This window comes from Ahaetulla prasina, chromosome 5, assembly GCF_028640845.1.
Source record: "Ahaetulla prasina isolate Xishuangbanna chromosome 5, ASM2864084v1, whole genome shotgun sequence".
NCBI classification, from domain to species: Eukaryota; Metazoa; Chordata; class Lepidosauria; order Squamata; family Colubridae; genus Ahaetulla; species Ahaetulla prasina.
In genome coordinates, this window is record NC_080543.1 from 63003624 (window position 1) to 63075712 (window position 72089).

At 40.1% G+C, this 72089-nt stretch overlaps 1 protein-coding gene across 1 annotated transcript; it reads left to right on the forward strand.

Moving 5' to 3' along the window:
- Positions 1-1808: 1808 nt before the first annotated feature.
- On the forward strand, positions 1809-30644 carry NDP (norrin cystine knot growth factor NDP). The gene is made up of 3 exons (XM_058185722.1): positions 1809-2111; positions 25875-26229; positions 29264-30644. Exons 2-3 carry the CDS (start codon positions 26056-26058, stop codon positions 29489-29491), a joined length of 402 nt encoding a protein of 133 aa, XP_058041705.1. The 5' UTR covers positions 1809-2111; positions 25875-26055; the 3' UTR covers positions 29492-30644.
- Positions 30645-72089: the final 41445 nt, after the last annotated feature.

Sequence of the window (72089 nt, forward strand, 5' to 3'; positions counted from 1 at the left end):
TAGCAATAAATCATTTCAAACCCTGCCCCCCTCATTATTTATCATTGCCAGGAGTTCGATCCTGACTGGCTCAAGGTTGACTCAGCCTTCTGAGGTTAGTAAAATGAGGATCCAGACTTTTGGGGGCAATATGCTGACTCTGTAAACTGCTTAGAAAGGGCTGTAAAGAACTATGAAGCAGTTTATAAGTTTCAGTATATTGCTATTTGCAGAGTGCATAAATAATGCATATTATTTTTAGACAACTATATTGTTGGCGTACATACTCAGCTAAGAATGCATGATAAAAGTGCACTTTATTGAGTGACTTTTCCCCCAGAGCTATAGATATATATTTTAAGACACATTTTCTTTTTCCTTTTATTAGATGATTTCAATGCATGAGCACTTTCACCTGTTGCTTTCACTTGCAAAGCTGCAGGGGCTTAAAACCATGTTGTAAGTTTCATGGAATGGAAATAAATTTTGGTGCTTGAAGGTTTGATCCTTGACATATTGCCTTTTAATAACGTATTAGTCAGAAAAGATGCTATTAGATTCCTGGTTTTTGGTCATCATAGACTGTCACTCTTCTTCTTTTACAAGAAGAAAAAGAACCATTACAGGGGCTGGCTGGTTGGAAGAAATGGCTCTCTTAAACCAGCCTAAAACCAAAGTGGTCCACTTACTTTCCTCCCAGCCAAATCCAACTATACAGATCAAGTTGAAGAATGTTTCCTTTGTTGTGTATGCATGATGCTTACTCATCTACCAGTCATTCCCCTTTTAGAGGAGTCTATTTTTACAGCCTAATTTTCCACTTGTCTTTTGATCTTTTACCACAGAAGAGGCTCAGATATTAACAACACAGACTAAAGAGACTGTGAAGACATGGACTCAGGATGTCTGCCAGTTTGGGAGTCAGGGGCTCGCTGCATAGCAGTTTTGGATAGAAAAATGTGAGCTTCACTTTATAGCTCGAAGTGCAAAGCTTTTATTTTTAATGGATGACACTGAGTTGTGTGAACCGGTACTAATCCTTTGAGCATTACAGCAATATACTGTAGGGCCTGTGTGTGGCAAAGGAGCAGGTTTCATCCCATGTTACACCAGTCAGTATCAAGGAATGAGAACACAGCATCTATTACACTGGGTGCTTTTTCTGTGCTTAGATTTCATCTTATCCAACATTAGAAGTGGGTCATTAACATCCTGCCCCTAATACTTCAAGGTTAAGTCAAGAGGATTAAGCCAATGAATCAACCCAATCAAAAAGGACATGGAGGGAAAAAAGTGATAGCAAAAAACCTTGTTGGCAAGTAGGCATTAATGCTTCATGAACAGGCTATTCTCTGAGCTTTAAACTTTAATAAAAGAGACTTTCAAGCTAGTCGGGAAGAAATTTCAGAATTACAATTCCATGTTTATAAAGGCTTCATGTTAGGCTAGTATGATGGTATTGCTTGTTTGACTTCTATAAGCTGATCCATCTCCTCTTTAGGTTCCAAGCCATAAACTGAGGATAAATATTTCAAATACTGTACAGTGCCCGATTTTTCACATCTAGTGCATGTAAGCATCACCAGAGTTATGTGAAGTAAGTTGCTCTTGGTATTTAGATATATTCTGCACAGAGGGCTTCTAACTTTCATGCCTTCCTAACTTTAAGCATTGTATATTTCCATATATTAACATGCAATTATGCCTCTCTCCAATGAGAAACCCCTGCAGAACGGAGTTGGACTGGTGGAATTTAGTGATTTCTCAGATAACAAGAGCTTCACATTTCTGCAAATTCCCATTTGCTGGTGAATCGCTGCTGCTGCTGCTGTGCTGCTGCTGTATGGCTGCAGCTTGCCTGATTGATCGATTGCTTCAATGGCACTTTTCCATCTGACATTCTCTCTCTCTCTCTCTCTCTCTCTCTCCCCCTTGCACTCTCTTCCCACTCGCCCACCCCCCTTTTCTCTTGCTTAAACAGCAGCCCTAACTTTTGTGTGTTGCAAATATAAAAGGCAAACCATGTGATAGAGGGGCAGAAGAACAAAAGCATTTGGAAGTAACAAGACCTCATTTTAGCCCTCGGTCTGGGGAGTCCAATAGAAGGGAAGGCACAGTGCATTTTGCAAAAGGTAAGCAAGCATATCACCAAAAGCTTTAGATCAAACACCAAATATTTCATGTGCTTAAATATCACTAGTTAATTTTTTGCAACCCAAGGTTATTTGAATATCTTCTTTGAAGCTTAATAAGCTTTGTTTTAAAGATAGGTAACTTCAGTACCTGCATCTTTTTTATTGCCAGCATGTCTTTGAATTATATATCTGCTAAGAATGTTTGTGTGCATTTAGGCTGCGACAGAGAATCTCTTGGCTATCAATGGGTTATGTTAAATTTATGCCTTTAGACTGCTCTTCATTTGCACAAAATCATTCCCTGACAGCAGGAAATATTAGAATTGCATGTAAGTTCTAAAAAGGATCAGGATACCCTCAGCACTGTCTCTATATGCCATCATAATGGGACTCTATGATTACAGGCTAAGCATCTGCTTTGAAACCAATGCTTACTTTTATTGCAACTTATGGATGATGGTCATCTGCCAGTCTGATAGAATGCTTAGAATAATTGGAAACAATCGCAATATTTATTTCAGGCATTGTCTGTCATCCTACATAGAGAATAGTTTTAGGTTTTATATATGAGCATGTGTGCATGTGTGTGGAGGTAGTGTGGAGGTCATTTAAAAAAAAAAACCCTTTATTAAATGTCCTGGGAAGTTTTGCCATAGAGTACACAGCACTGGTTATGGATTAGAAATAGATTTAATATGTGCATGTGATTGGTTAAAGGGAGCAAGTAAATCCATTGTGTTTGTCTTGGCTGCAGAACAGAGGAGATATATTGAGCAGTCGGCTTACCCCTTCTGCACAACCATTAATGCAATGTGGATGCCTGTTGGCAGATCCAACTAGAAGATGCTCAACAAAAAAGCAGTTTAGAGAATAATTTGTCTGGTCTTTAGTCTTGTCCTTAAGAGAAGTTTCTTCTATCTTAGAATCATGTTTTGGTGGGCAGGAGATTAAGTAGTTCTTTTAAAGAAGAATTACCTTGCAAGATAAAAAGGTCGTGGGATTTTAGGATAAATGTATAACCAATGTTAAAACATGAAATTAACAGAGAACCTAAAGTAAGATAAAATATAGAAAAATCCTCAAATATTATTTTATTAAAAATATAAACTACCACCAGATGCTGAGCAAAAATACGTAGTCAGAGATGAATGCTTAAAACTAAAAAGCTTGACTGTGGGATTAAGAACATTGTCATTTAATTTTTTTTAAAGGTTGCATTTGAATTTTAGAGATTTCTGCCTGTTACCATGAAGGATGTGAACAAATCTTTTTAGCATAATGCGAATTTTGGAATTGGCACACTAAACAAAATTCAATGTACATGATGAAAGATTATCTTACAAGTAACATCCCAATCAGTATCTGAAATGGGATGCTGTATAGGAAATGCATGAGCCAGAGTCAGCCCAAAAATAGAGAGAGAATATACCCCAAATCACTTTAATAAAGTGATTTTTTTCATTTAAAATTGGGACTTTATTCTTCCCTGAATGGAAGGTAGCAGAAAATGTAGTTATAAGACGTGCAATATAGTTTCATTATCTCATTTCCAAAGGATTTCCTCTGGTCTTGCCACTAGGCAACACCACTATTAAACCATATGATATGACCAAAACCCATATGCAAAATAATGACTGGGATTTAACTGAATACATGTTTGACAGCTGCAACCAGAGATTTACACAAGGAAGAACTTGTGGATGACAAGGAGTTATTATCACAATCAGTTTTCTTACCTAGAGGGAAGGAGGCAGGGGGATTTCACCCAATTCTCTGGCTGTAATACATGCTAATATAATCCAAGAGACTGGGCGGGTGGCTGGGGGACTAAATCAAACTCTTAAGGCAACTATTGTGGCATCCTAGCTGTCTGGCAAGGGCATTCTGAGTTTTAGATGGACATTTTTCTTACTATATAAAGACTGAACCTTGCAGCTCTTGTTTGCAAATAAGTATTTGTACGGTAGAAGGTAGTGTCTTAAACGAGAAAGAGAGAGAGAATGAGAGGTAATAAAAATTCTACTTGCCAACAATAATAAAGTACATAGTCTACCAAAGAAACAGACTTCTTTCCATAAGGTAAGACAAGATTTTCCAAGATGGTCATACCTATGTTGGTTTGCACTTAGCAGCTTTCTTCTCAGCTCTTCCTAGAGATGCAGCCAATACTGAAAAATGTGCTACTGTAACCTGGAGAGGCAATCCTAGGCTACAGTGATCCCAAACATATTTTACAACCTTTTAAAGGGCATACACATTCACACAGTTTATGTTACTGAAATTTTGGCCCCCAAAATGCAACATTTTTTGAAGGAACAATTTTTAACTCAAGATAAGGTACCAAGTCCCTATCATACTACAAACTCCACCAACTCCTTCTCATATTACCCAAATGTTCTTGACTTTAATCACATTGTCCTCAGTCACAAAATAATGAATGCACAATATCCAACATCAATAAGATTTTCCAGTTTGGATCCAGTGAATTCCCAAATAGCTATGTACAAAGGAATAGGAAATCTAGGTTTTAGATCTCATGGGGACTCACTGTTGTAGCAACCTTCTCTACACACACACACCCCATTCCAAGATAATTACAAAAAGTTTGTTTAATTATTTTACTTTAAATATATGGTTGATCCTTTACAAAATGGTGTTTATTCCAAGTAAGGAATACTTCACAACAAATTCTGTTTTGTTATGTTAGTTATAATAGTGCCACTATTTATATACATTTAAAATGCATGCACTCCAAAATTTGCTACAGCATATTGAGTATATAAAGCAATTATAAGATGTGGATTTGTGGGGAATCCAGAGAGAAGAAAAATGGTGTGTGCTTTACAAATGCTACATTATACATTGGGGCTGTGCAGCACTTTGGATATGAAGGGAGAAATGGGATTCAGAGGAAAATGGGAGCACCCTCCAGAAATATCTTAATCCAAACATGGCTGCATAAGGCTGCCACTTTAGCTAGGGAAAGGTCCATCTGCTTTAAGGTGTTTCTGACAAATGCTACATGTTTCTGAATCACACGCCTCCCTTTGATTCCAAACTGCTGCCATGTATGTCTCATGAAATCAGCTTCCTGACTGCCAATGCTTTAAATAGAGCTCTGGGGACCTATCTTTGGGTAATTACACCTTGCATCCTAAGGAACAGATTTCCATGTTCTTCTTAACCCATCGGTGTACTCCACCCACCACTTCTTAAATGAAGGAAAGGATGACACCATCATCTCCCCACTTCCATTCCACTGCAAATGCACCCACACAATGTTTTCCAACTCAGATTCAAAACTATAATTTCAGGACACCAACAGTCTTAAGACCTTTAGGGTAAAGGATCTCCAGAGTTTCATTCTGTTGTAGTAAGTGCCCTAGCTCTGATGAGATACGGTGCTTACATACCTCTCTCCCCTCCAGTGTCTGGGCACTCTGTGTTGTTGTTTCATCCTAGGCTAGCAAGCTTCTATGTTCTCTGCTGGTTGACAACTGCTACATTTTTATAATCCCGCATTGGTCTAGTAATGCCCTTTTAATTCAATGAAATCTCTAGAAACTTATGCTTCATCCAATCCTTGCATCTCTTAGTGGGCACTGTTTTGATTTCTGCCCAAGCTGGGTAAAACATTCTCCCTGTTTGCAAAGTTTCCTTACCCTTCCTCTTTAAAAAAGTTACAACGAGGAAAGTTGCTAGGTTTTTTTTTCTAGGAAACTGAACCATCAATTCTTTCTTCTTACAAGTTTTCCTGGACCTACAAAGGGTCTTAGGATCTAACAAGCAATGATAAGGAGAAAGGAAAGGATGTGACAGCATCTGTGTATGGAAATCTCTGGGAAAGCATGAAACTAGCGAGGTGGAAAAACCCTCAAAACAACAACAAAGCAGGCACTGGTAGAGTGGTCTGTGTAGCCACTGAGACTTGTCTTTCCTGCATACATATGAGAAGACCAAGGTTTGGGGAACAATCGGTCAAGTCTTAGGGTGGGCAGCCCAGCCCTGTGCCCAATGTTTTGCAACCAAAAACTTGAATTTTTGAAGATAGCTTAAAAATCATCCAGGAACAGCATAGGAACCAAATAACTTAGGGCAATTTGAGCCCGAAACATTTAAGATGACTTGGATTAGAAAGCAGCTTTAAATCAATTTTAGAAACACAAACACCAATGCACTTGACTAGACAACCTTGGCTCTCTCTCACAGGTGATCTTTCCACTGTAAGGAAACGTTAATGGTGCAGTTAACAGAGGGAAGCATCTCTTCTTCATACTCAGTTCTTTTTCAAGCATGTTTCTGTTGGGGTGAGTTGTCCTCAAAACTGCAGAGGATTCAGAATATAAGCCTTTTCTGTTTCATAATTGAGCTAGAAATATGGGGAAGGACAGTCCAAAACCATCATGATCAGACTGCCCTCTTTTCCTTTTTGCAGTGTCTAGGATTGACAATGGGGGAGGTTGTTCTATTTATTCTTTCAAACAAAAGAGCTAGAAAAAAAGATGGTGTTTCCCCTTCCTATGACTTATGGTCCTGATTCAGATTGTATTACAAGTACTTTCAATAAAGCAAATAAAATCTGAATTTGAAGCAGCATGGTCCATTCATACCTATCTTCCTGTCTGTCTGTCATCTACAGCTATCATTTTATATCTAATCTTAGTTCGGTGGGAGTGAACATGGGCATTTAAGATGAAGTGTTACTTAGACCTGAAGAAGGAATTTATTGTAGCAATTCTACTGCCTTTCTTACACTGTATACACACAAATGCCCACAAGTTTTTCTGCAATTATTATTTTTTTCCCAATGAATTTTATCTCACAATAGTTTATTGGTTGTGGAGACAGAAAATGTCCTTTCATAATTCATGAAAATGGGAAATGAGGCCTTCATTTTCAATTTTCAATGTATATGAAGAGACCAGGAAGAGAGAGAATGAGAGAGAGAGGGAGAGGGAGAGAGAGAATGAGAACGAGAAAAACTTTTGTGCGGAAATGCTGGAGAGAGAAGCTGTATTAGTTTTCTAGTGCTTGTGTTCTGAACTGTACACAGCAATTTGACTAGTAGGAAGAAAAAAATGCAAAAGCCACGATGAACATCCTGCAGTTGCATTCAAAATAAATTACTTGATATATGTACTTGATGTATGTACCCAGTCAAGGGAAGATGGCCTTTCATTTGAGCACTGCAGTGGCATACAGATGGAGAAAAAAAAATGGTATGAACCATTTCTGGGTAATGTGCTTGAAAGGTTAAAAAGCTTCTGCTGCTACTACTGGTCAAAGTGGACACTATTGGGTTAACTAGAGAGTCCAAACCAGATAAGCCACTTTCCTCTTTTTCTAGGCAAAGTGAGGAAAGCAGGGAAGAAGATCGGTAATTGCAAGAGGTAATAAATAGTTTGATTAAATTAGCCTCCTCCAGTCTGATGCCCTCTTGATGGGCTGCATTTTCAATTCCCAGAATTCCAAACTATCAGTGGATGAAGGTTTTGAGAATTTTAGTCCAAATGTATCAAGAGGTGACCAAATAAAGTAAAAAATGTATTAGACAATCTTCTTATTTTATATATTTCAGACTTTTTCTTTATCAGAGAATCAACCCCGTTACATAAGGATGGGCATACATCTAATCTGACAGAGAATAAGAGTTTGATTCAACCCAAGTAAAACTAGCTAAGAAATGTAAGAAAAATATATGTCACATTTCAGTCTTTCCCCTAATCTGTTTGTATTCCAAGCTCAATGAGAAAAATATTAAAAATAATACCTATATTAGATAGCTGTTATAAAATATCCCTACAGTGAATTTTGTCCAGTAGTAGGAAATTATCATTGAAGTAAAAAAAAAGAAGAAGAAGAAGAAGAAAGAAGAAAAATGAAACAATAGTCAATAGTGGGAAGACATTTCAGAAACCAAAATAATAAGGATGCTCCATCCAGTCTAGCAGGATTCTTCTAATAATGCAGTGAAATCTATTTATTGCTAATCAGCTTAACTGTCAAACCTTCCTAGGTCTGGATTATCAACAAGCCATGTTCTATACAGGAAAAAAAAAAAGTGGAATTTTCAATCTCTTTAAGGCAAAAGCTGCCTTGGGTTCTGAAGCATAACTGAAAAACTAATAAACTTTAATGCTTCAGAACATTCTAATTTTTGTTATTTTAATTGATGATAGTCACGTAGCAACCATTTTATTTCATAAATTTTATTTAGCTCTTGCTTTAGGAAAAATCCTGTGGCAGTGAATTCCATGGTGCTGCTTTAAAGATAAAGAGTTTTATCTCACCAATATTCAGTAGATTGCTTCTTATGGCATTTATTATCGCTCGGTTCTTGTAAACTAAGAATAGAGATTGTTAAGGTACTAAATTGATTTGAGGCCACAACACATTAATTTAATTGCCTTTAAGGACTGATGACTGCCTAGGATTTGTATGGTTAACTTTCATAACAAAATATAGTTGTGGTTCCTTCCCTGAATTTATTTGCTCGATTCCTTGCACACAATGATGCAGCCTACGTGGAGGGCTTAATATTTTGCATACATCTAAAGGGAGAGAGTGTGTGATTCTGTCGCCTGCTCTGACTTACAATCAGCTGTTATTTCCTTTTTATATGTGTCAGTGTAGAACATATTAAAATTTCTCAGTAACAGCATGCATGGAATCTCTTTGATGCCCCACCTCAACTTAACAGAACAATGAAACCAGGGTTGTAGTAAGCCTTTGAGCAGCTGGTTGTCTATATATTCTCTCTGCCCCTCCCCCCACACCCTCTCCCTCTTACTTTCTTCTTCTTCTTCTTCACATAATTTAATTCAGTGTAGAATTTGGGAGACACTGTCACTGTCACTTCTCTGCTGTATCAGCTCTCATGCCAGGCACTATCATGCGTAATAAATTACAAACCCCAGGTAATCTTTTTGTCTGATTATTCTCACCATTCGCCAATCAAATCTTCAGATTATCGAGGAGACTATGAGCCACCAGGAATAAGGTTGTTTTCGAATTATTTTAGTGGTATTGAAATTGAATAATATTTTACCACCACCATCAGCAAAACTCAATCATAGGGGTGAGGGAGTCGGCTAACAAGGTTTTCAAGCTTATTATAACAGAGTCACAATCTACATTGGTGTGGTGAGGTTGGAGCAGAAGGGGCCATACTGCCCTTTAGGACAAACAAGTTCAGCACTGGAGTTAATACCCAGCATCTGGTTTGGCAAAGGTTGAGCATTCCATGGCAGTGACATGCACATCACTGCCGCAGTGATGAAGCTCTCTATGAATGGGATCTCCAAGGGTGCATTTGTATTTTTAATAGAAATAATAGAGATGTGTGGGTTTTTTATCTGCTCGCAATTAAATACTCTTTCAGGGAAAATAGGGCTTGCATAAATTGAAAAGATGTAGCTGAAGATACAGCAAAAAAGCAATTCTTTGTTCATTTTTTAAAAATTCTTTTTAGCTCTAGAAGTGATTGGCAATGTCTGTGTGTGTGAGAGAGAGAAAGAGAAAGAGAAAGTGAGGGTGAGGGAGGAAGGGAGGAGGGAGAGAGGGGGAGAAGAGGGAGGTTCTTCTTTATGTCTGTATTAATGTGCTATCAACCAGGTGCTGGCAGAAAAGTATGTCAGCCTAAACTGTGTTGCCCCCATTGCTGGTCCCTACTCTGTAAAAATGGCAAGAGTGAGAAATGATGCAATCCTTAATTACCTATTAAAAGGCAATATTGCTTCCATTGCCTTCAATTCCTCTCCTACTAACAATCACCTGGTGTCAGGAAAACAATCACCAATCATTATGGGATATGGCAAAGTGGAAGTGGAAGGGGTTTAGGCCCAAGCTCAAAATGGCGGTTATCTACCTGCCTAACTGAAAAAGGGGCAGGCATTATGGAGAGGGCATCAGGAGAAGCAAGAGGGAGTTGCTAGTTTTTTTACAAGCAACAAAAAAATAATGGTCTACCCCCACCCAGCAATAACAATAGATCAGATAAGCCACGTTAGGTCCCCTGGCCCATTGGCAAAACCAGGTCTTTAGGGCCTTGTAAAAGAATGCCAAAGTGGGGGCCAATCTAATCTCCACATTTCATGAATCTTTTTTAAAAAAATATGTTTTATTTACAGTTTTTCTTTAACAACCAACATTTTTTGTGGACAGTATAATGACTGGGTTGACATATTTTTCACACAGTGCTCACAGTAATAATACCATTACAAATACAGATTTTTTATCTTCCAGCTTCTAGCCTTAATGTGCTCATTATAATTATAATATATTCTTTTATGTATCAATCGATATTACACTAATATTTTTCCAATTAATCACTCAGTGTTCCACCACATTTTCAATATCTCAACTTTCTATAAATGCCAATAAAACTAGTTATCAATAAAATTTAATCAGTCCCAAGATTATACATACATACATACATACACATATACATACATATACATTGTTGTTGTTAGTTGCGAAGTCGTGTCCGACCCATTGCGACCCCATGGACAACGTTCCTCCAGGCCTTCCTGTCCTCTACCATCCTCTGGAGTCCATTTAAACTCATGCCTACTGCTTCAGTGATTCCATCCAGCCACCTCGTTCTCTGTCATCCCTTTCTTCTTTTGCCCTCAATCTTTCCCAGCATTAGGCTCTTCTCCAGTGAGCCCTTCTTTCTCATTAGGTGGCCAAAGTATTTCAGTTTCATCTTCAGGATCTGGCCTTCTAAAGAGCAGTCAGGGTTGATCTCCTCTAGGACTGACTTGTTTGTTCTCCTTGCAGTCCAAGAGACTCGCAGGAGTCTTCTCCAGCACCAAAGTTCAAAGGCCTTGATTCTTTGGCACTCAGCCTTTCTTATGGTCCAACCTTCACAGCCATACATTGCAACTGGGAAAACCATAGCCTTGACTATACGCACTTTTGTTGGCAGGGTAATGTCTCTGCTTTTTAGTACCTTGTCTAGATTTGCCATAGCTTTCCTCCCTAGGAGCAAGCGTCTTTTAATTTCTTGGCTGCAGTCCCCATCTGCGGTGATCTTGGAGCCCAGGAAAATAAAATCTTTCACTACCTCCATTTCTTCACCATCTATCTGCCAGGAATTGAGAGGGCCAGATGCCATGATCTTAATTTTCTTAATGTTGAGTTTCAAGCCAACTTTTGCACTCTCCTCCTTCACCTGCATCAAGAGGCTTTTTAGTTCCTCTTTGCCATTAGAGTGGTATCATCTGCATATCTGAGATATTTCTTCCGGCAATCTTAATTCCAATTTTTGATTCATCTAGTCCCGCCTTTCTCATGATGTATTCTGCATATAAGTTAAATAGGCAGGGTGATAGTATACAGCCTTGCCGGACTCCTTTCCCAATTTTGAACCAATCAGTGGTTCCGTGTCCAGTTCTCGCTGTTGCTTCTTGACCCGCATATAGGTTTCTCAAGAGACAAATAAGATGGTCTGGTACTCCCATCTCTTTAAGAACTTGCCACAATTTGTTGTGATCCACACAATCAAAGGCTTTAGCATAAGTAGATGTTTAAGCAGAAGTAGATGTTTTTCTGGAACTCCCTAGCTTTCTCCATGATCTAGCGTATGTTGGCAATTTGATCTCTAGTTCCTCTGCCTCTACAAAATCCTGCCTGTACGTCTGGTAGTTCTCGATCCACATAGCTTGGAGCCTAGCTTGTAGGATTTTAAGCATAACCTTACTAGCATGTGAAATGAGTGCAATGGTGTGATAGTTTGAACATTCTTTGGCATTGCCTTTCTTTGGAATTGGAACGTAAACTGACCTTTTCCAATCCTGTGGCCATTGTTGAGTTTTCCAAATTTGCTGGCAAATTGTGTGTAGCATTTTTACTGCGTCGTCTTTTAAGATTTTGAATAGCTCAGCTGGAATACTGTCTCCTCCACTAGCTTTGTTGTTGCTCAGATTTCCTAAGGCCCATTTGACTTCACATTCTAGGATGTCTGGCTCAAGGTTAGTGACCACCTCATTGTGGTTATGGATGTTAAGCTCATTCTTGTATAGTTCTTCTGTGTAATTTTGCCACCTCTTCTTAATCTCTTCTGCTTCTGTTAGGTCCCTGCCATTTTGGTCCTTTATCATGCCCATCTTTACATGAAATGTTCCCTTTATATCTCCAATTTTCTTGAATAGATCTCTGGTCCTCCCTATTCTATTGTTTTCTTCTAATTCTTTGCACTGTTCATTTAAGAATGCATTCTTATCTCTTCTAGTTATTCTCTGGAATTCTGCATTCAACTGGGTGTATCTTTCTCTTTCTCCCTTGCCTTTTGCTTCCCTTCTTTCCTCAGCTATTTGCAGAGCTTCCTCAGACAGCCATTTTGCTTTCTTGCATTACTTTTTTTTTGGAATGGTTTTAGTTGCTACCTCTCATACAATGTTGCAAACCTCCGTCCATAGTTCATCAGGCACTCTGTCTATCAGATCTAATTCTTTAAATCTATTTGTCACCTCTAGGTGCGAACTGGCTGAATCCCACCACTGCATATACATATACATATACATATACATATACATATACATATACATATACATATACATATACATATACATATACGTATACGTATACGTATATGTATATGTATATGTATATGTAGGTCTTGGCATTTTCGGGCCTTTTCCCATGTAAGGTTGAGAGTATCTTGGCGACGTTTCGACAAGGTCTCACTCATCATCTTCAGGCTGGTGTCTTCAGCTTCATGCTTCTTGAGCAAAGAGTGGTCGGAACTGCCATCTCTCTATAAATACTGGTGGGGAGGTGGGGAGTGTTGCTGTGAGCGGATTGGTTGGCTCTGTGGTTGCATCTTGATTGGTAGATGGAGTGGGTGTTTGCAGATTGGTCGGCTGTTTTGTAGCATCCTGTGTGGGTGTGGTCCTGGTCTTTTGTTCCTGAGCTTTGGTGTTGTGGCCTCGAAGTTCTGTGATGTAATATCTTGAGCAGATGGCTGTGATGCAGCATCCTGGGCCCTGGTTTGGCTCCGAGTCCGAGGTCCTTTCATCTCTTCCTCATGCGTGTCAGCCTGCTTTGTGTGGGGATCGGGGGGGGGCACAGCAGCCAGTGGTATCAGCATGGTCTGGCTTCTGGATGGTGGTTGTGTTTCATCTGTGGGATGGGTTTGGGTTTGAATCTGGTGAGGATGATTGATGGTGGCGTTGTGTGTTGTCCTGGGTCCGGGGTCAATTTTCGTGGCTGGAACACAAATATGCAGTTAGAAAAAAGAAAAAACCTCCTCCCTTTTCCAGCACCTTAAAACCACAGGACACGAAATTGATTTTGAAGGAACCAAATTAATCTTCAAAACTGAAACTACAACAAGAGAATAATTATGGAAGCCATTGAAATAGAGAAACACCCCCACAATATGAACAAACGGGACAACACCTCCCGCCTACCAGACATCTGTTTCTCTCTTGGAATCCTATGTATCTCTCTAGCATTTTTGCACAGACTATCCCCACCCAGCAATAACAATAGATCAGATAAGTCACTTTAGGTTTCCCTGGCCTGTTGGCAAAACCAGGTCGTAAGGGCCTTGTGAACAAATGTCAAAGTGGTGGCCAATCTAATCTCCACATTTCTTGAATCTTCAGAGCCTATCAATAAATAAACTTATCTCTCTTTGCTATTCAGTTCTTACTATAGTAAGGGGCAAACGAGGAGCAGAGAAAGAGTTTATTTATCGACCTATCTACCCCCTCCTCTCCCATCGATCCATCGATCCATCCGTCCATCCATCCATCCGTCTGTCTGTCTATCATCTTTCATCAACATGGTGCACGTTGATCCACCAAGAGAAGTGAGCACTCCACAAAGCCAGAGCTGCAAATACTGCAATAGTGGTGCCCACACATGTCTGCCCAATATGTGGCAGAACATTCCGTGCCCATATAGGCTTACCAGCCACCTGCGGATACTGTTAGATGTCCTCTTCGAAAACGATGGACAAACATCATCATCATCATCATCATCATCATCATCATCATCATCATCATCATCATCTATCTATATGTTTCCTCCTATGCTATCAAAGTAGTCCTTCCCACTAGGCCTGCATTTCCAATCAAATGTTCTCCACAATGAGTTGGGGATTATGGAGGCATGAATTAGACTGGGAGGTTTGCTTTTGGCAATGCAGATGTTAATGATTGTACTTTTGATAGTTAGGATTCACAGAATTTGTATCAGGAAATATTTTCAAATGGGAATTTTTCTCTTTTTATGCTTGATTTTAATTTAAAAAGGAAGATTTTACATTGAATATATGTTCACTTCCTCTAGTCTGTGGGTATTGATTATCACACTCTTATTTCTTTAAAAAAATTGATTCCACATTTTAAAAGAGTTGCTCAATAATATCAATGTTTCCTAATTGTTCTAGAAGCTTCTAAATTTTAATTAAAATTAGTCAGTTTCCAGTCACCTAGAAGCCTGTTCAAAGATTTTTTTGGCAACATTTATTTATTTATTTATTTATTTTGTCACAACAATATATGTAGGTATCATACAAAAAGATTATATAGTAAATAAACACATATATGGGAGGTCATCAGTGGCTTCGGGGTGAGTTACCAGCTGTACGCTGATGATACGCAGCTGTACTTTTCCACCTTGGACCACCCCAACGAAGCTGTTGAAGTGCTATCCCGGTGCCTGGAAGCTGTACGGGTCTGGATGGGGAGAAACAGACTCAGGCTCAATCCCTCCAAGACAGAGTGGCTGTGGATGCCGGCACCCCGGTACAGTCAGCTGCAACTGCAGCTGACTGTTGGGGGCGAGTCATTGGCCCCAACAGAAAGGGTGCGCAACTTGGGCGTTCTCCTGGATGGACAGCTGTCATTTGAAGACCATTTGGCGGCCGTCTCCAGGAGAGCTTTTTACCAGGTCCGACTGGTTCGCCAGTTGTGCCCCTTTCTTGACCGGGATGCCTTATGCATGGTCACTCACGCTCTTGTCACTTCTCGTCTGTATTATTGCAATGCTCTCTACATGGGGCTACCCCTGAAGTGCACTCGGAGGCTTCAGTTAGTTCAGAATGCAGCTGCACGGGTGATTGAGGGAGCCACACGTTGCTCCCGGGTAACACCGCTCCTGCGCAGTCTGCACTGGCTACCTGTGGTCTTTCGGGTGCACTTCAGGGTGTTGGTTACCACCTTTAAAGCGCTCCATGGCTTAGGGCCCGGGTACTTATGGGACCGCCTGCTGTTACCTTATGCCTCCCACCAACCCGTACGCTCACACAGAGAGGGTCTTCTCAGGGTGCCGTCCACCAAGCAATGTCGGCTGGCGGCCCCCAGGGGAAGGGCCTTCTCTGTCGGAGCACCTACCCTCTGGAACGAACTTCCCCCTGGTTTGCGTCAATTACCTGACCTCCGGACCTTTAGCCGTGAATTGAAAACGCACTTGTTTATCCAAGCGGGACTGGCTTAATTTTTAAACTTTTTGAATTTTAATAATTTTAATTGGGGTATTTTTATGAATTTTATGGGTCAAATTTGACGGTTTTAAATTTTCGGCCATTTATAGAATATGTTATTTTAACTTTTGTCTTAATTTGTATATTGTACTGTTTTTATTCTGGCTGTACACCGCCCTGAGTCCTTCGGGAGAAGGGCGGTATAAAAATCTAAATAATAAATAAATAAATAAATAAATAAATATATAGGAAGGAGAAAAAAAACAACAATAGGACAGGAATGGTAGGCACGTTTGTGCGCTTATGCACGCCCCTTATGGTCCTCTTAGGAATGGGGTGAGGTCAATAGTAGAAAGTTTTTGGATAAAACTTTTAGGATTATGGGAAGAGACCACAGATGTCTGGTTAGTGAACAGAAAATGGGGAAGTGAGAGTTATTGTTTTATTCAGTAGAGGGCTTCCACCACTCTTCCCAGTTCATGTTACCAAATGGTGATCAATCTTGTCAATTGCTAGAACTCTTTTTCATGCAGGCTGATTGTTAACCAAAGGGGAAAAGCTGAAGGCTATGGGAACAATTGGATGTGATTAGGAAACTCAATTCTCTGCAGTGTATCTCACCCATGAAGGCAGATTCAGCTTGATTAATCTTTACAAAGTGGGGTGGGGACCACCCCCTGAGTTCAGGTTTTTCTAAAGCATCAAAGAAATACTAATTCTTCATTTTGTAAAAATTATAAATTCTAGCAGAATGTCACTCACCCAGGTAGTTTTAAAATTTAAAGCTGCTTTGTGAATTGGATTAGAATTTAAAATAATAACATTTTAGCATTTTATAATAGCAAAGTTGGAGGTACAGGAAAGCGAAACTTTATTCACCAAAATTTAAAAGACATCCAGCCTTCAGAAGTTATGTTCTGTTTTCAGAGTGTAGAAGATAAAGTTTCTGTAGTTTGAAAATTCCTTTTATTGTCTTACAAATCTTTATTTCACACAAAACCATTAGTAGTCATTTTTACCACCCCAAAAGAAGCTGAAGTAGGAAAGCTCTGATACTCACATGTAAGAAAAGAGACCAGTATTTGTCAATTGTGTGATAATGTTGATTATATCCATATTGGATATACTTGTAAGCCCTGATATTGAAACTTCAAGCTTATTAGATATAAGACAGAGTTATATAGGTTGGGCATTCCCCTGGGAATTGTTGACTCAGATGGCTATGATTTTGTTTCTTGAAAAGCTGGTTTTAGGTATGTCTAGGACCACTAGTGAACATCGCCCAGTCTCATCCCACTATTTACCCACTATGGGGTTTTCAATGAAAAAATACTGTGTTTTCTAAGGGCATCCCACGGTCTAATTAATAGTACCCTTAAGGCAGGGGTGAAATCCAGCAGGTTCTAACAGGTTCTGGAGAACTGGTAGCGGAAATTTTGAGTAGTTTGGAGAACCGGCAAATGCCACCTCTGGCTGGCCCCAGAGTGGGGTGGGAATGGAGATTTTGCAATATTCTTCCCCCAGGAATTGGGAGGGAATGGGAATTTTGCAGTATCCTTCCCCTGGAGTGGGGGGGAATGGAGATTTTGCAGTATCCTTCCCCTGCCATGCCCACCAAGCCATGCCCACCAAGCCATGTCCACCAAGCCATGCCCACCAAGCCACGCCCACAGAATAGGTAGTAAAAAAAATGGATTTCACCACTGCTTTAAGGACCATATTATAGCATGCTTCAGCCCAATGACCAGGAGGGGGATTTCCAGGAGAGGGTCCAAACAAGTCTTGAGTATACCATTCCCTACTTCTTATATTGTACTTCTATACAATACTTATCATGAAATTTACGGTAGATCATAATTTGTACAATCTTGCACAGATTTTTTTATGGCTTCAGTAACTGATTTAAATCTGATAAAATAATGGCATACTTTAGCTGACTAGCATTGATTTCCAGAAAATGTATAGGCACAGAATAGTTATTGAAGAATCTATATACTAGATGAGTCCCCTAATCTGAGTCTCCGATAGAAGCACATGCTGCCATTGACATTTCCATGTGGATTATGTACATATTAAATATGCCAAAAAACACCAGCTGAGTGACTTTGAACCAATCACTCTTTGTCAGCCCAACCCATTTCACAGGGTTGTTGTGACAAAAACAGGAGGGAGGAGTATCATGTATATTTATCACCTTGCATTACTTGTAAAATAATGAAGGCAGGATAAAAAAAATCTAAAGAAAAATGTGAAAACTTGGAACCTATATTTCCCACATGTTTATTTTTTTCCATTGCTCCATGAATAAAGACTGTAATACAATGGATGATCCCATGTACTCTAGTTTAAAACTCTGCACAGCTGATGCCAGCCTTTCAATGAGGAAGTTTGACCAATGGGCTGAGGCAGAAGAGATTTTCCAAATGCCCAGACCTTAAAATATGAACCAGCTCCTGTTGCAGTTGTATGTCTAAGTCCCACCTCCTCACCTCACTCATTTGGTATATGACTTCACCCAAATGGTGGAGTTCATGCTTTGCAGCAAAAAAACCCAGGTTGAATCTCTGGCATTGCCAACCTGACATGGAAACCCTTCCCCCCCCAACATCTAAATTCCCACCTCAGTAAACTATGCTGGACAAGGACTTGTGGTCTGACTTAACAGAGGAGAAACAGTTTCCTTGATTCCTAACAGGGTTTGCAAAGAAATTTTTCTGCCTTCTCTTAGTTCCTCCATTTTAGGAATAGAGTAGAGTAGAATAATTTTCTAAATGTGATTGGACACACAAGGAATTTGTTTCAGTGTAGAAGCTGTATCAATGTACATACAAACAACAAAATATAATCATAATACCACCAATAACAGAAGGTAGTAGAAAAGATGAGAAGGATGATTCTGATATTCTAAATGTTTTAATCTTATCCTTCCAAAGAAGATCCTAATTCATACCTAGATCCATTCTTTCTGCTACACATTCACTTTCTATCTTCAAAACAACTATACTATGAAGGACAAAAGCTATTGACAAGTTTAAAATGGGATTTGACATTTGGATGTCCCATGTCCTTATTTTGACCATGAAGAGAGACAAAATAGGTTTACTAGTAACAAGTATCATATTAAGATACCACATTTGACACTATTTTTCCTGGAGATAACTAGGAGGAGGTTATGAAAGATGTGAAGTGAATCATCAGCAAGACATAGTTTATCCCAAAGTACCTCATGAAGATGAAACCAAAGCCCCTGTGCCCAGGCCTAGCAATTGTTCACTAGAATTTAGCAAAATGGCTTCAAGTTAAAATGCTAGCTTCAAGGAAAATACTTTTCCCCAAACTTCCTGAAGAAAGAATTGCAGGTGGATTCCATCTTTATGTTGGAAATACTCAATAGCCATGACAGGACAGCATAAAGACATAAGCCAAAAGACCCACCCTTCAATTGTAGACAATTTGATCAGCTTCTATGTTTAAGCAGAATATTGTTTATACAATTCTAGATTAGTGTTCATAAATTGAAGGCCAAATGTTCAACAGGCTTAAAGCAATTGGGGGTATATTATAGCCAGTTTTCTATGCATCTCCATCAGAGAATATCGAACTCCAAGTGTTGAATTTGGTGTCCATACAAAATTGTGTCAGAGTGGGGAGTGACCCTTTGTTATTTGTTGGGAAGTATACTTTATATTGCCTCTATTCTCTCCTCTTTACCTCTGAATGAACCACAGCTGCTTTATATTTCATTGGGCATTCTACAATTGGGCTATAAAATGAGTTTCAAAAGTGCTCAAATCCTTGCCCAACCAATCATCAGCAATACACAGATGCTTCAATAAGGAAAAAAGAAAAAGAAAAAGAAAAGGGAGACATAAACAAAAATAAACAATTTTTATTTAGTGGCAAAAGACAAAATCTATTTGATATGCCTTTTGCTCTTTTCCAAAAGGCAATCATGGGAAATATATGAAGATTCATCTGGCTCCTATTGTGTCTATTGCAGGCTGATAAAGGGTAAATAAATGAAAGGTGGGATTTTCTTGTATGTTGCATCAATTAAATGACTGTGTGGAGTCTTTGTTATTCATAAGGGATGCATTTTATCATGAATTTAATTTTGGATTTTGGTAGAAGGATATATTTGCCCTCAAAAATCACTACTCCTGGGTAATATGTGAAGCTGTAGGTATGTGATTATGTAGGAGATCTACAGTATAGGGGTGGAAGTTATTCAGGTATATGTGTATTCCATGTATGTTTTATAGATATATGATGACCTATGTATTTCTGGGTCTTGTGACTGAATTGTCCCTTCAAGGACTGTTTTGGCTGTGATATAGCCCTTTTGGCTTCATGCAGAAATAATTGCATGTAGTTATGGCAATGTGTACATGGATTCAACTGAACCAAATGTAGGAGCTCAGCAGGAAAACATGAGTTGCTTTGCACAGCAGACTCTCTGGATTGGTTTCCTTTCTTGATATGGGCCTTAACAGATTCTTTCTGGGGGAGACACCTGCATGACTTCAAAATTTCCTGCCATTCAGATTTGGCAGGCAAAAGTGGACTGCCTGTTCTGATTCAAGCAGAAATAACAGTGATGTCAAAAGCTACATGCATTTATGGAAGGTTTCTTTCATGCCCTAAAACAGCATTGAAAAAACATGTTGTGCTATGGAGGAAGAAAATAAATTAGGGTCTCTCTCTCCAATCATATGTATGCCAAATAAATCTGAGTGTCAGTTTCAGTTTTTAACTCATGCCTCATATTTAGATGTTTTATGTATCCCTGAAACTATTTGCAAGAAAGGAAAATGTAATATCATAGATATAATGATGATGTAAAGGAAAAACTGAATTTAGTAATATTGGAGCCAGCATTCTCTGCCAAGTTGTTTATTGAGTTGGGATTTGATGAGAAACCAAAACTCACTCTTCTAAAAACACTTTATTGTGTTACAAGTTTGTGGTTGAATCAAAGCCATTTCTACAGTTAATATACATCAAATATTTATTAAGTTTGTTGCACCTCCCTTTTGAATCTACAGGTAAATAGTTGGGCTCTAAAAGGACAACTTGGAGAAACTGTACAGCCAGAATGATTGTGTAATCTTCATTGTCCCAAATAGATATGATGGAAGAGGACATCCACTACTTGTGTAGTTTGAAATGAGTTTCCAGGCTTCCATTATATGCAAAACCATCATATCCCACTGTACCTACAACTTGTAGGTTTGTACCTACAATAAAAAGAACATCAGCAGTAAAATTATAAGAGGCAAAAGACTATCTTAGTAATAGATAAATAAGCCCATTTCATTTTAAAAATTAATTTCATTAAATTAATTAAACAAAAAACAAACAAACCCAAGCATATAATAGCCTTAATAACATAACATAACATAACATAACATAACATAACATAACATAACATAACATAACATAACATAACATAACATAACATAACATAACATAACATAACATAACATAACATAATTTTTTTTTTTAATTGGCCAAGTGTGATTGGACACACAAGGAATTTGTCTTGGTGCATATGCTCTCAGTGTACATAAAAGAAAAGATACGTTCATCAAGGTACAACATTTACAACACAATTGATGATCAATATATCAATATAAATCATAAGGATTGCCAGCAACAAGTTATAGTCATACAGTCATAAGTGGAAAGAGATTGGCGATGGGAACTATGAAACGATTAATAATAACATAACATAACATAACATAACATAACATAACATAACATAACATAACATAACAGAACAGAACAGAACAGAACAGAACAGAATTGAATTCTTCATTGGCCAAGTGTGATTGGACACACAAGGAATTTATCTTGGTGCATATGCTCTCAGTGTACATAAAAGAAAAGATACGTTCATCAAGGTACAACATTTACAACACAATTGATGATCAATATATCAATATAAATCATAAGGATTGCCAGCAACAAGTTATAGTCATACAGTCATAAGTGGAAAGAGATTGGCGATGGGAACTATGAAACGATTAATAATAACATAACATAACATAACATAACATAACATAACATAACATAACATAACATAACATAACAGAACAGAACAGAACAGAACAGAACAGAACAGAACAGAACAGAATTGAATTCTTCATTGGCCAAGTGTGATTGGACACACAAGGAATTTATCTTGGTGCATATGCTCTCAGTGTACATAAAAGAAAAGATACATTCATCAAGAATATGACTTTCAGAATATATATTAAAAAATCAGGAAAATTATATAATAAAGAAAACAGTTCCAAGAGTTACTCATTGCTCAAATGTCTTTCTTGTTCAATATTTTTGAAGCATGTTTTAAATTTGTGAGACAGTGATTCCTAATAGGACAATTAACCTAGGGGCCTAGGGGAGCCTAGGGGAGCCTAATGATTACTTTTGTAAAGATCACCATTGGGCTGCATTATTATTATGATGATGATTCATCACACAGTCAACCAGATATTCAGACTGGATTTGGCATTTTTGTCCACCTACCGAGTCCTTCCTAAGGACTTGGGATAGGCAGATATGGATGTTTGACGGTGTTACATATATCATGGCAGGATGAAAGCTGCTCCAAAAATGCTGCCTTTTGCAATTGACTGATGTGAATTTGTCAATGTCAATGGTATTCAAGTGGTGCTCCAATTGTTTTGGGATTGCAGCGAAGGCATCTATTATTATTGGTACTACCTTTGCTTTCTTTTTCCACAGTTCTATTTCTATTTGCAGGTCTTTATATTTTGTTATCTTTTCCAGTTCTTTCTCTTCTCTTCTGCTGTCTCCAGATACTGCCACATCCTATTATTTTCAGTACTATTGTAATATGCAAAAATGAAAACAAGAAATTTTACCACACCATTCAAAGCAATATATAAAAATGGAAAAAAGAGAAAGTGAAACTATTATAATACATGGTGACAGCATATATTCTGGGACTCTTGGTGGCACAGTGGTTAGAATGCTTTGCCCACAGCCTGGAGTTCAATCCTGACCAACTCAAGGTTGACTTAGAATTCCATCCTTCCAAGGTCGGTAAAATGAAGACCAGATTGTTGGGGGCAATATACCAGCACAGAGAGTGCTATAAAGCAATGTGGAGTGGTATATCAGTCTAAGTGCTGTTGCTCTTGCTATATATTAAATCTTATTAAACATGCATGAAGTAACATTGGTCAATCTTTCCATTAATTCAAGGAAACAGCCAATTCGAAGCCCAAATTTTCAAGTAGGGAGTAGCAGTAGTTTTTCAGTGAAAGTACAATCAGTCCTGTTCAATATTCTTTGGTCTCACACTTTCCCTATTTAATTATTATTATTAGAACATTATTATTGTTCTAATTATTATTATTATTATTATTATTATTATTATTATTATTATTATTATTATACAAATTATTAGAACATTTTAAAATAGCTTTTGAAAAAGTTTCAAAAATGGTAGAAGCTGCTGCTATTGCCTTTTTCTTTCTTATCTCTCCACACTTTGCAGTCTTCCTGGTTTTCCATGATTCTGGGGGGGATGGGACACCCCGAGGCAAAATTCCTCCATATGTGTTTCAATTGGATTTAATTAATATGTGGGAAGCCATGAAAGCAGTAGAGTGCTATAGTGAGGGTACAATAAGACAGAAGAGTGTCTTCAGTCATCTCATAAGGAATAGAAGTGCTAGAATAACATGTTCTTTCTCTTGGTAGCAGTAGTGGAATAGTTTTCCTATCAAACTGAATGAGAAGCAGGGATGGTGGGGTACAAAATTGACATTGCATTAACTTTCAGTAAGTTGCTGGCATCCTGCATTCCCAACATTTTACTGAGCCAATTTAATTATGACCCAACCGTTGAGTAGAATGTCTGCAAGGGTAATGCTGCAGCTTGGGTTTTTACTTCTTGATGGCTTCCTGCTGCCACACAACACTTCTCCAAGCTTTTTCAGTTTAGTGAAAAGATGGCTTTGCAGCTTTCTCTCTCATGAAACAGTTTGAAAACAAATTACTATGAAAATGCTCAGGAAGCTAAGTATGAGGATAAGGTAAATTGCTAGTTCAGTATTGTGCAGTTGGCTGAAAGAAACACTGTTTAATTTACCGAGATACAATAGCATTTCTGGAATGGCTTTGGTGAAGACGCCTTATTTTTCTCTGTGCATCAGTTTGTATACTAAAGCATATTATTTCTAAGAACTGACTTTATGTTCACAGACAAATTAACTTTGTGAACAGAATTTATGTACTTTTTTTCCTTCCTACTGGAGTGTCCAACTTCTAGATTTCTGTTGGAAAGAAAATGAGTCACTTAACTCTTCATATTGCCTTCCTTGATGGAGATAAAGAATGCGGGGGAGATACTGAACAGATGGAACAGAGGATGTAGCTCTGTCCTTGAATAATGAAGTCACTGGGGAGAGTCTCTTTTCTTGATGGTTGCCTGGACAGCAAGAAATGACAGCTCTTATATGCTAATGGAAATGGGCATAATAAGTTTAGTAGTTGAATGGTAGCTGCAAGATCAGAGCTCTTGCTTATTTATCAAGTGGCTCATGTCTACATATATATCACCGGATAAACATTTACAGTTATCTGCCTATGAATAAACATAAAGTGTATATCTCTTCAGCTTTCAGACTTTCAAAAATCAATTTTTGCAACTTGAAATCATTTATATTTTTAGCCCCATCATTGTATAGATTTTCAGCATTTATATGCGTTCTTGTTTTAAAGCAATTTGGAATGAGTTTTATGGTTCTTTTAAAATAGCAGCCACTTTTATTGAGTGTTTCAATAATTAGTATTTTAAGGCCTGATGTGTTTACATAATTGTTTGACTGCATTTGAATAAATTAAGAGAGTTAATTAATAATAGCTGTTCTTTTCTCTCAGGTGGAAAAATTAATTTTCTCATGGGTGCATATGAAAATAAAGCCTGCTAATAACAGAGTCATATTTCCATTTAAAATCAAGATTTTTATCAGATTGTGCCTTTACGAATGATTTTTTTTACTTTGTTTATAGCTCTATCCTCCTTATAGGTATATTATTTATTTATTTATTTATTTATTTATTTATTTATTTATTTATTTATTTATTTATTTATTTATTTATTTATTTATTTATTTATTTTGTCAAACACAACAATATATATAAGTATAAGCATGAAATAACCACACAAAATGAATACAACCAAAGGGAACATTAGGACAGGAACGGTAGGCACGCTGGTGCTCTTATGCACGCCCCTTACAGACCTTTTAGGAATGGGGTGAGGTCAACAGTAGACAGTCTTAGGTTAAAGTTTGGGGATTTTGGGATGAGACCACGGAGTCAGGTAGTGCATTCCAGGCATTAACAACTCTGTTACTGACGTCATATTTTCTACAATCAAGATTGGAGCGGTTCACTTTAAGTTTGAATCTATTGTGTGCTTGTGTATTGTTGCGGTTGAAGCTGAAGTAGTCTTTGACAGGAAGGACATTGTAGCAGATGATTTTATGAGTTATGCTCAGGTCATGCCGAAAGTGGCGTAGTTCTAAATTTTCTAAATTCAGAATTTTAAGTCTGGTGAAAAAAGGTGTTTTGTTGCGATCAGAGGAGTGGAGGACTCTTCTTGTAAAATATTTCTGGACATGCTCATACATTTTTCATACATGTATTTCTTACTTAATGGATCACATGTATCATTAGTGTGTTCACATTCAGACGTGTGTTGCCTATTTGCATGTGCAGTTGTAAAATCTATTTTCACCTTGCAAACAGTATTACACCCACTAATTCCATAAGTCTCAGCACATTGTAATGGGCACAGATATGAGTGGGCTATAACCTAAAGACACAAATATATGATTGAGGAACTCATGCTTTTGTAATGATAAGGCAACCCGCCCAGGAAAGGGAAGAATCCAATTTCTCTTGCTCTTGAAGCCAAACCAGCAACTCTGATGAAATACTGTCTTGATCTAATCCCTTAGAATAGGCCTTTTATTAAGACATGTGGATATACAGGCATTTACATTTAGAAACCACAAACGCCTTGCTAATTTTCATTAAGTTGGATCCCAGTGATTTCATCACTGATGATGAAATCCTCTTCACTATAATATCAATAGAAGAGGCCTTAAGCATGGCAAGGTTTGACCCTTATTTTCATTATGTTTAATTTGGGACAATAGTTACTCCGTAAGTGTTTCTTGGACCACATCAGGACTTTGAGCTCCATTGTAATTTATGCCTACTGGCCTCTTGAGGCCATTTTGCTGTTTTCCAGGAGTGTAACTTATTTATTTTTATTCCAGCTATGAAGGAGATTTTTGATGGATTATAACCTCAGCAAATGTCTAACCCCAAACCAGCAATGACAACCTGGAGACTTAAAACAGACCCTCTGCTTTCTTGGCAGAAGACTGGGCCTCAGTCTTTAGAGGGCTTCTGATACTCTATCTCCCTCTACTGGTACTCCTAAGACATTCACCAAGGATGGGAAATCATGTTATTGCAGCTTCAATTTCCATGCTGTCCCTTCTGGTAATAACGGGAGATACAGGCAGTAAAAAGGATAGTACCTTTATGATTGATACGGACCCAGGGCGATGTATGAGGCATCACTATGTTGATTCTATCAGCCATCCTTTATACAAATGCAGCTCAAAGGTAAGTGTTGCTGTAGACTTCTCAAGCTATGTGAAATTATTTCACATAGTATGTGAAATACTACCAAACTTGTAAGGAAGGACAATTAAATTTTCTAAAACCAAATATTAGCTTAACATCAATACATAATTGCTTATAAAATTAGGTTAATTCCAGAGATGTTTTGATGTTATGCAAGATCATCAGAAAATGATATTTTATTACCTGATGTGATGTAAAGATGCGTGCTTCTGTCCACTTCATGTAGAGAAAGAAGCTGAACTAATATTTCAATCAACTTCAGTTCATATAATAGGAGAGAATTCTCAAATAGCAGACAAACTGAGCAAGGGGCAGAGTAGATTATGTAATATATACATTGCTCTGTTTTCCACAGTGGAAAACAACTATAAGACAACTATAACTCTATAGGAGAAACTCTTGTTCTCTTGTATCTGAAGTGATCACTTTGGTCTAATAATTGGATTAGCCCAATCTTGGAGTAAAGTAACTTTACTGTCATTGTGGATAATATTTTCTATCATTTGGGAGTAACTGATTCTCTCCCTCTCCCTTTCTCTCCCTCCTTCCCTCCCATGCACTGTATTACTGCAGTGATAAGTTTTCAATTTTAATATATCATTAAAAGTTTTAAAGATAAACATGAAAATTAATGCAAATCAAAATAAAGTAAGAAGAAAAGAAAAATAAATAAATAAATAAACTAAAAGTGCAACAAAGGGGGAAAAAATAGAAAAGAAAGAAAACACACAAAGAAGTAGCTTCTGATCTTCCTTACAGAAGTTACAAGTACAATGATAAATTTCCCTTTTATTCTAGAGATACACCATTACCCTTTTCTTTCCATAATCTATCCTGTAATCATAAAACCATTATTTATTTATTTGTTTGTTTTTATTTATATTCCTCCTTTATCATTTTTATAAACAACTCAAGGTGGCAAACATAACTAATATTCCTTCCTCCTTCCCCAAAAACAACCCCTCTGTCAGGTGAGCTGGGCTGAATGAGAGGTGCAAAGTCAACCAGCCAGCTTTTGTGCCTAAAGAGGGACTAGAACTCACAGTTTCCTGGTTTCTAGTAGTTTAACCAAACTTTTTATTTCTGCTCTACACAAAATCTATAAAGGATTTTCAGTTAACAATAAACATAGATATTATCTTTTCTCTAAATCAAAAAAGCAATTTGGTCATCTCAGAAATTTCCATCACCTTCACCAACCATTCCTCCAGTGTGGACAATTTTTCCTTCTTTGTGCATACAATAATCTCACTGCAGTTATCACATACAAAAGCAAAGCTCCATTACTTTTTCCAGCAGTTTCTCCATCAATCCCAGAAGAAAGACTTCTGTTCTCAGTTGTATATCTTTAAAATCCTGTGCATCAATGTGTATATTTGAATCCAAAACTTTCTAGCTTTCTTACATGTCCACTAAACATGATAAAATGTCCCTTGTTAGCATTTCCAATTTGAATTTGAAGTGCTGTTATACATTTTAGACAATTTCAACAGTACATCATTTTACAAAAAATCTATTTAAGATTATAACAGCCTAAATTTCAATCCTTTCAATTACCTATTTCCCTTTAGTCCATCTGTATATTAAAACTAAAATTCATAGCCTTCCTTATCATACATTATTTAACCTGTTTTTCCTCTGTTTCAAATTTCAATTTAGCAATTACGTGTTCACCAATGCATAATTGTATCTCATATATGGTTTTATTTTGTTCCATAGGATATACAGATGGCTGAAAATTTAGACTAATTTAGTGAATTCCTAAATAAGTAGGGAAAGTAGTGTCAAACTCAAGATTTGCTTAATTTGGCCCGCAGGACCATCCTACAAACAGCTAAGGACTGGCCTGAGGTGCCTCTGCCAGCAAAAACAGAGCTCATAAGGACCACACGCAGCCCTCCCAAGTTCCATTTTTGTTGGCAGAGGGTTGCAGGAGGCTGTCCCAGCCGAAAACGGAGCTTGTGAGGGCCACGTGCATCCCCCGAGCTCTGTTTTCTCTGGAAGAGGGTTGCAGGAGGCTGTTGCAGCCAAAAACAGAGCTTGGGAGTCCGTTTTCTCTAGCAGAAATGGATGGCATCATGCTGGCCAGGCCCACCTTGGCCATGTCCACCCCAGCCCGCTGAGGTCAAATACAACCCTGATGTGGCCCTCAATGAAATCGAGTTTGACACCCCTGATGTAGGGGGTTCAACTGCTATAATTTTACTTAAATTAAGTGTATATTAAGGAACTCTTCATTGTTATCATTATTTCACCCAAACATAAACCTTAAATTTGTATTAGAATTTAGAATCTGAATTTGTATTAAATTGTATTCTATGAAGTGACAGATTATGTATCTGATCAAAATGCACCATAATAAATTTCTTCATTTTTGCAATATTCAGCATTTCAGTTAGGTTATTTTACAGTGAGATCTCACAATTCCCCTTTCTTTAGGTGGCACATGATGTAAAATTTTATAGTTGTAAGATTTTGTTGAGTTTCTCTTTCTCTGTGGCATGCTGTTCCATCATTCTGAAGCCCATGAATCCTGATTAGGAAAAAAAAATCCCTTCCAGACAGTTCCTCATAAATTTTCCCTCATAAATTAAATGTTAAAAGTCAGGACACACATACCTTTCAATATATACTATGTACAGTATACATGGTGAGAACTCCATCAGCTTTGTTCTCCTTTTGAAAGAAATGTCTTTTTATTAAATTGAATGGGAGTGATTAAAAATACAGTGAAAATAGTGATATACCATGCATATGCTTATATAGTTAATACAATATGCAATGTTCATGATATAACATTTAGGATATGGCTATTTATATGTGCAAGGAGGACTACTGTAAGTTTTATACAGACTTTAAAATGGCTCAACAACATATATAAGACTTCACCAGTTTATGAATTGGGATGTAAAGATCATACAGTTCTGAGCCCCACATTTTCTACTGGTATTATATGTTGCATTCTTTGGGCTAACTCTTTTCTTCTGATCTTTTTGGTCTCCTTTCTTTACAGATGGTGCTGCTGGCTCGCTGTGAGGGACAGTGCACTCAGACATCACGCTCAGAGCCAATGGTGTCCTTCAGCACAGTTCTGAAACAGCCTTTCCGATCCACATGTCATTGCTGCCGGCCACAGACTTCTAAACTGAAGGCCATGCGTTTGCGCTGTTCTGGTGGAATGAGACTTACTGCCACCTACCGCTACATCCTCTCGTGTCACTGTGAGGAATGCAACTCTTAGGGTAAAATCTGCTGTAGCAAAAAACAAAAAAACAAAAAACAGGAAGTAGAAATGCTCTTCAGCTGAACTTCCAGAAGCAGAAACAGCTAGGGCTAACCTTCTGATGGTTTGCTGTTGCTACAACCAAGAATATTAGAATGGATTTCATTGGTGTGAAAGAGTCACACGGATACATGGGGGTTGTACCAAACAATACAACAGACACCAGAATGTATAATTGCACATCATTGCTGAAGATATAATCATTTGTGATGGTGAGGAATGGGAACATACCTTGTTAGAAATCTCTATTCAGGTTCTTGGGGTCATTTTTCTATGTCAGTGAGTCTTTAATATTGAATAAGGTCAACTTAAGAATTATGGCTCTTGGTTTGCATGTTCAGCCAGCAACACAAAAGGACCAGGGACATAGAAAATGCATACAGTGGATGCTATTATGTGGAAAACAATTTATTCTACAAGAAAACAAAGAATCCTTCCCTGTACACAGAAGCCTATTGTGTCTTTTAAACATGTCCTTTAGTTTATACTGGCCATGAAAACAGACTGTATTGAATGGTAAAAGATATATTTTGTATGGTCTGGCAGCAGTTGGACAAGTTATTGTGATTTAGGTGCAATTACAAAATAATAGAAAATTTATGGAACTACCAGTGTGGCTTCTCCGGTATTGGGAAAGTATATTTACAGTCAAAAGTTGAAATCTGGAAAACAAGCTCCTCCTCCTCCTCCTCCTCCTCCTCCTCTTTCTGCTTCCCTTTCTCCTTCTTCTCCTCCTCTTTCTCTTTCTCTTTCCCCTTCCCCTTCCTTTTCCTCTTCCCCCTCCTCATCCTCCAAAGAGAAAATGTTACACATTGTTGGTCAGTATTATAATATTAATCTAAATCTACCAAAATAATAATACTTGGTTTTGCTTTCATTTATATGTAAAAAACAAGTTTAAATAAAGATTTATGTTAAATGTATGTATCACTCAGAAAAGGTAATATCAGCTGATTACTCATAATATAGTGAACTAGTATGCTTACATTTTTATAATGGAACCATAAGATTTTTAAACTGATTCATTGTGCCAAATACACCTGTGGCTCTAGGTGGGAGACTCTAACAAAACGATTTATTCTAGAAACATAGGTTCAATAAATATTTCACATTTAAAAAAAGTTCTTATGAATTTTGTAATTCACTGAGATATTTTAAAAAAGAGTTATACCGATTACATTTGTTCATAGATATTATACATTCTCCAATGAATATAAATTCCATTTTCAAAGTTACACAAAAGTGAATTATAGAGAGTAAAAGTTGGACAGAGCTGGTATTCTCATCACAAAGGCCTTGATATAAGGATCTCACTATTGTCACTATAGAGTACAATGATTTTGCTTCACGTAGACTTGTATAACAATTTAGAGTGATTCCTGGATGCTGATTTGTGGCTCCAAAGAAACTGTCAACTCCCAAATTAATTATACTATAGTCTAACAATTACAGTCATATTAATATAGTTAGCATAATTTAATTGATTAAAAAACATAAAATGGGGACTTAAACTGAGAAGACAAGCAGCCCATCTGTTCTATGTCATATATTCTTTCTGGAATACTTGCCATGTAGAGTAACCAGAATTTTGACAATTAAATCAGAGAGATTCCATTAAATACACAGAAAGAGTCCTCTTGGTCTCTTGGGGGATGGTTGCCTGGCTAATGGAAACAACAACTGAAAGGATCTGCTGAATATCTAGCCAAGCAGCTTTGTGAATTATATGGCCATAATTAAGATCATCCAGGAAATGCCAAAATTCATTAGTATTGACCCTTCATCAATAAACTGCAAGGAGAGAGAAAGAGAAATTAGTGGCAGGTATAAGCTACTTTCTGAAGTTAAATACTTTTCACAAAGATATCATTCATGGCAGAAACTTTTAGAACATTTGATCATCATGGCAGATATGCATTATTTCAGAATGATCTTTCCATTGCCATGGTGAATAGAATAGAATAGAATAGAATAGAATGGAATAGAATAGAATAGAATTTTTATTGACCAAGTGTGATTGGACACACAAGCTATTTGTCTTGGTGCATATGCTCTCAGGGTACATAAAAGGAAAGATACCTTCATCAAGAATTCTAAGGTACAACACTTAATGATTGTCATAGATACAAATAAGCAATCAGGAAACAATATCAATATAAATCGTAAGGATACAAGCAACAAAGTTACAGTCATACAGTCATAAGTGGAAGGAGATGGGTGATGGGAATGATGAGAAGATTAATAATAATGCAGACTTAGTAAGTAGTTTGACAGTGTTGAGGAAATTATTTGTTTAGCAGAGTGATGGCATTCAGGGAAAAACTGTTCTTGTGTCTAGTTGTTCTGGTTTGCAGTGCTCTATAGTGTTGTTTTGAGGGTAGGAATTGAAACAGTTTATGTCCAGGATGTGAGGGGTCTGTAAATATTTTCACAGATCTCATTTTTACTCGAACAGTATACAGGTCCTCAATGGAAGGCAGGTTGGTAGCCATTGTTTTTTCCGTAGTTCTAATTATCCTCTGAAGTCTGTGTCTGTCTTGTTGGGTTGCAGAACTAAACCAGACAGTTATAGAGGTGCAGATGACAGGCTCAATAATTCCTCTGTAGATCTGTATCAGCAACTCCTTGGGCAGTTTGAGCTTTCTGAGTTGGCACAGAAAGAACATTCTTTGTTGTGCTTTTTGGATGATGTTTTTCATGTTAGCTGTCCATTTTAGATCTTGTGATATGGTAGAACCTAAAACCTAGAACCTAAAAGTATTTTGAATATTTTCCCCATTTTTTTCTTTTACATTTCTATTTCTGTTATCAATAGATCTGGATATATAGCTACTAAAATTTTCTATCTATGGTGGAGACTGGCAATATATGGTCTTCAAATTACGATTAGACTTTAATTTCAGTCAGACCCAGCGGATGGGTAAGTTGTAGCTTAATAGTATATGGAGTACCACAGGTTGCATACCTCTGAGTGGAATTTTTCCCCCTATAGCTTCATATAAATCTGTTAACAGAACTGAACTATCAAGTAAGAAATATGATTATCATATTATAAAAAAAATCTTGAAAACCAAGCTGTTAACATCTATGTTATCAAATTAACCAAAATGCAAGAGTTTAATTCTTAAGAGTTGGCTTTAACTGATTTTTGTTAACACTGTGAAAATAATAAATTGTGAGTTGTCCGGCAGATAGTCAGGAAGTTTGCGGAGATCACTGAATAGAATTTATTGGCCAAGTGTGATTGGACACACAAGGAATTTGTCTTGGTGCATATGCTCTCAGTGTACATAAAAGAAAAGATACGTTCATCAAGGTACAACATTTACAACACAATTGATGGTCAATATATCAATATAAATCATAAGGATTGCCAGCAACAAGTTATAGTCATACAGTCATAAATGGAAAGAGATTTGTGATGGAAACTATGAGAAGATTAATAGTAGTGCAGATTCAGTAAATAGTTTGACAGTGTTGATGGAATTATTTGTTTAGCAGAGTGATGGCCTTCGGGAAAAAACTGTTCTTGTGTCTAGTTGTTCTGGTGTGCAGTGCTCTATAGCGTCGTTTTGAGGGTAGGAGTTGAAACAGTTTATGTCCAGGATGCGAGGGATCTGTAAATATTTTCACGGCCCTCTTCTTGATTCGTGCAGTATACAGGTCCTCAATGGAAGGCAGGTTGGTAGCAATTATTTTTTCTGCAGTTCTAATTATCCTCTGAAGTCTGTGTTTTTCTTGTTGGGTTGCAGAACCGAACCAGACAGTTATAGAGGTGCAAATGACAGACTCAATAATTCCTCTGTAGAACTGAATCAGCAGCTCCTTGGGCAGTTTGAGCTTACTGAGTTGGCGCAGAAAGAACATTCTTTGTTGTCCTTTTTTGATGATGTTTTTGATGTTAGCTGTCCATTTGAGATCTTGCGATATGATAGAACCTAGAAATTTGAAGGTTTCTACTGTTGATACTGTGTTGTCTAGTATTGTGAGAGGTGGAAGTATGGAAGGGTTTCTCCTAAAGTCTACCACCATTTCTACGGTTTTGAGTGTGTTCAGTTCCAGATTGTTTTGGTTGCACCACAAGGCTAGTCGTTCGACCTCTCGTCTATATGCGGATTCATCATTGTCTCGAATGAGACCAATCACTGTTGTGTCATCTGCGAACTTCAGTAGTTTAACAGATGGATCATTGGAGATGCAGTCATTGGTATACAGAGAGAAGAGAAGTGGGGAGAGCACACAGCCTTGGGGGGCCCCTGTGCTAATTGTACAGGTATTTGATGTGATCTTGCTTAGCTTCACCTGCTGCTTCCTGAATCCAGGTTCCTTCATCCATCACAAGAGGGATCAAGTCTATAATGTCTTTATGACTACAGAATCAAATCCAGATGTTCACAGATTTCAGTCTAATTCTATGTTCCTGGCTAAACTATTTTTTAAAAATCTAGAATGCTTATAGTTTTATCACTCTATAGCTAATGTGGGCTATATTTGACACATATATTATACAGATATATTGACATTTTCACTGAATTTCTGAAACAATTATTTGTTTGTTTGTTTGTTTATTTACTTACTTACTTAGTTTACATTCAGACTTCAAACCATAAGCTGTAGTGGCTATTTCAATAGTTGAATAAATTTGGAAAATGCATTGATTTATAACTCAAACATTGCAACAACTTTTTATTTGGATGTAGATGTAGATAAACCCAAGCGCAAGCCTAAGGTTCAGTCAAAGCTTTTCTTTGGTTTAATTTATTCTTTCCCAACAGTAATGCAGATTTCTCCCTGCTTTAAGAAAAAAAGAAATCTATCTATCTATCTATCTATCTATCTATCTATCTATCTATCTATCTATCTATCTATCTATCTATCTTTCTTTCTTTCTTTCTTTCTTTCTTTCTTTCCTTCCTTCCTTCCTTCCTTCCTTCCTTCCTTCCTTCCTTCCTTCCTTCCTTCCTTACCTCTGACTACTTGACCTCTTCCTGGCGGCAGGAATATTTTCTGCAGGCTCAGGGTTTTCAGAATCATTAGACAACTTGCCAACCAACCAACCAACCAACTAACCAACCAGAAACTATAACATAAGATATATTGAGGCAGAATAAAGTGATCTTAGAGGTAGCTGTAGGAAAACAATTTAATGGTGATTATGAATGCATGTATGTGTGAATGTGAACAGGATTGTATGGGTGTGCTGAGAGTGTACACATGTATACCTTGTAAGTATAATTACAACTATTTTGGCCTCATTTATTTTCCTCGCGCATTCCAGCTCCTGACATAATTCTCAAGAATTAAATGATACTGTCAACTCTCAATAGATCATACACCAATTTTCAGAACTGACATTGTTTTTCCATCCCTGTGACATTTTGAGATATTAATGTAGAGCCAAGAGGGTCAGAATTAAATAATAATGCATTATTCATGTAGCTGTCCCTTCCTTCTCTTGCACATCAACAAATAAAATCAGAAGGAATCTGATAGCATCCTTTCTGCTTAATAAATTTTATTAAGGGGGCAGAAGCTTTTATCAAAAATTATCATAGACTAACATGTCTCTCCTACAACATTATATACAATAATAATAATGTGTTATTATTACAACACATTAATGCACATTATAAGAAAAAAGGTCAGTTCAATATTATACTTTTACTCGAGAATGAACATAGGGAAAATATTTACTGAAGTGAAAAGATTTTAGGTTCATCATTGTCTATACAGCCCTTTCCTTTGCTATTAAAATGTCAGTTATTATCATACAATTTAACTCAGAAAAGATAATATGTACAAGTTTAACTGTTACAGAATTCTTCCATTTCTGTTTTAAATGTTCAGTATTATTCATTTGCATATTAAGATGTCAGTATCAACCTCCTACACAAATTAATTGCTAAGCCAAACAATTTAAGGATTAATTGAATCTTAAGCATCAAGGCAGCCTAAAAGCTATTAAGATACAATAGTGTATACAATTAGATTTAGATGTTCAGTGTAGTGTAAATACATTAAGATTATGCTGTCAGGGAATCTATATTATTTGTTTGTTCATATGATTTTTCAAAGATGATCATTCCCAAAGCAGCTTGGTGGTTTAGTCAAATTAAACTTATTAAAATGGCAAATCTCACAATAATATAAGCAGTTAGACATTGTTAAAACTCAATTGGAAAAGATGTACCAAGTGGATGGGTGACCCCATATTCCTGGGGAATGAGTTTCACATATGGCTATCTCCAATCATTCTTCCCAAGTGACTCCAAGAGCAATATAAACCTTGAAGGGGCTGGAATTCTTTTAGATATCCCAGGCCAAAGCCATTCAGAACTTTAGGAACAACATCTTAAATTCTACCCCAAAATGAATTGTCAGCCAGTGTGGCATTATAATATTAAAACATTGATATAACATAGTGTGTAAAACATAACCTGGGAACCAATTAGGCTGCTGCATTTTGAACCAATGGAAGCTTCTGAGGTACATATAAGTGCACCTTCACGTAGGGCATATTATAAAAGTCAATTCTAGAGTACTACTGTTTTTAAGCCATTATTATCTAGGAATGATTGCAAATGGTGTGCCACTTGGACTTGATAAAAAGAGTTTCTGGCCACAAACTCCACCTGAGCAATTACAAAGAGTCCGTTTTAGAATCATTCCCAAATTGTATACCGTTAGGAGGGTATAGCTTGTCCAGAATAGGTGAATTTATCATGGATGTAGTAGTTTTGAAGTAACTTCTTCCGTTTTATCTACATTCATTTTCAATATATTTACAATCATCTAACCCAATATTATTCATAGGCAAATACTAAGGGGATCTATACAATTGCTTTATGATGTTGGTATATAGAAGCAGGAAGTGTCATCAGTGTACTCACATTTTATTCCAAATACTATGACAATCTCTTCCAACAGTTTCATGTACTCTATATATTAAAAAGAATCAAGGACAAACAAAGCCTGTGGGGATTCCACAAACAATTTCTGCTACATGGAATAGCAGTGCTTAAGTGAGATTTGAGGCAGACTGGAAGGAAACCCCCATGACCAAAGTGCAGTCCCCCTAAATCTGCTAGGCTGCATAGAATGATATCCTGGTCAGCGGTGCTAAAAAAATCTATGAGAATCAATGTAGTTCTTTCTCCAATCATAGATAATAATTAGATTGACTCAGGTAGTGTCACCTCTATATTTTCCTCTGAGCAAATTCGAAATTAATTTTGCTAATCTATTCTATTTAGACCTGCCTGAAGCCAATCAGCTACCACCTTCTTGATTACGTTACCTAGACTTGAGGAACAGATCTGTAAGTTCCAAGTCTAATGGATCTAAAGTGAGCTTCTTAAGCAAAAACCCAATAAAGTGATCCTTTAAACTAGGGGAAGAACAATCTTTCATTGTATTTTCTAGGCTAGCTGCAAGTATTTTCTGGCAACAAGCAGGGGTGAAATGTGAACCTGTTTGCTTCCGGTTCGCTGGCGGCACATGCACGCCGTGCATCAAGCGTGTGCTGTGTGCGCATGCACAGTGGTTACCAAATGCATGTTGCGTGTGCATGCACAGTGTGCACCAAATGTGCACTGCACGTGCATGTGCAGTGTGCACCAAATGCGCGCTGCATATTTAAAAAGCTACCAGCTTGGGCAAACCAGTAGTTAGCTACCAGTTCAGTAGAACTGGTAGTTTAAAAAAGCTACAATCCGACGATTTCCTGTGCCACGTGGAGAAAGCTAGAAAGCAGGATAAACTGTGCGCCACAGCTGATCCCTCCCCCCCCCCCGCTGTTCAACTAACCTTCCCAAGCCTCCTTTCCTGCTTTCTAGCAAAGCTAAACTGCATGGCACAGGTGATCGTCAGATCGTAGCTTTTTTTAACTACCGGTTCAACCAAATTGGTAGCTAACTACCGGTTTGCCCGAACTGGTAATTTTTTTACTACTGGTTTGCCTAAACCAGAGTGAACCAGTAGCATTTCACCCCTGGCAACAAGATATTGTATCAAGAAAGAGGAGTGGATCTCATTACCACATGAGACCTGGAAATATCCATCACTATGTCAAAAAAAGCATTCATATAAACTGGCAAAAACCTCTTACAGCAAACTTCAAAAATTCTGTCCCTGGATTAAGAGGTTGAGGAAGAGATTTTCTCACAACTCAGATAGAGAAATTGAAAACATTATTGAAAGAAGTTAACAACAAACCACTTCTACAGTATTATCGAGAAAGCAATATACTATAGATATGACCATGTAGACAAACTCAGCTGCAGACTTTAACATTTGCCAGACCTTATACGATCTTTCTTGGAGTTTTTGTTTTGGGGTTTAGAGTTTGTAGGTATTGTTAACTCCTTTTTCACAGACACAGCCAATAGACTCTGATAAAAATTTTACGATTTGTAGGAGTAGGTCTTATATTTCAACACTGATTAGTTCTTTAAGACAGTTGGTTTAATGCTTACTTTTTACATCTACAAAACTGAATTAGTGAAATGGCCATTTAAACATTTTGTAAGTACAAGCAGGTTGTTCCTTTCCAGCATTTTCCTGTTAATGCTAAATCTTCATTTAATGAACCTTTTGAGAGGAAGGAGTATCAGGTAAGTCCAACTATACATTAAATCCAAATTTAAATAACCAATGTAATTGTGCTATATGCATACTTTAATCTGCATAATAAAGTCATCACCAATCTGTAAGACTTTTCTTTAATTTACATGCATCAGCACATTCTTAAATTAGAGTCTGTTGCCATTATTGCTTATGGGTGGTTAGCTGCAGCTTTTTCTTGAAGACTTTATGGATTCCACTGCTCATTGCCAGTGAAACCTGATGTTGTCATTGACTATGGGCATTTAGCTGCAAACACTTAACTTGCTTGAACAATGATCTGGAAATTATTAGAGTTAGAAAAAGGAAAAGCAACCAGGATGGTTTACACTTCAGAGTTACAGAGGTTCAAATTATAAATTAACAGTAGAAAAAAATAATATTTTTCTTATTTTGAAATGCTCCACTTGATGACAAAATGGTTGAACACAGTATTTGATAGTGAATTCAGAATCATCCCTGTCAGGTTTTTTTTAAAGATCAGATTGCCAGACGGAGAAATTAAGTTTATTCTTATGTGATTTAATTCATTAAATATTAATCTCATGTCACATAATTTTTGATTTAAGAGAGTCTATTTGGTATAATGGTTAAAGGCGATATGCTAGAAACTGGGAGACCATGAATTTTAGTTTTCCATTAGGTATAAATCCAGCCGGATGACTTTGGTCCAGTCCAGGGGTGAAATCTACTTATCTTTGCTACCGGTTTGCAAATGTGAGCGCACTTGCATGCTTGCTACACTCACGTGCACCTCCTCCACACATGCGCAGAGCCTTCTGCGCATGTGCAGAAGGTCAAAAACACCTGAGCCAGATAAAACCGGCTGCATTTCACCACTGGTCCAGTCACCATATCTTAGCTCTAGGAAGGCACATCTGAAAAATGCTGCCTAAAAAACTGCATAGAATTCTCAATGTAGTTGCCCAGAGTCAAGGCTCACTTTGACATCATCTGCTTTCTCTCTATGGCTCTACCCAGGGGTGGGATTCAGCTGGTTCCAACCTGTTTGGGCTAACCGGATGTTAATTTTAATCTGGTTAACCAAACCGGTTGTTCCAAAGACTAGCTGACTCCGCCCACCCCACTCCACTCCTCCCAGGAGTCTCCACAGGGCCCGTTTTGAATGCCAGGTAAGTGCAGGGTGTGCGCGGAGGCTCTGAGAGGGCAAAAAATGGGCCTACCAGAAGTATGGAAATGAGCCTGTTTCTGGCCTCTGGAGGCCCTCCAATATCGGGGGAGGCCATTTTCACCCTCCTGGAGGCTCGAGGAAAACCTCCAGAGCCTGGGGAGGCCACACCCCATGGCCATGCCCACCTAGCAACCAGGCAATGAACCAGTTGCTGACATTTTTCAATCCTACTCCTGGCTCTATCCATTTCTTTTTTTGGCATTTTGACATTTTAATCTGCCTCACACTGCATGTGGCCTGTCTTTTAAATTTTTAGTCACACCTTATATTATATGGTAATTTTTTTTTCTGATTTAACTTTTTTATTAGTTTATCAAAGTATAAAATATAAAGAAAAAAGCATGGAAAATAAGAAGAGAGGAAGAGAAAAAGAGGGGGTATAGTGTAACACGAGGAAAGAAAAGAAAAAGGCATTAACCTCTGACTTTCTTTGGCACAGTCAAAGGTAACAACATTATAACCACAACTTTTTGCTTTTACACAACAGTATGTACAAGCCATTTTATAATAATAAGCCTGTCTAGTTTAAAAAAACAGAATTGGTTTCTTTTTTTTCTCATTACAAATACAAAATCCAGAAACAATTTCAAACTAGAGATAAAATTAAATATAATCTCTTATTTGGATAAAAAAAATCACTTAAACTATCTCGTCTTATCTTTGCTGTGGGGAATAATATATGATTCATTCCAGCTGTGAAATCTGACCGGATATATCTGGCTTGTGTGAACTGGCAGGGCCAGCAGTGGGAGGCTCCGCCCACCCACCAGGACATCATTACATCCTGTTTTTGACCCTCTGCACATGCGCGGAAGAGGTGTGCATGCTCATATTCCCGAACTGGTAGCAAAGATAAGTGCATTTCACCACTGATTCATTCTCATATTTTCAAATCTACTCAATAATTTTTTACCAACTTTAGAATATTATTCAGCATTACCTAAAGAACCAGCAGATACGTGTATACATACATACTCATTTTATACATACAAAACTAACTTAAAGCTCACTATCAGTACATATATGACATTTTAAAAAAAATTCATCTTAATTAATTAAAACATATTTAAGTCACTCCCTCCATCTTATCTTCATAGAATAGAGTCTTTTTCTTCTCGGGAGTGTCTATCAAAGTCTCTTTTCCTGAAGAAGTTCTCAGCTTTATTTATATCCATAAAAAGAAGTTCCGAAGTTGTTCTGTTAGACGTTGTAAATTGATCTGAAGCAAATTTTTCCTGATTAAATTTCCCCTCACTGATATAGCTATCATATCATTTTTTTCTTGAAGAATTCTCAGCCTTGTTAATATTCATAAAGCAAAAGTCTCAAACTTGACCTCTTAAAAATTGTGAATTTACTTGATATACTTGTTTCAGTTGCACTGGGAGGGTTGTATTCACACCATCTTACAGTAAAGAAATTCAATATTTGATATTACACATAATTACTGCTGCAAGGATTGTATATGCACAGTTCTGGAAAAACGAAACGGTACCAACAGAGGAAGAAATAATCAAGAAAATTCTGGACTGTGCGGAGATGGATAAATTAACAAAAGAAATAAAAGAAAACGAAGAGACAGAATACTATCAAGTATGGACTAAGTGGTATGATTGGTTAGAGAATAGGAAAAGTAAATATGAATAAATGATGGAGAAGAGAAGGTGACAAATGTATAAAATATTGTAAATGAATAAAACTAGATATAAAGGGACGATAAAGACAAAGATAAGAAAAGAGGGGGGAAAAGGGGAATACATAAAGCAGAAAGTATGTGGAACAAAACTGACATGTAAAAAGAAAACATGCTATGTGTTTGTGTTATATGTATTTGTGTTTTTGTAGTAAAATTAATAAACATTTTGGATAAAAAAATCATGAATTTACTTGATATACTTGTTTCAGTTGCACTGGGAGGGTTGTACTCACATAAGAAGTTAGATTTATATTCTGAGGTTACAGTTAGGTTGTTTGCATTATATTATATGGTATTTTCTATTAACAATTTTGGTAAACATTACTAAATATTGGTTCAAATTGGCTTATTTGGCATAAATACAGATTCAAATATCGTACAATTCCAGATGGTATGCTGGAGTTTCTGCTTGTGTTTAATGCCAGAAATTAAGATGCATTTTAATTAAACATGTATTTGTACATTCCTAATAAGGAGCAATCCGATATTCTGTTACTTATGACTATTTTCACACTTAAGAAGAAAACAAAAATATTAGATAAGGCAACCAGCACCTGCTTTGGAGGCAGGTATGATGTGTCTTTTTTTTTTTTAATAGTTTACCTCCATGTGTGATTATTTACCAATGAAACTGATGGGAGATTTTCAGCTGAGCTCAGCAGGAACAGGACAAAATCCTAATAACATAATTTGGCAGAGAGTTTTTAGAAATACAAAGGACTTATTCAGGGTATGCAATAAGTATGAAAAATCCAGAGCCCCAGCAGGAGACAAGATCAAACCACTATAACAGTCTACAGGAAGTTGTTTTGCAATGTTTTCATTCCCATTGATGGCTCAGCTGAATTTTACAAAACAAGGTTGGAAGCTGGAATATCACTTTACCCAGAGAAACAAGAGTTAGCAAGCAAAAGTTACCTTATAAGGTTGGTAAGGTAACAGATTTGTCAGAATAAACAGAAAGAAACAAAACAGAAATAAAAGATTTCTTCAAAGCTATCATTCTAGTACTCAAGAAAGTTAGGAATAACAGCAATATGGTTGTCACACAACCTTGCATATTCCAAGCTGCAGTGAGGTGAAGCAGGGCCTGATCAGAATTAAACATTTTGGCTGGACAGATTACTAGTTTGTTTCCAGGATATTCACCTTTCAAGACCTTAAATAATCCTAGGCCTCTATTCATCCTCTGAGAATTTTTTTTTTATTTGCATTTATATCCCGCCCTTCTCCGAAGACTCAGGGTGGCTTACACTATGTTAGCAATAGTCTTCATCCTATTTGTATATTTATATACAATGTTATGTTCGGGAAGTAACGAGGCTGGAGACCAGGGTAGTGACAACAGCTCTTTAATATAGGGTGAACCCAGCAACAGGCTGGGGGAAAAACCTCTCCTTTTATACAGTACTGCTGGAGGCTTCGTCCAATCAGCAACGTGCTGATTTCCCGCTCAAATATTTAAAGGTACAACTGTTAATACATAACACTCCTCCCCTCCCAGAAAACACTTTGTCTCTATTTACATATTTATTTACATGTTATTTTTCGACGTAGTCACGCAAATAACCTGGGCGTCTCCTAGTTCTTTCTGACCTGCGCGGTTCAGTTCTGGGTGGTGTTTTGAGCTGGTCGGAGGGGCTGTTTTCTTCTCCCAGCTCTTTCTCTGGGCCATCGGGCTCCGGATTATTGGCCGACTCTTTTTCTTGGCCATCCGGCCTTGGATTAATTTTGGAATTTTCCCTGCTGCTTCCCTCGGGGACCTGATGGCGTCGCTGGAACTCTGGGACCTCAGCTAAGTCTTGCGCCTCCCCCGGGTCATTGTCAGCTGTGGATTCAAAGTGGTATTGGTCATTACCTGTCTCTATTGGTTTGGTTTGGTCAGTTATTCGTTTCCTTAACTGATCTATGTGGCGTCGCCACACTCGGTTGTCTGGTAGCTCTACCACGCATTTATTTTGGGCCTGTTATCTTTGTTACTTGTCCTGCGACCAACTCGGGCCGTCCCCATAGTTTCGGGCCCACACCCGGTCGCCTATGCTCATTTCCTTGTCTTTTCTAGTTCCCCTTGTAACCCTCGGGTGTGTAATGGGGTTCAAGCGGTCAAGTGGGCACGGAGTTTCCGTCCCATTAGCAATTCGGCTGGGCTTTTCCAGTGGCTGTGCTTGGGGTTCTGTGCTGGGCGGCTAGGAAAAGTCTATTTTTGTTTGCCAGTCACCTGGCTGGAGCCTGGACAATGCCTCCTTAGCGCTCCGGACGGAACGCTCTGCAAGGCCATTCGACGCAGGGTGGAAAGGCGCAGAGAGGGCATGTCGGATGCCTTCTTCTGCCAGGTACTCTTCAAACTGGGCTGCCGTGAATTGGGGCCCATTGTCGGACACCAGAGTGTCCGGCAACCCGTGAGTTGCGAATAGGTGGCGCAGGGTTGCGATTACTGCTTCGGCCGTGGTGGACTTCATGAGTATGATCTCCAACCATTTGGAAAATGCGTCCACCACCACTAGGAACGTTTGGCCGTGAAAGGGGCCAGCAAAGTCAATGTGGATTCTTGACCAGGGCCCTTGGGGCTTTTCCCATTCTCTGACAGGGGCTGTTGGGGGTAGCGGTCTGGACTCTTGGCAAGCTTGGCATTTCCCTACCCTCTCAGCAATCTCTGCGTCCATGAGTGGCCACCATACATAGCTTCTAGCTAACCCCTTCATCCTTACGATGCCTGGGTGACCCTCGTGGAGGAGGTCCAATACCTTTCCCTTAATTTATCAGGAATTATTACACGATCACCCCATAACAGGCACCCCTTGAGCCGAGAGCTCATCTCGTTTTTAACAAATTCTTTGAACTGCTCCGGCGCAGCGGCCACCCTCTCTGTACCCAACCGGTACAGTCCTTAACACAATGTCCCGGTATGATGCCGAGCCACTTCCTTGATGTGACTGGGCCAGAGTCCAACGAGTCAATAAGGAGGATGGGTGTCCCGGGTGGGGTCTTGATCGCCCCTGGCAGTGGGCATCGGCTCAGCGTCTGCATGCCCACTTCTTTCCTGGTCGATGCTGCAGCTTGTACGAATAAGCGGCTAAAATATAGTCCATCGGGTCAAGCGTGGCGAAAGTGCCACAGGCGTTGGTGATCGCCAGCCAGTAATCCTAGTAGCGGTCTGTGGTCAGTCACGATTTCAAAATTCCGCCCAAAGACATACTCATGGAATTTTTTGACCCCTGATACAATGGCTAGTGCTTCTTTGTCTAATTGGCTGTAGTTCCTCTCTGGGGAGGACATCGTTCTAGAGTAGAACGCTATAGGGGCTTCTGTGCCGTTTGAAGTCTATGGCTGAGTACAGCCCCACCCCATAAGGGGATGCATCGCAAACCAGCACTAGGGTAGTGAGTCGTGATATTGGATGAGCAGGCTATCACTTGAGAGCAGGTTCTTTACTGCTTCAAAAGCCCTATTTTCTGACTTTCCCCAAGACCAAACAGTATTTTTCCTAAGAGCCTATGCAGCGGTTCCATAGCAGTTGCTTTGTTCTTAAAAAGACCGCGTAAAAATTAACCAATCCCAGGAATGCCTGCAGCTCTGCTTTGTTTTTGGGCGCTGGAGCCTTCCTAATTGCCTTAACCTTGCTCTCAGTAGGGTGAATTCCTTTCTTGTCTATCCGGTATCCCAAGGAATCGATTCGACCCCTATCTGGCATTTATTTGTCTTGACTTTTAATCCGGCTGTCCGGAAAATGCTCAAGACCTTTCTTAACGCTCCCCCAATTCCTCCATGTTTTCCCCTGAAATTAGGACATCATCGAAGTAGGGAACTACCCCTGGGAGCCCTTGCAGTAGTCGTTCCATCAGGTTTTGGAACAGCCCTGGTGCCACACTAACCCCAAATTGCAATCGGGTGCACTTGAAGGCCCCCCTGTGCGTCACAATCGTTTGGGCTTCAGCTGTGCGGGCGTCTACTGGCAGTTGTTGGTAGGCTTGGGCCAAGTCTAACTTTGCAAAGACTTGCCCTTGCCCCAAAGAGTGCAATAAGTGTTGCACTACGGAACCGGCACGCTTTTCTGTAAGGCTTTGTTAAGCGTCGCCTTGTAGTCAGCGCAAATTCTAATTGACCCGTCCGGTTTGATGGGGGTGACGATTGGCGTCTCCCACTTTGCGTGATCGACTGGCACCAAAATCCCCTGATTTATGAGCTTGTCCAGCTCCTTATCGATTTTTGGTTTTAGGGCAAAAGGTACTCTCCTCGCCTTAAGCCTAATGGGGCTACCTGGGGTCTAAGTTGAAGGAAATAGGGGTCCCCTTGTACTTGCCCAGGCAGTCCTTGAAGACATCTTGAACTCGTTAAAGAGAATGTCTTTCAAATTGCAGTCACTTCTGTAGATGCCAGTCACTCCCATGCCCAGGGCACGAAACCAGTCTAGTCCCAACAGACTGGGCAGAGTTCCTTCGACGATCGTGATGGGCAGGGTCTTCTTGTGGCCGTGCTCGACTCGGACGGAGGTGGTCCCTCGAACAGGGATGCGATTCCCTGGTAGTCGTGGACTCGTAGTCGCTTGTGCTTGCAGGTGGCGCTTGACGGACGGCAGCGACTTCGCCAAAGTGTCCCAGGACATGATGGTGATCGCTGATCCCGTGTCTACTTCAAGCCGGCACCGTACTCCCTCTATTTTGGCCTGGTGAAGATCTTCTTCTCCACTTTGGTCGAGGCGCGCCTATGACCACCGTTGTTTGGTTGAATCGCGCCTTTTTGTTTGAGCCAATCGGTCGCCTGCCGATTCCCGCCTGATTGGCCGATTTGAATTTTCGGCGGAAGGTTGGGCGCTCGACAAACTTGAGCTAGGTGCCCTTTCTTCCCACACACGGCATGTCATCTTTAAATTTGCAGCGTTGGCGCTGGTGTTGACCCCGCAGCTTCCGCATTCGTCTCGGTCCCCTTTGTCGCGTTTTCGGTTCGGCAGACCCTTCCTCATCTTCACCGTCGGATTCGGTCTGAACCTCCTCCTGGTGCACTGGGTTGCTTGCGCCGCCTTTTGTGGAGAGGCTTCTGCAGCGTCTCTGCCGCTTGGGATGACATTTCATGTGCTCTGGCTTCGCCCAGAGCGTTGGCCAGCGTTAGGTTGCTCTTTGCTAGCAGCCGTCGCCGTAAGCGGATGTCTTTGACCCCTCGGATGAGTTGCTCGAGGAGCACCTCGTCTAGATCGCGGTATCCGCAGTCCTTGACGCTTAGGCGGCCATGTAGTCACCGATGGACTCGCCCTCCATCTGTCTTCGCCTCCGAATTCAAACCGCCGCACGATTTGGACGCTGTTGGGCGTGGTTTTAGTAAAGTCTGTAGAGTTGGCCACGACACCGACTTGTGGCGTTGGCTCTGCCAGGGCTTCCGCGATATCGATGACCTCCGGACCGCAGTGGCTTAGGAAATAAGCCCTTTTCGGTTATCTGGAACTCCTTGCAGTTCGTTGGCTTCTAGAAACTTTCAAAGCGGGTCATATGTTCCCCATTTCTCCTTAGCCGGGTCAAACGGTGCGGAGTGTAACTGGCCATCTCCGCTTTTCTGCCCTGGATTTGCTGGGTTCGGGTCTATCGTGCTTCAGCTCGGTTCTGGTTCTCCTTAGCCTCGAGATCCCACCTTCGTCGCCAATGTTAAGTTCTGGAAGTAACGAGGCTGGAGACCAGGGTAGTGACAACAGCTCTTTAATATAGGGTGAACCCAGCAACAGGCTGGGGGAAAAACCTCTCCTTTTATACAGTTCTGTTGAGGTTTCATTCAATCAGCAACGTGCTGATTTCCGCTCAAATATTTAAAGGTACAACTGTTAATACATAACATACAAAGTCAACTTATTAGTCCAACAATCTGGGTCCTCATTTTACCTACCTTATAAAGGATGGAAGGCTGAGTCAACCTTGGGCCTGAGGAAGAAAGAACCTGCAGTAATTGCAGGCAGCTCCTTTCTCAGACTGTCTTACCAGTCTGAGCCACAGAGGCCCATGATTATTCATCAAATCTTTAGATATGTATATGTCTCAAAATATTTAGGATTGCCAGTTAAAAACTCTGAAATCCCAAAAGATTCAGAAGTTACTACAGGAAAATGAAATTACATAAACTATGTATTATGTTGCCTTATTTCTAAGTTGTATGTTTTGCATCTTCATGAAAATGTAACAGAGTTGGCCCCTATGGACTTTAGAGGGAATGATGTTCCACAGGGCAGGCCCAGCTACTGAGAAGGCATGTCTCCTAGCTCCCACAAGTTAATATTGCTTTACAGATGTCTTGTGTACATTTGTGTGCTTCTGCTTTCCTTACATGTTATTTTTTGTGGGTTTGTGGATTCAATAAAATATCTGACTGCTCAGTTTCACTTGAGCAGGTTCTTTACTGCTTCAAAAGCCCTATTTTCTGACTTTCCCAAGACCAAACAGTATTTTTCCTAAGAGCCTATGCAGCGGTTCCATAGCAGTTGCTTTGTTCTTTAAAAAGACCGTAAAATTAACCAATCCCAGGAATGCCTGCAGCTCTGCTTTGTTTTTGGGCGCTGGAGCCTTCCTAATTGCCTTAACCTTGCTCTCAGTAGGGTGAATTCCTTTCTTGTCTATCCGTAGCCCAAGAAATCGAGATTCGACCCCTATCTGGCATTTATTTGTCTTGACTTTAATCCGGCTGTCCGGAAAATGCTCAAGACCTTTCTTAACTCCCCAATTCCTCCATGTTTTCCCTGAAATTAGGACATCATCAGTAGGAACTACCCTGGGAGCCCTTGCAGTAGTCGTTCCATCAGGTTTTGGAACAGCCCTGGTGCCACACTAACCCCAAATTGCAATCGGGTGCATGAAGGCCCCTGTGCGTCGTTTGGGCTTCGGCTGTCGGGCGTCTACTGGCAGTTGTTGGTAGGCTTGGGCCAAGTCTAACTTTGCAAAGACTTGCCTTGCCCCAAAGAGTGCAATAAGTGTTGCACCACGGGAGTGCGCTTTTCTGTAAGGCTTTGTTAAGCCGCCTTGTAGTCAGCGCAAATTCTAATTGACCCGTCCGGTTTATTGGGGTGACGATTGGCGTCCCACTTTGCGTGATCGACTGGCACCAAAATCCCTGATTTATGAGCTTGTCCAGCTCCTTATCGATTTTTGGTTTTAGGGCAAAGGACTCTCCGCCTTAAGCCTAATGGGGGCTACCTGGGGGTCTAAGTTGAAGGAAATAGGGGTCCCCTTGTACTTGCCCAGGCAGTCCTTGAAGACATCTTCGAACTCGTTAAAGAGAATGTCTTTCAGGTTACAGTCACTTCTGTAGATGCCAGTCACTCCCATGCCCAGGGCACGAAACCAGTCTAGTCCCAACAGACTGGGCAGAGTTCCTCGGCGATCGTGATGGGCAGGGTCTTCTTGTGAGGCCGTCGACTCGGACGGAGGTGGTCCTCGAACAGGGATGCGATTCCCTGGTAGTCGTGGACTCGTAGTGTTGTGCTTGCAGGTGGCGCTTGGACGGACAGCGACAGCCAAAGTGTCCCAGGACATGATGGTGATCGCTGATCCCGTGTCTACTTCAAGCCTGCACTCCCTCTATTTTTGGCTTGGTGAAGATCTTCTTCCACTTTGGTAGCGGCCTATGACCACAGTTTGGTTGAATCCGCGCCTTTTTGTTTGAGCCAATCGCGGGTCGCCTTGCCGATTCCGCTCTGATTGGCGATTTGAATTTTCGGCGGGAAGGTTGGGCCGACAAACTTGAGCTAGGTGCCCTTTCTTCACGCGCATCTTGCGTCTTTAAACAGCGTTGGCGCTGGTGTTGACCCGCAGCTTCGCGTCGTCTCGGTCCCCTTTGTCGCGTTTCTCGGTCGGCAGACCCTTCCTCATCTTCACCGCCGGATTCGGTCTGAACCTCCTCCTGGTGCAGGGGGTTGCCTTCGCCTTTTTGGGAGGCTTTGCAGCGTCTCTGCGCTTGGGATGACATTTCATGTGCTCTGGCCCGTCCAGGCGTTGGCCAGATTAGGTTGCTCTTTGCTAGCAGCCGTCGCCGTAGCGGATGTCTTTGACCCCTCGGATGAGTTGCTCGAGGGCACCTCGTCTAGTCACGGTATCCGCAGTCCTTGGGCGCTCTTCTTAGGCGGCCATGTAGTCACCGATGGACTCGCCTCCATCTGTCTTGCTCTCAATTCAAACCGCCGCGTATTTACGGCGTTGGTGCGAAATGGTTCTTAGCAAAGTCTGTAGAGTTGGCCACGACACCGACTGCGTTGGCTCTGCCAGGGCTTCCGATATCAATGACCTCCGGACCGCAGTGGCTTAGAAATAAGCCCTTTTCGGTTATCTGGAACTCCTTGCAGTTCGTTGGCTTCTAGAAACTTTCAAAGCGGGTCATATGTTCCCCATTTCTCCTTAGCGGGTTGGCAGTGCGGGCGGAGTGTAACTGGCCATCTCGCTTTTCTGCCCTGGTTTGCTGGGTTCGGGTCTATCGTGCTTCAGCTCGGTTCTGGTTCTCCTCTCGAGATCCCACCTTCGTCGCCAATGTTAAGTTCGGAAACGAGGCTGGAGACCAGGGTAGTGACAACAGCTCTTTAATATAGGGTGAACCCAGCAACAGGCTGGGGGAAAAACCTCTCCTTTTATACAGTACTGCTGGAGGCTTCGTCCAATCAGCAACGTGCTGATTTCCCGCTCAAATATTTAAAGGTACAACTGTTAATACATAACATACAAAGTCAACTTATTGCCCCCAACAATCTGGGTCCTCATTTTACCTACCTTATAAAGGATGGAAGGCTGAGTCAACCTTGGGCCTGGTGGGACTAGAACCTGCAGTAATTGCAGGCAGCTGTGTTAATAACAGACTGTCTTACCAGTCTGAGCCACAGAGGCCCCATGATTATTCATCAAATCTTTAGATATGTATATGTCTCAAAATATTTAGGATTGCCAGTTAAAAACTCTGAAATCCCAAAAGATTCAGAAGTTACTACAGGAAAATGAAATTACATAAACTATGTATTATGTTGCCTTATTTCTAAGTTGTATGTTTTGCATCTTCATGAAAATGTAACAGAGTTGGCCCCTATGGACTTTAGAGGGAATGATGTTCCACAGGGCAGGCCCAGCTACTGAGAAGGCATGTCTCCTAGCTCCCACAAGTTAATATTGCTTTACAGATGTCTTGTGTACATTTGTGTGCTTCTGCTTTCCTTACATGTTATTTTTTGTGGGTTTGTGGATTGGGAAGCACAAAATAGGTTCTGACTGCTCTACGTTTGGTCATAAGCAAGAGGAAAAAGAGAGGTGGTTGTAAAATGGACCATCAACAATCTTGATAAATCAATATGCAACCTATACTGCTGTGTCAGGGATTTTTGGTTTTTTCCCCCTAGAATGCTTTACTTTGCAGCCACTAAGCTGGATTTGGCCTGTATTTAAATTCAAGCTTTCTTATAACACTTCTTCCACAATAGAAAATTTGACTCCATTCGGTTTAGTTTTACTGGTGGCAACCTGGTGGACAAAAGAGTCCTGACACCCTTTTTTGTATTTTTTTTTCCTAACAGTCTGTTCTTCTGGAAAGAGTAAAATGCTGAAGAGCCAGAGGAAAATAGCAACTCAGATAAGCATGTTTCAATCTTTCAGCATCAGAAGTAGGGGGAAGACAAGTAATGCTAAGGCTATGAAATAGAGTAACAGACAGTGGTGGGATTCAGCCAGTTCGCACCACTTCGGGAGAACCGGTTGTTAACTTTCTGAGCAGTTTGGCAAACTGGTTGTTGGAAGAAATCATTAGGGCAGAGAACCGGTTGTTAAATTACTTGAATCCCACCACTGGTAACAGACCTAAGATAGTCAGGCCTAAGGAGATCCAGTGGTGACAAATTAGTTCACAGAAATGTCATTCTGTCTGCCTGTATTTGATATTATCCTAAGTTGAACCTACAGCAAATTCCTTTTCTGGATCCATGTATGTATGTATGTATGTATGTATGTATGTATGTATGTATGTATGTGTGTGTATATATATTCTGCACCTTACTTTTTCACCAAGCTTGTTATGTCTAATTTAATTTTTGAATGAAATGACATACCATTCAAGACTACCAGCAGGCTTATTTAATAGCCAATGTGCAGTAAATCTCAAACTGCAACAAACAAATGACAGTGAAATGAAAGCTGGGTAGAAAACCTAGTAGGAAGGGAACAATGGTGGTATTATAGAAGGAAATAAACCATGAGGAGTAATTGGCAGCCAGGCACAGATTTTTGGAAATAAAATCTTTAATAGGTTTGTGTGTGGTGGAGGTTGCTTTTGAATCAGTGTTGAACTAATTCGTGAAGTTTCCTCAGCAAGATTTCAAACATTTGGCTTCCATTGATTTCCCATTGCCTGCTTCCTAGGACTGAGAGTGAGTAATTGGTCCAAGGTCACTGTAGCTGGCTTTGTGGCAGGACTAGCACTCATGGTAGTCTGATTTCTAACCTGATGCCTCTGTTAATAAATGTAGTTCTTAAATTATATTGGAATACTGGAAAGTCCATTCAGAAGTTAAACAAATTGTAGACTGTAATCTGAGAATCAACTAGTCCAATCGTCAAGGGATTCCTTGACAATAAACATGAGCGATACAAAGAAAAGCAGGAGAAATTGTCACTTCAGTTAAGGATATTATCAGTGAAACAGTTGGGTGATCACTCATTGTTTATTAGCACAACTACTCCAGGAGCACTGTGACTCGTGTGGTTAGGATGCTGGCTTGACAAGCAGCAAGCTTGTGTTCAAGACCCTAGCGTTGCCATGAGGCAGGGTAATCTCCTGTCCTTCACTCCTGCCAGGGATATGAAGGAGCCCCCAAGTGTGTATCTCTCAGGCAACAGTGATGTCACCAGCTAATTGTTTCCAGTTCAGAAGTGCCTCGGTGACTCTGACCTGAATGTGATCTGAGCATAACTATTTAAATCAATCTGAAAGAAATCTACCTACAAATGTTTTAAAATTATTGACTATTAAAGTACCTAAGGGGCGTGCATAAGAGCACAAACGTGCCTACCGTACCTGTCCTTTTGTTTCTTTCCATATATATATTTGTTTTCTGAGGTTTTCATGGGTGTTTGTATGTAGGTCTTTGGTTATTGGGTTTCTGGATTGGGAAGTACAAAATAGGTTCTGACTGCTCTTTTCATAAGCAAGAGGAAAAGAGAGGTTGTAAAATGGACCATCAACAATCTTGATAATTCAATATGCAACCTATACTGCTGTGTCAGGATTTTGGTTTTTTTAGAATGCTTTACTAATTAAGCTGATTTAATTTAAAGCTTTTATAACACTTCTTCCACAATAGAAAATTTTTTAGTTTTACTGGTGGCAACCTGGTGGAAAAGAGTCCACACCTTTTTGTTTTTTTTTCCTAACAGTCTGTTCTTCTGAAAGAGTAAAATGCAAGAGCCAGAGGAAAATAGCAACTCAGATAAGCATGTTTCAATCTTTCAGCATCAGAAGTAGGGGAAGACAAGTAATGCAAGGCTATGAAAGCCAGATGGTGATTCAGCTGCACCACTAGAATTGTTAACTTTCTGAGCAGTTTGGCAACTATTGTTGAAGAAATCATTAGAGAACTTGTTAAATTACTTGAATCCCACCACTGGTAACAGACCTAAGATAGTCAGGCCTAAGGAGATCCAGTGGTGATAAATTAGTTCACAGAAATGTCATTCTGTCTGCCTGTATTTGATATTATCCTAAGTTGAACCTACAGCAAATTCCTTTTCTGGATCCATGTATGTATGTATGTATGTATGTATGTATGTATGTATGTGTGTGTATATATTTGCACTTACTTTTCATGCTTGTTATGTCAATTTAATTTTTGAATGAAATGATACCATTCAAGACTCAGAGGCTTATACAGCCAATGTGCAGTAAATCTCAAACTGCAACAAATAAATGACAGTGAAAGAAAGCTGTAGAAAACCTAGTAGGAAGGAACAATGGTGGTATTATAAGGAAATAAACCATGAGAAGTAATTCAGCCAGGCACAGATTTTTGGAAATAAAATCTTTAATAGGTTTGTGTGTGGTGGAGGTTGCTTGAATCAGTGTTGAACTAATTAGAAGTTTAAGATTTCAAACATTTATTTCATTGATTTCCCATTGCCTGCTTCCTAGGACTGAGAGGAGTAATTGGTCCAAGGTCACTGAGCTGGCTTTGTGGGACTAGCACTCATGGTAGTCTGATTAACCTGATGCCTCTGTTAATAAATGTAGTTCTAAATTATATTGAACACTGAAAGTCCATTCAGAAGTTAAACAAATTGTAGACTGTAATCTGAGAATCAACTAGTCCAATCAAAGTTCCTTGACAATAAACATGAGCGATACAAAGAAAAGCAGGAGAAATTTCCAGTTAAGGATATTATCAGTGAAAGTTGTGATCACTCATTGTTTATTAGCACAACTACTCCAGGAGCACTGTGACTCGTGTGGTTAGGATCTTGACAAGCAGCAAGCTTGTTCAAGACCTATGTTGCCATGAGGCAGGGTAATCTCCTGTCCTTCACTCCTGCCAGGGATGAAGGAGTCCCCAAGTGTATCTCAGGCAACAGTGATGTCACAGCTAATTGTTTCCAGTTCAGAAGTGCCTGTGACTTGACCTGAATGTGATCTGAGCATAACTATTTAAATCAATCTGAAAGAAATCTATTACAAATGTTTTAAAATTATTGACTATTACACCTAAGGTGATAAGAGCACAAATAGATGTCCTTTTGTTTCTTTCCATATATATATTTGTTTTCTGAGGTTTTCATGGGTCTTTGTAGGTCTTTGGTTATTCGGGTTTTCTCCCGCGTAAAATTGGAAGTGTCTTGGTGACGTTTCGACGAAGTCTCATCATCATCTTCAGGCTTCAGCTTCGTGCTTCTGGGAGCAATGTGTGATTGCAGCTGTTTCTTCCTTTTTAACTGCTAGTGGGGGTTTGAACTGATTGCATGGGAGCTTGGCTGTGCTCTGATTGGATATTTTTGTGCTCTGATTGGCTGGGGTGTGTCCTTGGGTGGGGGCTTGGTTGTGCTCAGATTAGTCTGTGTTGCAGGGGATTTGAGCTGGTGAGCTGCATTGTTGTTTGGCTTCTTTGTGGTCGTACATCTTCATAGTGGGTGTCTGCTGCATGTATGGATTGGAGGGTTTGAAATGTCTACAAACACAACATCAAGACAGCATCTGCACATGTATCCACCATCCTAAGAAACCCCAAAGACAAAATTGAGTTAGAAAATCAAGTATATTAAACCCATGCACCGCCTGCCCCACCACACATTGGACAAACCAACAGAAGAATAAGTGCACGATTGAAGAACACAAGAACTCAGTCAAAAAGAGGAACCAACTTCTTCCTGGTCCAACATTAAAGCCACAGGACACGATATTGACTTTAAAAAGACCAGAACTATCGCCAAAACTGAACACTTTAACAACAGAATAATCAGAGAAGCCATCGAGATAGAAACACCCACAGCATGAACAAACGAGATGATACCTCCGCCTACCAGCCATTTGAAACCCGCCTTATTGACAAACGAGTCCCTAACACGAGGAATGACACCAGACCCACACTCACGAGGTCCACACAGGATGTCACCACATCCACCCAGAAAGCAGACCCAAACCACACTAATCATGAAGCACGACCAAGGACCAGAAGCCAGACTGCAGCTGCAACATTAGCCATTTCAAACCCCTCCAATCCATACATGCAGCAGACAGACACCCACTATGAAGATGTAGCACGACCACAAACACGAAGCCAAACAACAGCAATGCAGCTCACCAGCTCAAATCCCCCTGCAACACAGACTAATCTGAGCACAACCAAGCCCCCACCCAAACAGGACACACCCCCAGCCAATCAGAGCACAAAACCCCCCCCATCCAATCAAAGCACAGCCAAGCTCCCACCCAATCAGTTCAAACCCCCACTAGCAGTTAAAAAGGAAGAAACAGCTGCAATCACACATTGCTCCCAGAAGCACGAAGCTGAAGCCTGAAGATGACGAATGAGACTTCGTCGAAACGTCGCCAAGACACTTCCAATTTTACGCGGGAGAAAACCCGAATAACCAAAGACCTACATATATATATATGCTTATACTTCCTTGTTTCTCCTCATATATTTGTTTATACATTATATAATCTTTTTGTGTTATGCTTGTATATATTGTTTTGACAAAATAAAATAAAATAAATAAATAAAATAAATAAATAAATACCTCTCATGCAAGTCAGTATCTCATTTTGAATATAAATAATCTACATACATAAAAGGCAGAGTTTTCCTAGTCCTTTCTTCTTGGAGACAAAAAATTAGAATCTGTTTTAAAATTTTGAATTAAAGGAGGGAACTGAAGAAATACCCAAAGACTGAGTCTGTTATAAAAGAAGTTTACCATCAACCTCTACAACTTCTGTTTAAAATTTGGATTTCCAGAAATCTAGGAAAAGGTCAGATCAGAGGTGAAATGCTCCTGGTTTGGACTGGATTGCCTGATCCAGTAGCGACGGCGGCGGGTTTGGAGAACTGTTAACAAAAATCCCTGCCTCCCCTTCCCCTCCCTATATGCCCAGCTGAGCCACGCGATCATCAGAGGTTTTTTTTACTTTTAAAAGCATTTTTTCTTCTGCCAAAAAATGCTTTTAAAAGTAAAAAAAAAGCCTCTGATGATTGCGCGGCTCAACTGGGATTGTCAGAACCCTTTAAAAGCATTTTTTCTACAAGCTCTTCAGCAGAAAAAATGCTTTTAAAAGTAAAAAAAAAAGTTGGCCACACCCACCCAGTCACATTACCCACCCCCCAAGCCATGCCCACAGAACCGGTAGTAACAAATTTTACATTTCACTCCTGGGTCAGATATATAATCAGGAATTTTAAAGTCAAAATCCATTATCTTTGTAGAAATAGGTAAAAATCTATAATCAGAAACTTGCATTTTCCTGTGGGGTGCCAATTAGCTTTATTTGTCTCTTGTTTTTACTGCAAATACTGCAAGTGATTCTATGTAAATACAGCTCTTTTATTTCTCTTCCTGGCTATATCCAAGAATATCCAACTTTCTCTACCTTAATTTCTTAGAAACTGTCTTTTTAGGGCGTCTAGCTAAGGTCACTATTTGTAGCAGACTGCCACCATCTTGTGGTTAGTCTGGAATATTGCATGTAGTTTTGTAAATTACTTTTTAAGAAAATGTTTCCAGATTTCTTTTCTTTTTTAAAACATTTGGTTCTGTCTCATGAGAAATATCTATATCCCAAGAAAGGGATCACACACCCATAGCAAAATTACTGCCTTTAAGGAGCCAGGAGTTGCTGTGCATCAAATACTTAATTTTTTCCGATTTGTGTAAATGAAAGATGAAAGAAAAAGAGAAGGAAAGCAGCAAATACAGCCTGAACTCATAGCTTGCATATTTTCACTAAGTTCTTGATTGCTGATGAAGGAATGGATCATTAAAAAAAGGCAACCTTCCGCCACACCACCATAGATTTGATTAAAAAAATTATGAGTAGAGATAGATATATACATGCACATTCAGCCACAATTACTATAATTTACAGGCATATGCTTACTTTAGTGCAGGGGTGTCAAACTCAATTTCATTGAGGGCTAAATCAGGCTTGTGGTTGACTTGGGGGAGGTGGGCATGGTTGGGGGGGGCTGGGGGAATCCATTGTCTCTAGCAGAAGAAGGCGAGACCAGGGTAAGCACCTGGGGGGGTGCCCCTTGTTGAGTTGTGCCCTCCAGGTTTCCGAGCATTTCATCAGCCGAGGGCCCAAGGTAGGGGTGGGGGGGTGGCGGTTGTTATTAAGGAAGATCTAGAGCCGAGGGAGGCCACTGTTCCTCAGATTGCCGGCTGTGAATCCCTCTATGTGAGGTGGGGCCATAGGAATCAGTTGGGCTTGTTGATCGCGTACCTGGCTCCTTGCTGCGTGACCACAGCCCTGCCCGAGCTGTTGGAGGTACTGGCTGCTGTGGCGGTTGAGACCCCCAGACTTATAGTCATGGGGGATTTCAACTTGCCATCAGCTGGCTTGTCATCGACGGCAGCTCGGGAGTTCCAGGCTTCCATGACAGCCTTGGACCTGATTCGAGTAAATGATGGCCCCTCGCACATGGGGAGGCATGCTGGATCTGATTTATATCTCTGGACAGTGGTTAAATGATCTGGTATTAGATGATTTAGTAACAGAACCAATGTCATGGTCGGATCATTTTCTCCTTCGCCTAGACTTCGAACCGCCATTCACCACCGCAGGGAGACGGAACCTATAGGGTGGTTCCGTCCCAGGCACCTGATGGACCCTGAGAGGTTCCAGACGGAGCTTGGGCCATTCCCTGAGGATCTGGCCCACGGCACGACTGAGGAACTGGTCGTGGCCTGGGAGCGGCCGCGGGGCCCTGGACCGTGTCGCGCCTTTGCGGCCTCTGACCCGGCGTGGGTCTCGTCCGGCCCCTTGGTTCTCCGAGGGGCTGAGGGAGATGAAACGCCGGAGAAGACGCCTAGAGAGCACCTGGAGGTCCAGTCGCTCCAGCTGATCGGACACTAGTTAGGACCTATTCTAGGACCTACCTAGTGGCAATGAGGGAAGCGAGGCGCCCACGCCCACCCTCATTGCGTCGGCAGATAACCGCCCGGCCGCCCTGTTTGGTGACCCGCTCTCCTACATCAGGAGGTGCGGGATGACCCTTTGCAGGACGAGCCGAGGAGTTTAGTGGTTATCTATACGATAAAATCGCTCAGCTGAGGGACGGTCTGGACCGAATTTGGGATGATCAAGCGAGGGAGAGGAGGCACGTCTTGTTGAGCACATTTGGGATGAGTTTGACCCTGTGGCTCCGAGGGGCGTGGACAGGTTGTTGGGGAGGCTTCACGGCACGACATGTTTACTGGACCGTGTCCTTCCTGGCTGGTACTGGCCACTCAGGCGGTGACACGAGGCTGGCTCAGAGGATTATCAACGCTTCTTTGTTGGATGGGGTTTTCCTGCCGCCTTGAAAGAGGCGGTGGTGAGACCCTCCTTAAGAAGCCCTCTTTGGACCCAGCTATTTTGGGTAATTATCGTCCAGTCTCCAACCTTCGCTTTGTTGCGAAGGTTGTAGAGAGTGCCGTGGCGACAGCTCCCGGCACCTGGATGAAGATGTCTATCTAGACCCGTTCCAGTCCGGCTTCCGACCCGGATACAGCACGGAGACAGCTTTGGTCGCATTGGTGGATGATCTCTGGAGGGCCAGGGACAGGGATATTCCTCTGCCCTGGTCCTATTAGACCTCTCAGCGGCGTTCGATACCATCGATCATGGTATCCTGCTGCGCGGTTGGGGATTGGGAGTGGGAGGCACCGATATCGGTGGTTCTCCTCCTATCTCTCTGACCGTCGCAGACGGTGTTGACAGGGGGCAGAGGTCGACCGCGAGGGGCCTCACTTGTGGGGTCCCACAGGGGTCGATTCTCTCGCCTGCTGTTCAACATCTACATGAAGCCGCTGGGTGAGATCATCAGTGGTTTCGGGTGAGATACCAGCAGTACGCTGATGACACCCAGCTGTACTTTTCCACCCGGACCACCCCAATGAAGTTGTCGAAGTGCTGTCCCGGTGTTTGGAAGCTGTACGGGTCTGGATGGGGAGAAACAGGCTCAAGCTTAATCCTCCAAGACGGAGTGGCTGTGGATGCCGGCACCCGATTCAGTCAGCTGCAGCCGCTGGCTGTTGAGGCGAGTTACTGGCCCCAAAGGATAGGGTGCGCAACTTGGGTGTCCTCCTGGATGATCGGCTGTCGTTTGAAGACCATTTGACGGCCGCCTCCAGGAGGGCCTTCCACCAGGTTCGCCTGGTTCGCAGTTGCGCCTTCCTTGATCGGGATGCCTTATGCACAGTCACTCATCGCTCGTTACCTCTCGCTTGGATTACTGTAATGCTCTCTACATGGGGCTCCTTGAAGTGCACTCGAGGCTTCAGTTAGTCAGAATGCAGCTGCGCGGGTTATAGAGGGAGCTACGCGAGCTCCCATGTAACACCGCCTGCGCAGTCTGCACTGGCTGCCTGTGGCCTTCCGTGCACTTTAAGGTGTTGGTTATGACTTTTAAATCGCTCCATGGCTTAGGACCTGGGTACTTACGGGACCGCCTGCTGTTACCACATGCCTCCCACCGACCCGTGCGCTCCCATAGAGAGGACTTCTCCGGGTGCCGTCCGCCAAACAATGTCGGCTGGCGGCCCCAGGAAGGGCCTTCTCTGTGGGGCTCCCACTCTGGAGCAGGCTTCCCCGGGTTTCGCCAAATACCCGACCTTGGACATTTCGTCGCGAACTCAAGACTCATCTTTTATCCAGCGGGGCTGGCTTAAATTGGGATTTTAATTGTAAATTTATTAATCTTAAACGGGTTTTTAGCATGGTAAATTTTAATCATGGGCTAATTTAAATAAGTTTTTAAATCGTATTTTAAACTTGTATATTGTATTGTTGGTTTTATTATGCCTGTACACCGCCCTGAGTCCTTCGGGAGAAGGGCGGTATAAAAATTAAATAAAATAAATAAAAATAAATAAATAAATAAAGCTTTGTCTACCAGAGGACCCTCACCATCCCTCTCAGCCACATGGAGGACCCCCCCAGATGGTGGTGCAGGCTGCCTGGAGCCCTGGGCAGTGGAGGGCAAGTACCCAGCCCTGCCCAGCCTTCCCCGGCTGCGTTTACCTCCTACTTGAGGCTGCTGCTGCTGTGCTTACTCTCCTTGGCCAGGTTGCTCATGGTGTGTACAGGAGGGCAAAGTATGTGGGTCAGAGGGAGGCCCACTTGTTCTCCTTCCAAGGAGACCCAGCTTTGTAACCAAAGCATCCTCAGCAATAGGATGGGTGATCACCAGGAGAGGTCAGGAAGAGCGGACAAGGGGATGACGAAAAGGCAGCAGGGTTGCTGATGGTCAGGTGCTAAGGCAGGACTTTCCTCAGACCCACCCTCCCTCTCATTATAATTTCCTTCCTTCCTTCCTTCCTTCCTTCCTTCCTTCCTTCCTTCCTTCCTTCCTTCCTTCCTTCCTTCCTTCCTTCCTTCCTTCCCTCTTCCTTCCCTCTTTCTTCTTCCTTCCCCTCTTTCCTTCTTTTTTCTTTGTCTTTCCTCTTTCCCTTTCTCCTTTCCTGTCCCTTCTTGATACTCAAATGCAAAAGGGGAAACATTTCTCGATGCTTCCTCGCCTTGTGATCAAATGCCACATTTGCTAGTAGTTTATGGCCACTTGGCCTAAAGGCTCACTTTACCCTGGGCTTACATTTTGTGGGTGCATCCACAGACAACAGTACAGCTGTGGCTGTGCTGTGATAGTTGATCAGAGCTCGTCTGTTTTTTATGAAATTTTCTATTAATATATAATCCTTAAAAGGGCTCTCCTGTAGGCACCCTTCCATGGTCTAATTCAGACTGGAAATATAGCAAAGGAAAATACCTCCTCCCTGCTTTGTTCTGTTTTCCCCACTGGAAATGACCATTTGCAACACACAAGGAGGGGATACTCTCCTAAGAGCTCACAATTCAAGAATACCAATGTTAACAAACCCTATAAATTCTAGTAAATCTTTGTTGGAAATAATTGATCAATATGGGAATGTTTCAGGGTTTAAGGTAAATCAGAAAAAGACAAAAGTGATAACAAAAAATATGGCCAGACAACAGAAAGAAAAACTAGAGGAAGCAACAGGATTTGAAATTGTAAAGAAGGTTAAGTACTTAGGGGTTTATAATAACTATGAGGTTTTATGGCAAAAAGTTCAGAAGGAGTTGATTGTTTGGAAAAAATTGCAATTATCATTGCTGGGGAGAATTGCTGCTATTAAAATGAATGTTTTACCTAGATTTTTATTCCTCTTTCAGATGATACCAATAATTAAGAAAGATAAGAATCTTGAGGAATGGCAGAAGGGAATTAACAAATTTATATGGGAAGGTAAAAAAGCTAGGGTTAAAATGAAAATAATTCAAGATTCTCGGGAAAGGGGAGGTTTAAAAATGCCTAATTTTAAATTATATTATGAAGCAGCTGTTCTCTCTGCAATAAGTGATTGGTTTAATTTAACAGAGGACAGAATTTTGAATATAGAAGGTTATGATTTGCTATATGGATGGCATGCATATTTAATTTATGACAAAAAAGTGGATAAGGCTTTTAAAAATCATGTGCTAAGAAATGCCCTTCTGTGTTTGGAAAAATACTCTTATAAACTAAATTATAAGGTTCCTATATGGGCAAGTCCTAGACATACAGTAGAAAATATAAACATAGAACAGAATCAGGAAATGATTACATATAAAGATCTTTTGTATACTGAAAGAGGTAATTTGCAGTTAAAATCTCTGCAGGTATTAAGAGAGGAAGGGAAAAATTATACTTGGTTTCAATATGAGCAACTACGTGCTAGATGGAAGGGAGATCAGAAAATTGGTATAGAGCAGAACGAGGGAAATTTGGTAAAGCAAATTAGAAATCAGTCTCAGGAGCATATAAAGAGATTGTATAATGTGTTACTTGAAATAGATTCTGAAAGGGACTTGGTAAAGGACTGTATGATAAAGTGGGCACAAAATTTTCAGGAGCCAATATTATTGGAAACGTGGGAAAAAATTTGGGTTAGAAATGTTAAATTCACGCAGGCACAGAATCTGAGGGAAAACTTTTATAAAATGTTTTATAGATGGCATCTAGATCCTAAAAAATTATCGTGTATGTATCCAGAAATGCAAGCAAAATGTTGGAGATGTAATTGTGATGACGCTACATATTTTCACATTTGGTGGACTTGTAAGGACATAAAGGCCTTTTGGATAAAAATTTGGTGGATTTTACAAAATGTTCTGAAAAAGAAGATAAAGTTCCTGCCGCAATTTTTCTTGTTGGGAATTATTACGGATTGTACAGTAATTGAGACTAAATTGATTTTAAATCTAATAACTGCAGCAAGATTACTAATAGGACAATATTGGAAGAAAAAAGAAGTACCAACAATAGAAGAATGGATATTGAAAGTTGCCAATTTGGCTGAGATGGCGAAGATATCAGCCTTTTTGAAAGACAATACGCAAGAAAGATACTTAAAGGAATGGAAAAAATGGATTGACTATATTCAACGTAGATATCAGACTAAGAGTTATCAGACTGTTTTGAATGATTATGATGTATTATTTTGATTGCTTTTGGGGAAGTTAGGAATTGATGATTGTAGGGTATAATTAAGTTGGGATGAAAATTTTTAGCATATGTTTGTTTTATTTTAACTATACCTTGTGCTCGTTCCGGAAGTCGGGGAGGGGTTGCGAAGGGAGGGGAGGGGGAAAGGGGAAAAATTTTGTAAAACTTTTTGAATAAAAAAAAAAAAAGAATACCAATGTTAACTTGGATTGCCAATGAAGTTCTGTCTGTGACAAAACAGAACACAAAATTGTTTTCTCCTTTGAACTGGGGCATCTCCAACCAAGTTGCCTCTCCTTCCTTCCTACCTCTTTCCCTCCCTCCCTCCCTCCTTCCTTCCTTCCTTCCTTCCTTCCTTCCTTCCTTCCTTCCTTCCCTCCCTCCCTCCTTTTTTCCTCCCCTCCTTCCTTTCCTGCTTTTTTTCTTTCTTTTAAGCTGCCAGAGGTTCCAGACAGCGGCTTCCCATTTTGACCCTGCCTCCCTGTCATTGCCTCTGTGCCTGATGGGCCTCTATGTGACTCTCAGCTCAACTGTCCCAGACCGATGCACCAGGGGTAAAATCTACTTACTTTCCATACTGGTTTGGAAGTGCACGTACCGCGTTGTCAGGTCCGATTTTTGACCCTTTGCGCATGCACAAAGCCTTCTGTGCATGCACAGAAGGTAAAAAATGAGTTACTTCCTGGTTAAAACCAGGAAGTAATGACTTCTGGGTGGATTGGTGGGTGGAGCCTCACGTTGCCGTCGCTACCAGTTTGCCAAACTCTGTGCCACCGCCACTACCAGTTCGCACGAGCCGGACAGAACTGGCAGGATTTCACCAGCCCCCAGCCCTATGGAAGGCTGCAAGAAGTTTCCCAGCTTCTCTTCTCCTGTTCTTTTCCTCTCCAATATCACAGTGCAGGGCTGCAAGGGGGGAGACCCTGCACATGTGCGCGAGCGCGCATGCACACACACACACACACACACACACACACACACACACACACACACACGCAGGGGTCTGGGAGAAGTGAGAAGTGAGTGGAGAGCCACGCAGAGACAGCCATGGGGGAAGGATCAAAATGGGAAGCCTCTGTCCGGAGCCTCTGGCAGCTTTAAAAAAACTTGTAGAGCAGCAGCTTCCCTTTTTGTCCACCCACCCCTCTGTTGCCTCCACACCTGATGCCAATAGGGCAGTTCTGCTTCTGACATCCCCGCAATGCCAGAAGCAGCATACCACCACCTTTCACCTGTCACATCCCCCCCACAACCCTGGCGATTGCCTATCACCCATCGCACCTGGCAGACAAAAGCCCCATGGCCTAAAGGTCCCATTCCATCTCATTCCTTTGTCTGTGCTCAGGAATGGATGAGGGAGAGGGAGATACTGGCAGCATGGCTTTCCCGCACGGGGGCGGGGCAGTCTCAGTGAAAGGCCAGCAAGCAGAGCATGGAAATGCTGGTGCAGCCTTGGGGTTGATCTGCAACCTGGTGGTGGTGCCGCCTCAGCCCCATCCCTGGGCGTGCATGCTGGAGGCAGCAAGCATGCAAGGCCTGGCATCCTGGGTGAAAGGAAGTGCTCAGAATGTAGTCCCCAGGGATGTGCTTGCCGCCTCCTGTACACACGTCCAGGGGGTGGGGGTGAGGTGGCACTACGGATCTAAGGCTGGCCGCAGTCCAGTCCAGATAGATGCCACCAGGTTGCAGATCAGTGGCCAGTTGGCCTGGGCTGGGCCAAGGCGCAACAGGCTGGTCCTTTGGTGTTTGGGCCGGATCTAACCACCTTATCTGGCCCAAGGGCCTTGAGTTTGACACCCCTGTTTTAGTGGCTGTTTCAACTTTCTTGTGGTTCCATATATGTCCCCCTTCAAGGATGGGCAATGCATGGGACACAAATACTCTCTCCTATCCCAGCACTGTCTTTTCAGTTCCCCAGAGCCTTTCAGAGTGGACAGGGATGTCTATCTGCCTCTTCGTTTGTTTGTTTTTGTCTTCTTTCTGCATGAGGGGTTTGGAGAGGTTTTGAGGGGTCTATCAACAACAGAAGGGCTATCCTTTGCCAATTGAAAAACAGGACGATTCCACGGCTCCATCTGTGGCTGTTTTAAAAGGTTTGTAAAATGCTTTTGACTGCTTTGACTTACAATAGACATGATACTTCGCAATATTTCAAACTGCATTACATTTTCACTTCCTTACTTTAAGTTAGAATAAGATTAACCTGATTTTTAAAAAAAAACAATGATATTGCATTTTATTGTTTCTTAGTAAAGCTGTCTTAGAAAATGGAATAATTTTTAGAAAGAGTACAGAATTGCATTTTTCAGTGAAGCATTAAACAAACAAATATATAAATAAACAAATGTCAAGGCTTTATTAGAAACAGCCAGCTAGAAACAATTCCAAAGAAGCCTGTTTATTTGGCAGCTACAACAGAAAATTATATAATCAGTTATGGAGCCTAAGTGAAACCGCACATTCAGAACAGAAACCCCTGGAACACATAACAGTCACTCATAATACTTAGTTAGACACTTTCAAGGCAGAATTTATTCTCCGTGCCTTTCTGCCAAATCTTCTTTTTTACATCTCTCTCTGAGCCTTCATAGATTAGCCAGATTTCATTCAGAGAGCAATACTTTGAACAGAGTTGGCACTTGGAATAATGGTACACTTCCATCAAAGTCTCCAGAAGCATATCCAGGAAATGAAAATGGAGGTTTTCACACAGAACAGCATATATATCACTCTTAGCTATTCCTATCAACACAGTAAAAAGGCAAGGACTCTGGGAGCTTTGGTTCAACCATTTCTGGAACCCAATCCTAAGAAAGAGAGAGGTGGGGTGGGGGAGAGAGAGAGAGAGAGAGACTGTCCCCTTTTGCAGTTATTTTCAGTTCAAATTTTATTTTATTTTATTTTAATTAAATTCAATTTTAATTTAATTTGTTTTTCTTGCATTCAATTTCTATAGCCACCCTTTTTAGACAAGTGTTGGACATACATGATGGAAAATGACCCCAACATTGTTCAGTTTGTCTATACACCAATAGAATAACTCTCCAACAATTGAAGAAAGCAAAGACCAAATTTGGTATTGTCAGAGTATGAATATTCATGGACTGGAATGGATCAGCCAATGGGGACTGAATGGAGACATGGTAACAAGGTCAGCCAATGAAGGCTGTTTAGAAACAGAAACTTAAGCTAGCAGTCTAGGTGTGACTTAGGCAACTGAGTCTACACAGAAGCTTAACTGCCCTGTATAGAGGAGGCTTTCTTTGTATTAAGCTCTTGCTCAGCTCTGAAATGTAACAAGCCTGGACTAATCTGCTCTGCTGAAATGAAACTAACTGTTCTCTCCTGCCTTGTGTTTTGTTTATTTGTTTATTTGTTTGTTTATTTGTTTATTTGTTTATTTATTTTGTCATAACAATATATGTAGGTATCATACAAAAAGATTATATAATATATGAACACATATATGAGTAAATATAAGGAGGTATAAGCATATATGTATATAGGAAGAAGAAAAGAAAAACAATAGGACAGGAACGGTAGGCACGTTTGTGCGCTTATGCACGCCCCTTATGGTCCTCTTAGGAATGGGGTGAGGTCAATAGTAGAGAGTTTTTGGTTAAAGCTTTTAGGATTATGGGAAGAGACCACAGAGTCAGGTAAAGTATTCCAAGCACTGATGATTCTGTTACAGAAGTCATATTTTCTGCAATCTAGATTAAAGCGGTTGACATTAAGTTTAAATCTATTGGTTGCTCTAGTATTATTGCAATTAAAGCTGAAGTAGTCTTTAACAGGAAGGACATTACAATAGATGATTCTGTGAGTTAAACTTAGGTCTTGTCGAAGGCGACGGAGTTCCAAGTTTTCTAAGCCTAGGATTTCAAGTCTGGTGGGATAAGGTATTTTGTTGTTTTCAGAGGAATGGAGAACTCTTCTTGTAAAATATTTCTGGACACGTTCAATTGTATTGATGTCAGAGATGTGGTGAGGGTTCCAAACAGGTGAGCTGTATTCTAGAATTGGTCTAGCAAATGTTTTATATGCTCTGGTTAGTAGTGTGGTGTTTTTGGAAAAGAAGCTACGCAAGATTAGGTTTACAACTCTTAGAGCTTTTTTTGCTATGTAGTTGCAGTGGGCTTTGGCACTTAGATCATTTGACATGAAAACTCCAAGGTCTTTAACGGGAATGGGGTCATCTGTAAGGTAATGTCCATCTAGTATGTACTTAGTGTTTGGGTTCTTTTTTCCTATATGTAAGACTGAGCATTTGCTGGTTGAGATTTGGAGTTGCCAAATTTTAGACCAAGCGGTTAGATGATCAAGGTCTTTTTGAATGATAGATGTATTGTCTGTGGTGTTAAATAGTTTGACATCGTCAGCAAAGAGAACACAATTACTTGAGATATGGTCACAAAGATCATTAATGTATAGTATGAAGAGTGTTGGTCCAAGGACCCTGCCTTGAGGGACGCCACTCTTGACAGGAACAGGATTTGATAGAGCATTGCCAATTCTGACCACTTGTTGTCTGTTAGACAGAAAAGCAGATATCCATTTGTGAAGGGGTCCTGAGATGCCATAGGATTTTAGTTTTAGGAGAAGTTTATCGTGTACTACTGAGTCAAAAGCTTTGCAGAAGTCTATGTAGATTGCATCTATTGTTTTGCCTTGATCAAGATTTGTAGTCCATATGTTTTTACAGTGGAGAAGTTGTAAGTTACATGATAATTTTTTCCGGAAACCAAATTATTTAGTGGAGAGTAGGTTGTTAGTTTCTAAGTGTGAGGCAATGGATTGGTTGATGATTGATTCCATGACTTTGCAGGTGACGCAGGACAAAGAGATCGGTCTGTAATTTCCGACTAAGCTGGGATCTCCTTTTTTGAAGATAGGGATGACTGTGGCTAGTGACCAAAGTTTGGGAAGGGAACTGGTAGTGAAGGCTTTATCAAAGATAATGCTTAGGGGTTCTGCTATATTAATGGAAAGTTTTTTTAAGAAGTATGCACATAGTCCATCAGGTCCAATAGATAGTGATGGTTTTAAGTTATGAAGAGCTTTTCCAACGTTATCTTCTGTGAAATCTATATGAGTTAAGTTATCATAATCATTGCTGGTACGTTTGTGGAATGTCGGATGTGTGTTATCGGAGTTAACAAAAACTGAGCCAAAGAAAATGTTGAAGAGGTTTGTTTTAACTGTTTTGTCATTGCATTCTTTGTTGTTAGAATCTTTTAGTGGTGGGATGGATCTTGAGTCTTTAAGTTTATTGTTTTGCTTGTAACTGCTACTAAGTTGAAGATGAATCTATATTGGTATTGTATACTTACCTTCATGTATTATTATGTATATAAAGAAGTTAATGAATCCAGCTGAATCAGTTATCTGTGATTCTGGATTTAATTTTTGCAAGAAACTCTGACAGGTATGGTGGGTGAGATTGAATTTAGAAAGGAACCAAGTCCAGAATATGGAGAAAAACATTCCAGAAAGAAAAACCCCAGAGCATCCCAATGGGCGAGACTAGTGGGCTGTCTCCTGAAGCTTGGATTTTAAAAAAACCCACCCTTTTTACCAGACACACGAAAGATATATAATTGGCCTGTTGTCTCTGATGGTGATGTTGTGATGCCCCCAATTCAAGGGTGAAATGCTCCCGGTTCGGACCGAATCGGCTGATCTGGTAGAGATGGCAGTGGGTGGTTCGGAGAACCGGTAGCAAAAATTCCTGCCCCCCGACCCATGCTCCCCTCAATCACCTGGTCACCTGATTGCCACTTCTTTTAAAAAATGCTTTTAAAAGGTTAAAAAAAAGCTGGCGATCACAGCTGACCTGCGCGATTGTCAGAACCTTTTTTTTTAAACTTTTAAAAGCATTTTTAAACAATCTTTTAGTTAGGATAGGTTAAGTTAGGATTCTCTCTGCCACAGAATTCAATATTAAATGCAGCACAGAGAATCCTAACTTTTCTCCCTCTGTTCACAGTGGAGCTGCTGCTGCAGCCTGCCCCTTTAAGGTACTTCAACCCCTGGGAAGGAGGGGGCTGGAGGGACCACAAAAGGAGCAGCAGCTCCGCTGTGAATGGAGGGAGAAAATTAGATCTGTAAAAAATGCAAAAATTAAGAGAAATCATGCAGAAGTAGTTCCTGTGTCCATTTCAAAAGTAACATAAAAAGTACCAATTCCCTCTTTTTGGGAGGCTTACGCAGCGGCAGCGGCATGGGGAGACAGGCAATCTAGACGACCCGTGCTGCTTGTGTTTGTTCGGTGCTGTTGCAGGCAAACCAAATGAAAGTGGGATGAGGGGCTGATGCATTGGGGATCGCCTCTGCCTCCTCCATGCCTCTGCCTTCACCTTCTGCTGATGCTACTATGCAAGTCTCCTATGAGGAAAAAGAGGGAAAAAGCAAAGTGGCTGGCTACGGAGCTGCCAGCTTCAGGAAGTGGCCCAACAGGCAGAAGTGCCGCATCCAGAAAGAGATGGGCAAAAATCATTCTGTGATGAAGCAGTGGCATTCTGAGCCTTCAGTATATCCCAGGATTGCAATGCTGAAGGTTCAGAATGGAGCTTTTTTCACAAATGGCAGGAAAATGGGGAGGGGGATTTTCCTGCCTATTATTCTTCCCTCAGTCTGTGCTGAGCTTGAGGAATGGATGATAAGCAGGAAAATTCCCCTTCCCATTTTCCTGCCATTCCTGAGAAGGAGTGGCTGGGAGAGAATGGGCTGGGTGAGGCACCCCTCGATGTGAGTGATGTTGAGTTGGCCACACCCACCCAATCACATGACCCACCCACCAAGCCACACCCACCAAGCCATGTCCACAGAACCCGTAGGGAATTTTTTTTTAATTTCACCCCTGCCCCAATTCCCACGTTTTAAAGTACAATATGCCCTTCAGATACAAAATTGTTGCTCAAGACTGTGCTAATCATGGGAATATCAGATAGAATTTGTCTAAGGTTCAGTCATTTCACATCTGCTGTCATGAGACATCAATCACAAATATAGCCACAAATTTATTCTAATGATTCAGCTGAGGAAGCTGAAAGAGAAGAAAAACTGTAATGGGCTGTGAGAATAGCTTTGAAGAACCGGACAAGACAACACAACCAAAACAATGATTAAATTAAAAGAATCTGAGTCCAAAGCAGAAATGAAATTTGAGAAAACACTTCAGATCTGACTCTCCCTAGTTCTCTTGTAGATAAATGCAGGAAGGGAGGTGGCTCTTTCAGACATGCAAAATTTGATTACTGTAACTAATTTAAACTAAATTAAAAGTATTTTTAGTTTTCCTAGCTTTGGTTACACTGGTCAAACTCAATGGGCTGAAAAAAACTGAAATCAGGATAGAAAGAAAAAAATCATTTACCAAAAGAAGTCATGAATAGACATTTCTTATAAAAGGAAAAAAAATGTTTTTTCTAAATGATATTTGTCCTAATATCATAATGGAGAAAAAGATGCTAAAAATGTCAGAAATCTACATTACTTTTGACGGAACAGTTTCTCTATTGAATGTTTTTGGAGGGTCATATGGCAGTTCAAAAAGCAGTTGAGAAGGAGAAAATTCAGCGAGGGAGGTTTAAAGAAAACCTTTGGCCACACTGTACATAAGTTTATTTCCAATTGCCATCTAGCATGGTTAATTTTTAAAAGTGAAGTTGAACTTTAGTCTGTTGTTTGCTTCTGGGCTACATTAATCCTATCCTGGATTTTGATACTGAAATTACTTTATATTCCTAGCTCGTGTTCACCCAAAGCCAAATATTTAAATAGATCATGATACAATGTTAAGCTTGAGTCACTTCATTCTTTAGCTAATTATTTTCTGAATGTAATTCCAATGACATAGAGTGGAGTGGAAATGGAGTGGAGTGGAAATTTAAGATTTTAAAGAAGCTAGGATTGGGCATCACCAAACATTATTTCTAAACCCCAAACCAAAATGACAATAGAGGAATTCCCCTCTAAATAACTTAATATGTGGATTATCTATTGGGGAAGAAGAACAAAATAGCAAAAACAACAAAAACAAACCAAATGGTGGTATAGCACAAATGATCGGAATACTGAATCAACGTACTTAACGCTATGATTATTTTTTGAATAGTCTTGTACATCTGTCTATTTGCTGTTGTTTTTATTGTTACAATCTTTTTAGTCTTGTTTTTCCCCCCTCATATTGGTATATATAAAATTATCTCCCAAAGTTTAAATAAGTAGTATAATATTACTTGTAATGTATTTTATTGCTAAGTTTCCCCAGGCTTCCCCAGGCCATCTGTTATTCAATGGAAGTTTTATTTAATTAACCAGCAGGTGTCATGGCTGACTAACATTAAACATTGCACCTTCAGGGAAAAGGCTGCTCTGCCTCAGTGATTCTTGGGTCCCAAAGAAGCCAGAGAATGGTTTCAAAACCATCCTGACCTTTATTCTGAAAAATGCTTCAGATGCCTGACACAGATCTGAAATTTCTATGAGAAATAAAATAGCATTCCCATATGGTAATTGCTCTTTTCTTTTTGATTCCTTTGAGATGATTGTATATTTTTAACCTTAATTACTAAATTGAGGTTTGTAAGCTGTTCAAAGTCAACAGATTGGAATAATATAGAAAAGCCTGTGTGTAATAAATAAATAAATACCCCAGCAGCATCAGTGGGCAGTTTTATAAAGTAGTATCATGAAGTAGGCACAATGTGACTAAATAAATTGTCCCCTTTCAAGCTGAGCTCTTATTATTTCTGTAGAGGTTAAATAGTTATTCAATGACTACACTGGAGTGCACCTTTGTGAATCAGAAATACAACAAAGTAAAATGGCTTTTCCATAACTTTGAATGAAATGACTCTGCACAGGAAACTTTGGAAAAGGGTACAATACAGTACAATATGCTTTTAGAGGGTAGTCCAACAGCTGTTCAGAATTACACTACACAGTGATTAGTTTTTAACTGATTAAAACCAAATGAATAAATACGTCCATTATTGAATGAATGAAACAAATGAATCCCACAATTCAATAAATATTTTTTGAGGAGGTTCAATAAAACAATGTTTAAATAATTTAATGATAGCAATCAATAAAACAGCAGGAAACTAAAAATAAACTACCTAGCCTTATTAAACAGCAAGGTGATGGTGGAAATGTTTGCCTAGTATGGAGATGGCTTTAAAATCTGTGGGGTGTGTGGGATGTTGTGTTGTTTTTTGATGTATTTTATGCTTCTTTTGACATTAATGTTCTCAGTCTGTTTTATGCTAATATTGTTTTATATTTATTATCTATTTACTCTTCCCTTATGTCATACAACGCTACTTACCTTAAAAGAAAAAGAAGTCATAGGTCTGTTTAGAGATCTGAATTCAAAGTAAGTGATTGAAATACAAATGAGTACAGATGTTGCTCCTGTTGAGAATATGTTAAAGCAGACAACTTCCGGTGAAACCATGGCCAGCAGCTGACATGCCCAGAGATCTCCTCTCTCTGAGCTGTTGTTTTTCCAACTCAACAACAGAAGGAATAGGCTTCTTTTCATTTATTTGACCACCTGGGTTAGAGAGAGTTCCAGAATCATCCCTCAAGATCCTCTGATAACACTGGTCTACAAGGAGAAAGCCTTGGAAATGAAAGTAGCTTAATTTTACCAGAATTGGGTTATTAATAAAAGAAAATTAAGTCCTGAGTATTAAGTGACTCCAGTTTCCAAGATACAGCTTCAGATCAAAATTGCATCAAAATAATGAGGGGGATGTGCGATTATACTCCATAACTTTTCTGCAAAATGTGATATAGCAATGAGAATGGTGCCACACCAATCATTATAAATTTATCTTTTTATTGATACCAA

Bases quoted from the DNA above. Each gene is read 5' to 3' on its own strand.
- NDP (XM_058185722.1), top strand. From the start codon at position 26,056: ATGGGAAATCATGTTATTGCAGCTTCAATTTCCATGCTGTCCCTTCTG. The intron at 26,230-29,263 runs GTAAGTGTTGCT...CTTTCTTTACAG, and splicing joins TATACAAATGCAGCTCAAAG to ATGGTGCTGCTGGCTCGCTG.